Source organism: Panicum hallii, chromosome 9, assembly GCF_002211085.1.
Source record: "Panicum hallii strain FIL2 chromosome 9, PHallii_v3.1, whole genome shotgun sequence".
Lineage (NCBI taxonomy): Eukaryota > Viridiplantae > Streptophyta > Magnoliopsida > Poales > Poaceae > Panicum > Panicum hallii.
In genome coordinates, this window is record NC_038050.1 from 55514674 (window position 1) to 55585759 (window position 71086).

A 71086-nucleotide genomic window follows, 5' to 3' on the forward strand; every position below is an offset into this window, starting at 1 on the left:
ACCAGCGGGAATTGATGCCAAGAGCGCGGAGGCGGCACGCGTCCTGCGAAGGAGCAAGGGTTTCGTCCTGGTCGACGGCAAGCTTTATCGGCGTGGCGCTCGGTCAGGAGTTCTCATGAAGTGCGTCACAAAGGAAGATGGTTACGACATACTGCGGGAGATCCACGAGGGCGTCTACGGAAACCATACGGCTTCAAGAACGCTGGTGGGGAAAGCATACAGGGCCAGTTTCTGGTGGCCCGCTGCAGTCACCGACGCGGAAGATCTTGTGCGTCGGTGCCAAAATTGTCAATTCTTCGGCAAACAGACTCATGTTCCAGCCCATAGCCTCATCACTATACCGCCATCCTGGCCTTTTGCTTGTTGGAGCCTCGACATGATCGGGCCCTTCACGATGGCGCCAGGCGGTTTCACCCACGTTCTGGTGGCTATCGACAAGTTTACTAAGTGGATTGAGTACAAGCCGATAGCCAAGCTCACGCCAGATCGGGTCGTCGACTTCATCTCAGATATTTTGCATCATTTCGGATTCCCCAACACCATCGTCACGGACCTAGGATCAAACTTCACGGCAAACCAATTCTAGGAGTTCTACGAGAATGCTTGCATCGAAGTTAAATATGTCTCGGTCGCACACCGAAGGGCCAATGGACAAGTCGAAAGGGCGAACGGCTTGATAATTGACGGCCTCAAGAAGAGACTTTATGACGAAAACAGCAAGAAGGGAGGCAAATGGGTGCATAAGCTGCCACATGTCGTCTGGGGGCTTCGGACTCAGCCGTCCAAAGCCACAGGACAAACACCTTTCTTCCTCGTATATGGATCTGAAGCTATTTTACCAGCCGATATCATGTGGAAGTCTCCAAGGGTCGAACTGTATAATGAAGGCGAGGCGGACGAGGCGAGGCAGTTAGAGCTCGATTCCGTGGAGGAAGCTCGCTGCACCGCTCTTGTTCAGTCAGCTCGGTACCTGCAGGGGATCCGGCGATATCATGATCGCAACGTCAGGGAATGGTCATTCAGTGCTGGTGATTTGGTCTTGCGTCGCATTCAGGATGAATCTGGCCTACACAAGCTCAACTCAAGGTGGGAGGGCCCGTTCGTCGTCAAGCAAGTTACAAGGCCAGGGTCTTATCGGCTACAATATCCTGAGGGTCAAGATGTCCCGAACTCCTGGAACATTCAGAACCTGCCCAAGTTCTACCCATAAGACGAGGTCTGGTGATAGCCGAATCCCCGGGGGCTTGGAAGATTTTGTTTCCTCGAATCAATTTGGAGGCTATGAGCCACAAGATTCGGGTTGTACATTCCCTCTTACGCGCACGATGGCCGCGGTCACGTGCAAACACTTATATAAATCAACTTCTTGTCGTGAATATTACGGGGGCTATGGCCACGTTCATATCCTTTCAACTTCATTCTCTGGCGGAACCCTCGGCTCCGTCTAACTCCTCTACATATCGATTTCCGCCGCGACCTTGGATGGTCGCACGTGACAGCAGTTGCATTTTTCCCAACATAACCGACCCGTTCGACTGGTTTATTCCCAGTTTGTTGGATGAGCTCGTGCAAAGAGCTGTTTCGACTACATCCTGCGTGGTGGCACCCAAAGTAGTCTCGTCCCGGCCAAGAGCATGGCATACCAGTGGCGACGCCCGCATTCACTTCCAGCAAGTCCGATCCGTCCGTCCGGGTCCTATATAACTTGCGGAGCACGCTCCTATGAGGAGCAACCCCGACTACGACCAGAGTCGATGCACTCGGGGTAGTTTTTCCTTAAAACCTGGCAATTGCGCGATGATGCTCGCGTTCTTTCCTAACAGTTTTAGACCCGCAAGTTCGGGTTGTGGTCAACTTGTTAGACAAGTTCCTACATGGAGCTATGGCTACCTTTAGAGTCGTTGCACCCAGGGTAGTGTCTACTACTTACGCCTTGTAAGCCTGGATACCAATTCAGCCTAGGCACACACACAAGTAGAGACACCAAATGAAAACACATATGTACAAGGAAGCGAATACTTGTTTTCAGTACCCTAATCTTGCATTACACTTTGAACTATGCGTTCTGATACAGGTTGGGCCTCTAAGAGGTATCTGTCGAATTACTCCTCGGTGCAGTCCGCCGCCATGCCTTGAGCAAATATCTCCAGCTTCGCGCTCGGCAGGAAGGACTTCACAATGGCGAGGGCGTTGTTGACGCACGTGACAGGTGCCTCGGAAAGGAACTCCATCACTTTCTTTGGGGCCGGGGGCTTGCTTCGTCTTATTCTGGTGGATCCACCACGTCCACCAGCTCCCGAGCGGCCCCCCTGATGCTCTCGAGTTCTTCGCCCAGCGTCTTGATTCGCTGAAGACTGTCGACGAACTGTTGCTCAGTGTCGCCGATCACCTTCTGCAGCTTCTCGACGTCATCCGTACGGCGATAGAGCAGGTTCTTCACGTCAGTAAGTAGCTCTTCTTTACTGGTTAAGATTCTCCTAAGCTCTATGGTGGACAGCTTTTCAGAACCCAGGTTGAGTCATACAGTGCAAGTACCCGAGGGAAGCAATGGTTGACCTTGGTGCGCCTTCTTTTGCTCCCTGAGTTGCTCCTTATGCGCCTCGAGCTCCTTCTTCTGCTCCTCGAGTTGTCGTTGGAGCTCGGCGTTGACCTTCTCAAGATGAACGCTCTCCGTCTTCTCATCGTCAAGGCGCTTCCTCAGGGCAGCGAGTTCCTTGCGGTCGCGGGCAAGAGTCTTCAATTCTTCCGGTTGCCTCCGGGAGTGGGCGATCACGCTCTGCATAAACAAGGGGAAATCCAGATTAGCAACTCGATATAGCCATCCATCAGGTCTTACCATGGTAAAGTCATGCGCCTTCTTGAGGTTCTCTATATTGCCATCCGTCAGTAGCAGCTCACCTACCGGGTCGGCGGCAACGGCAACTTGACAACCAGACCCGGCCTGCAGCAGCTCAACGGGTCTCCCGGAGGTTCCCACGACTTCTTCTGTAGTCAGCTGCTGCACACCTGCAATCACAAATGTTCTCAGCATACAGCATGCGGACTCCGGTAGCTAGCCGGGACGATCAGATGCCCACCTGCGCCATCCGTAGGAGTGGTGCTAGGGGTCTCGACTTGTTTCTCGCCACTGGCCCCGATCTCGACTTGTCAGAGCTCAGGCGGCGGCAGGTCGGGCAGCGTCGCGTCCGTCCCGGGGGCTGGTTCCGCGGGCGCTGACCCCTCTGGGGCCGCTGCCTCGGGGGCTGACGCAGCGGCGACTGGCCAAGCACTTGATGATTCCTCCCGGGCCGGGGACCCGGGGGCTGGGGTAGTCGAAGCCGGCGTCAGCTGGAGGTCCGCGCCACTTGCAGCACTAATGAAGTCGAAGTTAGTCAACACACAAGTAAGTCGAAAGATCAAATCATTTGCTGTGAAACCAGAGGCAGACTCACAGTACAGATTTCTTCTTAATGGCTCTCTTCATCCGCACGGCCTGATGCGGCGCCCCCGTTGCTGGCGGCGGGGTTTCACCAGCTTGTGGCGTGGTCCCCGCCACGGGGATGGTGACGGCGGCAGCGGCCGCTGGGCTCGTCCTTTCTTCTTCGGGCTCGGCCCGGGCGGAGGACGTGGAAGGACTACAGGAGGATGTTCTAAGTACAACTTAGCATTAAGGTTCCGCATTACAACAAACCAGTAGACTCTTACCCGGAGGTTTCGAGTTCCTGCGCCTTGCATTTGCGCACCAGTCGATGGCCTTGCAGCACCAGCGGCAAAGCCCTGGTCAACTCCACGCTTTGCTTGGAGGAGTTGTCCCGGCACGCTTCTCCTTCAACTCCTTCCCCCGCCTGCGAGCTCACGCCCTCGGTGGACTCGCTGCTGCGATGAGCTGCAGCAAGGCGAGCCTTCTTGGCTTCAGCGGCGGCAGTGGGGAGGAGGTGGTCTGGTCGGGGGATGTCGAGTCACGGCGGGTAGCTGCGGTACAGCTCTGTGTGCCCCTGCAGAGAGTTCTTCAGTTAAGTAATGGAGTAATAGAGGTTATCTTCAGCAAAAAAGAAGTTGAATACTCACTGGTTTGGGCGGATTTCATGCGGAAAACAATGTGGGCACGTACGGCACGGCGTCCACGTCCAACAGCACCCGCTGAACTCGCTGGAGCGCGGCTTCATCTGGCAAATCCTCTGCGCACATGCGAGAAGGATCAGCGGGGCCTGTGTACTCGAATCCCCGGCGATGGCGCTGTTGGATGGGTTGGACGTGGCGTTTGTAAAATGCGAACATGACGGAGGCGCCGGTCACTCCCTTCTTCTTCTGTGCCTCTATGACATCCAGCAGCTCCTTGACCTGATCCATCTCCCCACCGGAGGGTTCGAGATTCCACTCTCCCCTCACTACAGGTGGTCTGTTCGACTTCGTCGGGAGATGGGGAGCATGGTTCTCGATGTAAAACCAATGGTTCTTCCATCCAGGAAGGTTGGAGGGGAATTTGTATGAGAGATATTTGTCGCCGGCCTGCTGACGCAGTTGGATGCCGGCGGCCCCCACAACGGAAAGATTCTTGGAGGTGGGCTGTGGTTTGATGCGGAAGAGGAAGCGGAAAAGATCCCAGTGGGGTTCGATTCCAAGAAAAGCGTCGCAGTAATAGATGAAAATTGAAATGTGGCAAATAGAATTTGGGTTGAGATGATGAAGCTCAAGCCCGTAGTAATACAGAAGGCCTCGAAAGAAGGAACAAGAGGGGAGGGCCAACCCCCGTTCGGCAAAATGGAGAAATGAGACGATTTCGTCAACATTTTCCATGGGAAAAGGTTCACAGTTTTTTCCCACTGTTGTCGCGGGGTTAAATAACCAGCAGGGTGGGGCAAAGTTACTGTTCCGAAGTTCAAGTGTCGTTTTTTGGGAATATTCCGAATAGGAGAGGTCATTTGGTGGACTGTTTGGATTAAATATTCGATTAATCATTTTTTCAGGGCTAGTTAGCCCGAAAAAAGGGGTTTTTCGGGTTGATGATCTAGTTTCCATCAAGTGTATCATCAATTTGGTAATTTTTCAAGTCATCATTTTTAGCTTGCATGCCACGGTTTTTAGATCCTTATGTCCATATTTGTGGGATTTGGATTTAAGGCTCGGGGGCTGTGGGGTACGTGGCATCGACTACTTATTTTTCAAATTTCTTTGAAGGATAAGGAGGATTACAGACTAATGGGACCCTCAGCCTGATTCTCCGATTCAACCTAAGGCTCGGGGGCTACTCCATATGGAGTGCGATTTTTAAATCGCACACCATAACAAAAATTCAGGGTATGAGCACCTCATAGTTTCGATGCAGCCAAGCAAGTACTCGAAGAAGGACTTCAAAACGAAGCTTCAGAAGAAGTCGAAGACTACTTCGAAAGTACTCGATAAGCCTGCAGTACTCAGCTACGAAGAGCTCGGGGGCTTGTCAGACCCGGGGCCACGGGGCTGTATACATAGCGTAGTTTAAGAGATTAAGTCTGTCTTATCTCTTATTTACCTCGTTTATCTCTTATTTATTCCGTTTAAATAAGAGATAAGGCTAACCGATACAGGGAGAATCTACTCGAGATATGTTCTGGTACGATTCCTTAGCTGGTATTGGTTAGTATCTTTGTAACTCTGGCCTCTCGGATATATAAGGGAGGTCAGGGACCCCTCTCAAAAGAAGATCTCTAGGTCATTCTACACAAAAGGCAATACAAACCACCATACAGGATGTAGGGTGTTACGCATCTTGCGGCCCGAACCTGTCTAAGTTTTGTGTTCCTTGTACCTTCGAATTCGTGATCTCGGCGTCTCCTCACCCAAAACTTACCACCTTGGGTATATCCCTCGGTGGGCAGCCGGTTAAACACCGACAGATGATGTTTGTTTTAAAAGTTCTACCATATTTGAGTAGCTATAGTTGCTTACTTAGAATGGATAATCAACTAGAACCTGAAAGCTAAAAGTTGAAATTAAGGATCTACTCTTTGTTGCTTTTCAGCTGAAATTATCCCCAGAACCATTACAAGCCTTCATAGTCTAGCTACATGGCTAAGTATACCATGAAACGGATAAGTCTTGCTGAGTATTAGCATACTCAGCCTTGCAATGTGACTTTGTTTTCAGGTATTCCCCCTGAGGACTCTACTCTGCCTTTACCCTGACCCTATGCCCTTTCTGATGGTTGGTTCGTGGAATGGGATCCATCCCCGGCCAACACAGATTCCTCCGAGTGATGTTGAGCTTGGGCTTAGCTCAATATCCATTCCGCGATGTCTGGTAGTGGCGTGCTTTTATGTTCCGCTGCAAATACTTTAACTTTGAATAAGTTTTGTATAAATTCGTAATAGTTAGGTCTTGCTACTAAGTATGTTTGAATACTAATGTAATATTATGCCTGTGATGTAAAAATTATAGGTGATTGTATCTCTGGACTCACCTTCGTGCGAGGTACCTTGTTTTGATCCTGAGTTAGGTGGTTTTATCGGGACTTTACCCGACAGACCACGGGGTTACACCGTTTGAAGTGCGGTTGAGTCCTTACTGCCGTCCGAGTAAAGATCAGCGCACTTGAGTCGGTGTAATTCAGGTTGGTTCTGCCACAGTACCCATCCGCGGCAGTCGGCAACGTAGACGTCGTGTATCTCTAATCTCTGCTACTTGCACTACGTACATACTAGGAGACTAGGAGTAGGACTACGACCAGTAGTACGTACGTACCCATCCGCGGCGGTCGGCAGCGTAGACGTCATGTAGCGTGATCGGTGTAAGGAATATGATAGCATTAGATTATAATTGTAATTTTGGCGATTGTGTGATAACATAGTCAATTGGACTAACAAATTTTGTAAAGATCAAGTTTGCAGGATTTTTAGATCCCATGGATGGAGTTCAATCTATATATAAAGATTGTCCAATTCGCTATTTAAGATGTCCAATGGGACTAACAATTTGAGGGGTCCAAATGATTGTAGCGATAATTTGGACAAGTCTCAGCATGAATATACGCGTCGGTTGAACCGAATGTATGAATTTATAACTGAGCGGTGCATTGGACTATTGAAATGAAGATCAAGTGAAGAAAAGTCTACTGCACCGGTTAAATCGACGGGTGTCACACATTTTGTCGGTGCAAAAGAAACTGCCATAACTATCTACCCCGTAGCATCAGAAGGTTCGGGTCAAAACCAACTTCAGCACGGTTGAACCGACGCTAAAAAAAAGACGTCGGTGCATTGTTACTTCATATACTCGAGAGATTTTCCAAGATACAGAAGCCTGTAGAAACGTTCGAGGAATAAGATCTTCAGCACTGGTTGAACTGATTGTGCGTTGATGCATTGCATCGGTGCAACGACATCAGTAGAAGTGAACGTTGAAGCTCAACCACTAGCATGCAGGGTCAGTGTGACCGGTTAAACTGATGGTGGCGACCAGTTAAACCGACGCTTTATGCTTTTTAAGGAAAAAGTATGTAACGGTTGGGAGTGGATCTCTAGCCTATATAAGGCCTCGCCCGGGGTCATTTGAGGCTGCTAGAGTTCGTGAGAAGCTACAGAAACTATGAAGAAGTTCTCCAAGCTAACCAAAGAGCTCATTGATCAAATCATTAGGTTTAGTACAAGCTTTGTGAGGTGTAATGCTAGGCTATCTCTAGAGAAAGTGTGAGAGCAAGGTGTTGTGATCTTGTGCTGCTTCTTGAGTGAACTTCAAACTTGTATCTCGGTGTGCCAGCTCCTTGGAGTCTTCGTGGCTCATCAGCAAGTCATCGACCCTCCAGCTTGGTGTGTAGTGGCGACGACGGCTTTATATGGGAGATGTGGAGACCCCCTTCCTTTGTGAAGAAACTCCTTAGTGGAGACGGCATCGAGGTGACCAGAGATTTGGCGTGGGCCTTAGTGGCGAGTCAAGAAGAGTTCCGCGAGCAACTCAGTGACCGGAAAGCAATACTCTTAGTGAGTGCTTCAACAATATAGACTAGGGGTGGTCTTGTGCCTACCAATATCACAAGATAAATCTTTATGTCGAGAGTTTGCTTCTCCTCGTTCTTTCTTTTAAATTTCCGTATTTTTTATTGTAATCTTATGTGTCTTTACATTCCTAATATAGTATCTTACTAGAGTTGGCTATTAGAATGGGTTATAGTTTATAAAACTCTTTAGGATAAAATTTTCATACTAGTTAAATCTAATTGCACATCTAGATTATATATTTTAGTTTATATTTTATACTAGCTAGTTTAAATTATAGATTAAAAATTTAAATTAGCCTAATTCACTCTCCTCCATTTAGACTACGACGACCAATTCCTTTCAACCGGCCGGCCATCGCCTCGGGATCATCATCGCAGGCAGAGGAGAATAAAGAAGCCCATACGGATCAAACCCGTTCTAGGTACGCTGCATATATATGCGTTACCAGCCACGTCGCGCGCGGACGTGGGGCGCCCCTGCCTGCATGCAGCGCCTCGCCGCGCCACGTACGCGTGCTGCATGCACCATCCGCGCGCGCAGCCATGCACGAATACGATCGGGTTATGGTCGGTCGACGAACCCAATCGGTCAGCCATCATCGTTTGAATCGCGGCATGCCAAGCCAAGTCAAGCTTCTCGCGCGCTGACTTTTACTACTGCTTGCTTGGCCGCGAGGTCACGCGGCGAGATGGGAGATCCATCGTATCATCAGACGGCCACGGCCGGAGGCTGGAGCGGCCCAGCTGGGTCGACCGGTCAGCTGGGGCCGCGGCGACGTGGCCGCCCCGGCGAGAACGCGGGGGCGCGGCCGGCGACAGCCACTGGTGCCCCCACGCACGTGCACGTGCGCGCCCGCGCACTGGCTGCTGGGACGACCGGACGAGCCGCGCGCACCCATGCTTGCTCGTCGCTCCCCCACCTGCGCTGGTTGCTGACGCGTACGAGCGCCTCAATTATTCGCGCGCTGCTGGATGGATCGAACGGTCGTATCGATCGGTCTCGTGTGAGCTGGACATCCGGCCAGCGAGCTGGCTGGCTGGCTGGCTGCGACGGCGTCGTCCCATCTACCTCGGACACGTTGCGGCGTCCGGTTCGTTCGATGCAGGATCGGGTAGTAGTACATCGCACGTACAACTGCGACTGCTTGCTGTGTCTCTCGATGTCGATCTGTTACACCTGGTGTGACGTGACGCGACGGTTGGTTAGATCATTTTGGCCACGACGCACCGTTGGGCGACGTTGCCACCAGCGTACGCATCGCCCCATCGCAGGGGATGCTAGCTAGGGTCGTCGTCGTCGTCGAGGCACGTACGTACGTATCTTGTAGTTAAATGTGTTTTCATGGGAAGCGATCACCACGTACGCACACCCATAACGCGCGTCTCGGAGTACGTGCATGGCGGCCGTGCAGTGAGCTCAAGGCTTTAGTTGAGCAATCATGCATGCATGCATCAGTTTAATTCGGAGTCTGCTGTCAATGGTCAGAGGATCCAGTGCTAGCTACAGTGATTCGTCTTGAGAAGGGCACGAGAACAGAGAGGGGCAGGAACCTCTTGGCTCTTGCAATAATTTAGGAGTCCGCACGTAGAAAACTGTGGAGTTAGTAATGTGGAGTACTTACCAGGTCATTTTTTCTTTGGGCACGTAGAAAACTGTGGAGTACTTACCAGGGCTTTTTTTTGTGTGTGGGGAGGGGGAGGAGAGAGGAAGATGCACTGTGCAGTGGGTGGTGGTGTTGCGACAGTGACACGAACCCGGCAAGGCGTATGGTGGTCATGATTGAGTTCCAAGCGTGCCCCCGTCGGTGAGTGCAAGCTGCCCCACCTGTCCCCCGTCTCCCTTGGCTGCTCCACTCTGACTCGAACCCCACTCTCCACTAAACTAATGTTTGGGCGCCGGCCGACTGAACGATTGCACATACAAATGGACGGGATTAGGCAATCATCGTACAACTGGGGGACAATCAGTAGCAAATCATCCAAACCCTCTTGGATTTTCATAATACTAATAATACTATAATAAATAATTTCTTATTCTTTTTACGAAACACAGTACAGACGCAGACGCTCACAAACACACGCGCACACTCATCAAATGAATACACGCACGCAACCCAGTCCCTAGGAGCACCTTCGAGAGACTGAGCCAGCAAATCCTCGCGATCGATGAAGTTACCACAGGCGTCTCACTGTCGACGAGCATGTTGTCTACCACTAAAAGAATAACACCGATTAAATCCTGAAATAAATCTAGAAAATCGTAGTCTTATTCTCAAAAAATAATTTCGCAATTTTAGATTAAACCTTCCGTCAAAATATGCTCGCCCGTGCAGATTTGGCATTGTTTCTCTCCTTTCCTCTCAGTCATCTTCTTTTGGCCGTGCAGATACTTACTTCATTCAGATTTCAGAGTGGTACTCGCATATGCCACACCACATGAAGGGGAATCATGACACTTCCTGTTCAGCTGTCCGTGTTCGATCGAATTAAGATACGGCTTGAAAGAGACGGACAGAAAACGCCGTTGCGCCAACAATTAACTCGTGGGGGGGTACATACGCGTCTTCCCCAACACCAGCAGGATCTTCCGGCTGGAGACTTGGGGTCTGGGCGTGGATTAAATTGATCGATGAGCTAGTTGGTGAGTGGTGACTGCTACTAGAAACTGCAAGAAGGAATGATTCCAGGCGGCAATCAGGGGGCCATGTTCCCTTGATTGAAGAACTCTCCCTTTCAGCTACTGCATGCTGCTCCTACTAACAAGATTGGCACTAATCCCACTTGGTCAAAGGCCAGGTAGGATACTAGCAATACTCCAGTGTATATGCACTGCTCACTTCGCCAAAAAAAATAATTTTTTTTTTAAAAAAGGTATGGACATGATCATAGCCACGGGAGTGTATCGCTCCCGTTACTATTTGTGGTCAACTTTGAGGCGAGGCGACCAATTATTGGAGTATACGTATGAGCATGGCTGTCTAAATATATCCGGGTCATCACCTGGCTTGAGTTCAAAGCCACAAGGACGGAAGAAAAATTAAGGCCGTGGCGTCGTCTTGCTAAACGTGGAAGCTTATCCCACCCGCCTCGTGGCGCCATTTCGCAGTCATGCATGCTGCGGCTAATACAATATGCAGTTAACTAATGACTCTGGGATTTGAAGATCTCTTGCTACTGCTAGTATTTTATTCATGCACTTATGCATAGATTATCAGATTGTGTGGTACCACCGGACGCTAGCACGCTGCCGCCACATGAACAACACAACTGCAATGTGAGGTCCGAGCTATCGGCGGACCAGGCATCGTTGGGCTGTAAAGAATGGCACCAACAGGCCCAACAATGAAACTGGCCCTACATTCTGATGAGATGACCACCCCATACGGCCATACCCGATCAGGATCCATCAGTCAAATAAACTAGAAAGGCGCACGCCGCACTGGGCTAGTATTCCGTGGCGTACAGGACTGTAGTTGATACAAATTTTAGTTTTTATATATAGTAATTATTGTACGTAGCTAAATGTAAATTTTTTTTAATCAATACAGGTAAGATAAATCCATCGTTTCGTTATTTTCGCATAGTTGTTATTGTCTAAAGCCCGTTGTTATACTTGGTATATATTTAGGCCAATCTATTATCGTGATGCTATTTTTTAAGTAATATATTATTTTGGGTATCACAATGGAACTATGATATTTTTTTCCTATATTTGTTGTGGTGAAAGGAGTGGTAAAATATTTATTGGGGTGGGCGGAGTATAATTAGCCGGAAGCTTGATGTAATTGCGAAATGAGGAGAGTTGAACTTCCAATCATGAGATTTGGCAATTAATTGACGTGATGGTATTTTCTTTAAAAAAGTAGGGGCTATATTAAAATATAGTGCGTTATTGTGGAGGTAGCATGAGAAGCCATAGAAAAACGGTGGAACGATATCATATTTTTAGCAAAATAGGATTTTATGTTGTTGTGGTAATTATTCATGTAAGTAGTGTCAGTATTAGAAAATGACATATTCTTATAGGGTTTGTACGTTTTTCTGTTAAAGAATAGGATCTCAGAGCGTGGCGGGTTAGTTGTGTAAGATATGGAGGTTCTTTTTTCAAGAATAATTCATTGGACTGTGGTTTGATTTTCAGCAAATAGAAGGGGACATTTGTGCAAACGAATTACGAAAATGTTTTGAATTTTAAAATTTCCTCTATAATGAAGTTGTAGTTTTTGAATTTTTGATCAAATTTTGTATTGAACAACTTTTGATTTCAACGCCTTTTGGTGTTCAAATTTTATGATAATGTTGCTCGTGTAGAAGTAACGGATGGAATAGATTGTGGTTTGATTTAATTAAAATCCGAGGGTTTTCCTTAAGAAATCCTGAGAGAGGACCAGGACGGCGAGTTGATTTTATGAAAACTCAAGGTTTTCTTTGCAAATTTTCCCGAACCGCGTAGGGCCCGTATTTGGTGTCGTCGGATTGTAGTTGATTTAGGTCATGTAAAGAGTAGTAATTATTGTATGTGTAGGTATCATGGTCTGCAGCACGTTGTTGTACTTGGTATATATTTTGGACTCTCTATTATCGTGACGCTACTATTATTTTTAGTATGGAAATGGAACTATCATTTTTTGTTATATTAGTGTTTTGGTTATCATTTATTTTAAAAGTTTGTTTTGTAGCGAACCTTTAAGTTTTGAAATTTTGAGCAATTTTGTATTCAAAACTTATTGACGTGAAGACGTTTTGGTGTCCGAATTGTAGGTAGAATGGATCCTACGTAAATATTTATGCGGATGAATTGTAAAAGCGTTTTGAATTTGAAATCGTACTGTATAATAAAGATGTAGATTTTGAATCTATGAGCAATTTTTGTATTGAACATTTTTTAATTTGAAGCCGTTTGATGTCCATATGGTAGGTATGACGGATCGCACGCAAGCATTTGTACAAATGAGTTGTGAAAGCGTTTTGAATTCTAAAATTTGCTCTATGATAAAGTTGAAGTTTTGAATTTTTATCAAATTCTATATTGAACAATTTTTGACTTCAACACGTTTTGGTGTTCAAATTATACGTATAGTGGTGCTCGTGTAGAAGTAAGGGATGGAATGTTTTGTGGTTTGATTTAATTAAAATCTGAGAGTTTTTTTCTGAAGAAATTTCTGAGGGACAATACGGTGGGTTGATTTGATAAGAACTTAGGGTTTTCTTTGCAAATTTTCCAAACTGGGAAGATTGGACTGCAGGTTGATTCCAAGAAAAGTTGTGGGTTTCTCTGCAAAATTACCTAAGAGAGGAGGCCCAACCGCAGGTTGATTTCTCTGAAGTCCACAGGTTTTTTGCAAAATAATCAGGACACTCACGATCTGGGCCATCCATCCGGCCGATCCAACGTCGGGAATTGCCCGTGATGTGGCCACTCTCTCCGGCCACCTTTTGGTGCAGAAATTGTATATAGAGAAACACGCCCTTCACAGATCACACATATGCATGTTACTTTATCATTTCTGAACTAACTGCTGAATATAATCTCAAAATTAACAATAATATTTCCCATAATTTCGGGGGGAAATTGAAGCATTAATCCAGTATAAAACTGGGTGCATCTTCCAGGTACCAGGCAGCAGACAGGCAGACGCAGAGCCAGACAAAGCTGGGAGGCGGATCACTAATCTCAACCATTACAGAAGAAACACACGAGGCAATATTGAGGGAAAATTTCACTACCTTTCAGAGATATATAAGCCAACACTTGAGAAATTGGAATATACCATTACTAGAGTTCCCGCTAATAAAATCCTGTAAAGAATCCATGTGATACTCGGCAGATTCAGAACTATAATTTGGTCTGAACAAAAGGTAACCTTCAAAGTTTATCCTAGGTATCATCTATGAGATGCTGCAAAACTGCTACTTACAGAGTACCCACGTCACCACTGTGACTACAGTATATGGAGGTTACCAAGACAAACCTGTACAGCATTAGCTTCTAGTGCAGTATCCATGGGTAGTTCAGAGAACCCACAACACCACTGTGACTATAGTATATGGAGGGTACCAAGACAAACCTGTACAGCATTAGCTTCTAGGGCAGTATCCATGGGTAGTTCAGAGAACCCACAACACCACTGTGACTATAGTATATGGAGGTTACCAAGACACCTGGACAGCATTAGCTTCTAGTGCAGTATCCATGGGTAGTTCAGAGAACCCACAACGCCACTGTAACTACAGTATATGGAGGTTACCAAGACGAACCTGTACAGCATTAGCTTCTAGCGCAGTATCCATGGGTAGTTAAGTTCAGCCAGTGATCCCACCAGTTCCTGCTTCTCCCTTCCAACTATTAATTGCGCATAGCAGAGCATGATTGGGCACCAAGTTCTTGTCAGGAAGCTGTGTCTTTGTCAATGGCGACACATCATTCTCATGCAGCCACATCTCAATCGCAACCCGCTCGTAAGAGTACCCATCAGACGCAATGCATGGATCCTGCATTACCCTCTGCAGAGCAAAAAAAGAAAAATATACAAAGCTTCACGTCGCATCTTTCAGGTAAAATAATGGAGACAGCAAACTATGAGTAACTTAATATCGGATTGGCTGTAAGTCTCACTGTAGTTTAATTTTGCATCAGGTACACCATAAAATTCTTTAAATTATAAAATACATCAGCTTAGCTCCAATGCAATTAGGTATCTTCATGAAAGGCAGCTGAACCATTTTCAACAGGACACCTTAATATTCTTAAAATTTTAAAATGGTTCAGCTGCCTTTCATGAAGATAACAAACTAAATGCCTAAACTTAGCCTTGATGCAATTAGGTATGATAGAAAGGACGCGATGCAACAAATACCTTGAGTATAGGGCAGATAAAATGGCTTGGTGGTGCAGTTGGGACTGGCCGTACTGAGTCACGTGCGGTGCTGGCAATCTTGTTCAGCCGCTCTAAAACTACAAGAACATTAGACTTCAGGTCAGGTCGATTCTTGCCTCGCATTTCCAAACAGCTTAGCCCAAGCTGAGCAAGCTCGTATGCTGCTTTTACAGGCCATTTTCCTGCACGCTGGTCCAGGATGTCAACAAGGCGACGCTGTTCCACTGCTCGCTCAACAATGTCTGCTAGCCCCATTGGTGACTTTGCAGTCAGCAGTTGCAAGAATACCATGCCCAAGGCATATACATCAGATTTTGCCGAAACTTGACCTGACCTTTGATACTCTGGGTCCATGTAAAACAGTGTACCAACTAGATCTGTGTGTTTGCGAATTGTATGTGTTGATGAGGCCTCACTTAAAGGAAGTAATGTCGCAATGCCAGCATCGCCAATTTTGCTAGTGAAATTGCTGTCAAGGAGTATATTTGCAGGCTTGAGGTCACGGTGGATAATTGGCTTTGGTCTCGAGCTGTGTAGGTAGATAAGTGCCAATGCTATTTCCCAGGCAATACGGAAACGGTAGTACCATGGGAGTGGGGATGTGCCTCCTTTGCACTGTAACCGATCCTCAAGGCTGCCATTCTCCATGTACTCGTACACCAAGCAGGCTCTGTCCAGACAGGCACCTAGCAGCAGCAACAAATGGCGATGACGGGTCTTACTCAAAACCTCAAGCTGCAGAAGAGAGTGCATCCCATAAGAATTTCATGTACCAACATGACTACATGAGATAATAAGACAAGGCATGTAGTTTTGTATATTCATGGACTTGATTGTAGATTTCAATACAGCACAACTACCTAGCATAGTAGCATGTTGGGTTCTAGCATAGGGGCATATTTGCATACCTTAGCTTTAATTTGTACTGCTAGTACAGACATTTAATCGATGATACAATTATGATCTTGGCACTTAATTGAACTTTGTAATGATGCAGGAAATACCTCCTGTTTGAAATGTTTGGTAACACGGCTGTCGTCAGATTTGAGTAGTTTTATGGCCACAGTTGTTTGGTGGATTTTACCCTTGTACACTGTCCCGTTAGCTCCCGACCCAATCTTAAGTGCCTCTGAAAAAGATGATGTAGCAGATTCCATCTCTTCCCATGTAAACAATATGTATGGCTTGCCTCCCAATTCAAGAAGTTTCTCCAGCTTTTGCATATCATCAGCCTCCCTTGACGCCGTAAGCTGCACATGCTGCTTTTTCAGAGCTTCTTCATTTGCAAGGTCCCTCACATGCCTAGCTTGCGCCTCTGCAGCATACCGCTGCTCCCTCTCTTTCCGTGCTGCCTCAATGGCAGTGTTGATCCTGGAGTGGACCTCCACCAGCCGAGCTTCCTCTTGAGCACGTTTTTCAATTAAGTCAATCATCTAACATATGTTGAAGATATGTAAGATGATGTGAATTTGGAAAGTAATTAGCTGCTAGTATTAAAGAACACTACCTCTAAACTTACTTGCTGAGAAGCGCTGGTGGACTCATCCTCAACGAGTTTGCACACTCCTCTCATATGTCCTAGTTTAATCTTGAGCTTTTCACGCTCAAAATTGACATTGTCCTATGTTAGGAAAAAATGAATTATGGAAGCTCGGAAATATATTAGCAAAACATGACCTTGCCTAGTCAAGAAGTTTAAATAAGTCAGCTAAATGATTTAACCGAGTGTATTTTTTTCCCGAACTGCAAGAAACGAAGAGTGAATTTTTAGAGCCAAAAAAGGGTACTCTACAGGGATCGGTCATGTCATTGCCAACTTCAGATAACTAATTACAAAAAGGTTTGAAATGTATTTGATGCATAAAGGATTGTGAAGAATATTGCATGACCAACCTTGTCCTCTGAAAGCATCAATTCCTGCAGTGCGTTGCTTACGGTTGTAGCTTTGTCTGTGATCGGCAAGTTACTAGATCCAGATATTTGATCACTAGCACAAGGAGTGTTTGCCTAGTTAAGAAATTTGAATAGATTAGAAAAATGAAGTCATTCAAGTGTTAAATCTGTTGAATTAAATGAAACTGCAAACATTTGAGAAGACAAAAACTTTATGAAAAAAAGTAAATACTGTACAAATGTTGCCAAAATGTGATTTCACAGAACCTTTAGTACAGACAACATAGATCTGAAACCGATTCTCATGTACATTCAACCCCATGTATCAGTAGTTCACTAAAAGGTGCAGTGTGAAGATGATTATGCAACTAACCTTGTCCTCTGAAAGCATCAATTCTTGCAGCGCACTCTTTACGGATGCAGCTTTGTCCGAGACAGGCAAATTAGTTGGTGCAGAAATATGACCAGCACAAAGAGTGCTTGCCTAGTTAAGTATTAATAAATCAGGTAAGTGATGCAACATGGTGCCATATTTTTCAAATTACAAGACATTACAGAGGTCAATTTGAAAGCAAGAAGAAAGGGTAAGTAGCGCACATGTTGCAATATGTGACTGTGGATCTGCTTTAGACAGACAACTAACTGGAGGAGATATAGAGGTCTGACATGGACTCTCATGTATGATAATTCAACCTCATAATGCAGTAAAATGAAGAGAAATTTGAAGAAAACTGCATGACTAACCTTGTCCTCTGAGCGCATCAATTCCTGTAGTGCTCTGCTCACAGTTGGACTTTTCTCTGAGATCCGCAAGTTACTAGATTCAGTTATTTGATCAGCACCACGAGGACTGCCACTTTGATCTTTATCAACAATAGCTGCTAAAGTGCTTCCAGTGAGATATTCTTGTAAAGAGCGTGGCCGATTATGTTCTGCAGAGGAGGAACTATCCAGATTTCCCCCTGGCAAGCTGGATCCGGAAATTCTGGAAGGTGTAATATCTGCATGGGATGAAAAGGATAAATTTCTTGGGCTGGTTTGTGCTGAACCAAATGATCTCCATTCCTTTCTCATTGGTATCCAAAGGGCCAATAATACACCATTCAGATCATAAAAAAGGAAATTAGGTGCTCCAAACTTCACGAGTACAAATGTAGCAAACACGCTTTTCTATATCAGCTTCATGAGTACAAGGAGGGTCCACACAACTACTCTGGTAGGTAAAATAGAGCAAAGAAATCAAGTTGGAGTCTATTTATCATGTTATCCTGGCAACACAATGGAAATTTCCAGATACTTTACCTGACACTGATGACTTATCATCTGAATAAAGCTCGCTGTTAGAACTCTCATTGACCTGGAATATCTCATAACTGTTGTTACCTTCCGATCCAGGAGAATAAACCATGGACAAGCCACCTTTTGAAACAGCATACACCATACAAAAGCTTGGAACACTCTTGCATATTCGAGAGGATGTCCTAGTGCCCTTGGATTTCCTAAGCCATTTCACCAAATTAGCACCGTTTTCATCTCCAGTTCATAATTAATTAGTACGGGGCAGGTTTTGAGTACCTCATAAAGTTGCCCTGAGAAGAGACACCAACAACAAGCTTGTGGATTTGGCAAGCTGAGACAACACCTGAAATAGTTTCTGCCACATCATCACCCTTGACAACCAATATTTCTGCTTCAACCTGAAAACCAAGGCATCACATACGTAAAGCAGGTTGTTCGAAAATTTGTAGAACTATTGCTGGCTGAAGCTCTTTCCTGTTTTGATAAATTTATCTGATATGCTTGAAAAGACTATACTGGACACAGTTAATTAATTCAAATGGTAAGCCTGATTATTCTTGCACATTCTAGTTATTTTATTTATTTCATTATTTTTGCTCAGTTTGAGTGTGCACTTGAGAATGAATTTCATAAAGAACAAAAAATGCTGTCTTGAATAGAAGCTTCGGACCTTTCCATTGCACATGTTCTTGTACATAAGGAGCATATTTTGGGCCTCACATTCGACTTCCTTTTCGTATGCACTGGCAATGTCATCCCTCACTTGATCAACAGGAATATAGTTGCCCACTACATAAAACCAAGCAAAATTGTAGTGCCAACAAGCTTTGCAACTGCAAGAGAATGTGCATATTTGAATTGAAGAATGGCTACTTACTCGGGGTCGGGACAAGTGTGACCTTTTGCCGGACATGAATGAGCATGAATCTTGTCCTCTCTCTGGCACTGAAATTTTTCAGAGCCCATTTCACTGCGTACTTGCTGGACTTGGAGCTACTCACGGCCAGCCCAATAGTGATAGGTGGATCACTAGACGATGATGATTCAGGGACTACAGCTTCTTCCTGGGTGGCCATTGCTTTGCAATTTGTGTTGCTTGTATCCCATGTACAAGAGCCCTATAGTGGGGAACACTGTATGATCAACAACCTAAACAACAGACTCTGAGTCCAGCAATTGCATCATCCACTTGCTGTGGTATAAAATGAACATAAGTAGGAAATTTCTGTAAAATATTCTTCAGAAACTGCAAGGGAGATGCCGCTAACACCATGGGACATTGCATCTATCTACGATGTAGAAAAAAATAATTGCAGCCAAACCGTATGGCGAACCCTTAGAACATCACATTCCGAGGATCGAGCAGGAAATGAAAAAGGCCAGGCACAAGGGCGCACAAGCACACGCCCGCGCACACAGCCGCGCGCTGAAGCACAAGTACACGCACGGACGCACCACAGCGAGCGCGCAGCCTCACGCACATGAGCAAGCGCAACCACCCACGCGTGCGCCCCGCCCGCTCGCGCGCACACACAACAAGACAGCAAGCCTCGCAGATGAACGAGAATCAAAACGGAGTGGAGCGCAACACCCGCACGCATTCGCGTTTCATCCACCACTAGCTCTACTTGGGGGGAAAACCAAAAGGGGAACGAGGGATTCGATCGGGAACCCAAACCCTACCTTCTCCGCTGTCGTCTCGAACTCCGACTACGGCGACGGCGTGGCTTCTCCCGAGTCGAGCCGCCGCTCCCGCTCGCCACCGCCACCGCCACAAAGCAGGAGGCGGAAGTCCAGAAGCGGAATCAACCAAAACTCGTGTGGGAGGGAGGGGAAAGAAAAGCAAGCGGCGGCAGCAGCGGGTCCGTCGCACGGCCAATATGAGGCCCAGACAGCAGGGTTGGACGCTGGGCTTTAGTGGGCTCCACCGCCTGCAGTTTGTTCTGGCCCAGCAATAGCACACACACACAAGCCCAGCCCAGAAAGAGAAACGCACGCCGGCAGAGCGGCGGCGGCGCCAGTCCGGCAGTCCGTCAGAGGTGGCCGGCGGGAGTCCACACCGACCCTCCCCGTGGCGGACGACGTCGCGTGCTCCGGCGCCTCCATCCAGGCCGCCGCCAAATCTTCTGGAAGGTAGGGATCCTGCTCCGCTTCCTCCGTCTGATGGACTCAGCAAACACAATCACTCGGGTCCAGCAGGCAGTTGTGCCCATCTCTTGCGTTAGTGAGTCTGGGAGTGTGAGTGTATGATTCTGTGAATCCATCGTTTACCATAGTAACAGTTCTGACTTGGGAGCCTGCTCCTTGGAAGACATTTTTACTGCAACTATGTATGGTCAATATGAACTGCAGCTACATTCCATTTCGTAACAGCAAGTTGGTTTCGACCTGTCAACATCAGGAACATGTGTGCCTACTTTCTATGCAACGTGATCAACATGTTAGAATTCTTACTGAAGAAAAAGAGGTGATACAGGTATGGTTCTTACTTAAAGTTCTGTTTTGTGACGGTGTGGTGCTTGGATTGGAAAATAAAGTCGTTTTTGTACTCGGTTCTTTTTTCCCCCTTAACGAGAAATGTCACTACAGGAAAATAGTTTAATTTCGTCGGCCAGAAACCATCAAAAATAGCTAGAAAACCGTAAAAAATATATAATAGGTCGACGGAATAAAATCGACGAAAATGAACGCAAATACATCTCTTTTCGTCGACCAACGAAGCCGACGAAAATACACACCATATTTTTATTGGCCAGCGCAGCCGACAAAAAAGATACAGTTTGTTTCGTCGGTCTCAAAGATCGGCGAAAATAATAGTAGTTAGTTTCGTCAGCTTCCCTAGCTGACGAAAATACTAGATACGCTCCAGTATTTTCGTCGGCCACCTAGCCAACGAAAATACTGGACGCCTGCTAAAAAAACAGCTGCTACATAGTAGTTTTTCAGAATTACAAATATGAGTTAATTAACATAAAAATAGCCATCCATAAACATAATCATGAAATACATCATCACATAATTATGAAATACATCCAATAAGTGCAGTCATGAAATCTATGGTCTAAATGACATATATATGTCAACCAAACGCAAAAGCACAAATCAACGAGGGGTAATATTATATCCGCTGTCACCATCACCTTCAGAAATGTTCTGCGTTGTCGATGGTGGCGTGGACGGGCTGCTAGAAATGATGCCTCTCTCCAGAATGATAGTGTAGGCTTCTCTCCATCCCTCCGAATGAGGGATGCCTCTCTAAATACCAAGTACATAGAATCTCTAGTAGAATACTAGAGTTCTATGATCCGTTTCATTACCCTTTGACAAGGGGAATGCAAAGAATTATACCCCCTCCTAGGCGAGGGCTCGGCTCCCTCTGCTCTGCTGCCAGGAAAGGTATAGGGAAGTGTTCAGTTCTTTTTACTCTGCCTTTCATGGCAGCAGAGCTATAACCCCGAATGAAATAACTACCTAATAATCCCAAAAAAACTCCCCTAGAGGGGAGGTAGGAGGGGTGACCCTAAAGGCAAAGGTGGTTTAAAGACCTAAGCCCCCTTGAGGGGGTTTGGGGGTGGGTCGGGAGCAGCCCGGGGGCGGGCGGTAGTAATTCCATTCTTCCGTCAAGTAGTAGGTTGATCAACACCGAAGATCCTAATAGCCAGTTGATCAACCATTCCACTTGTTTTGGAGGGGGGTTCGGTGGGAACCTTTTAAATTCCCCCGAACTGAGCTATTTCATGATTTTAGAAATCATGAAATGACATCCAAAAAAATTCGACAATTTTTTCGGTACACTTCCTATACAAATAGCACCCCCGAAGGGGCCCTTTCCAGTATAGCGTCGCGTCGGTCACTATCGCAGGACGGACCCCCTTGGGATCCGCCCAGTGGATTCTTCCTCCTAGCAAGGAAGAGATTCCACAGTCTGTGCCTTCTTGTCCGATAATGCTCTAGTCGTCTTGTACCAGCCCTTGCCGGGGAATGTATCGATAAAAATTGGTTAATTCTGTTATCCCCGGGGGCTGATTGCGGGTAGGTTCTTATGGCGCTCCCTAAGCTAGTCAATCGGCAAGGTCGAAACTTAGTATTGGTTTTGCTGCCTCTTTTGAGGAATCGAACCCTGAGCTCCGAACCCTGATTATAGACAAAGTTAAATGTATATAGTACATATATATAAGAAAATTTGAGCATTGCTAGTTTTACGAAAAAATTACCACTTGTGGAGATGGTAGATGCATGTATGGTACAAAAGCCGGCGGTGGTGGAGGAGATGAAGGAAGAGGTGGCAAATTAAATTGTGATGCATGGATAGCCGCTAACATTTCCTAGAAACCGATAATAAATCAAGTATCTTATAGCAATGAAAAGTGCACAATGACTTGAAAAATATCAAACTTGCATAATATCTGAAACTATCGTTGCTGAGTGAAAAAATCTTGCATGTACTCGTGTTGTTGCTTTGCCCACTCCTCTTGCCTCTGCATCGCCTCTTTATGCTGTCTTATCTCCTCCTACAGTCGACTTTTCCTTTCGTAGCCCCGAGCACTCTGAGTGGACTAAGAAGACCTTGCCTCACTCAAAGCACCCCTTGTATCAATAACGCCATTCAACATGCTGAACCTGCCATGCTTCTTTCCTCCCCCACTTGAGTATAAGGCACCGACATTCACATCACTCCTCCTCCAATCATACTCCCCCCATGACGTGTGTGACGCCCTGAAAATTTCAAATTTAAACTACGCGTTAAGGTGTCCTGACCGAAAATTTATTCGTCGTAAAACCCTGATTCCCTCCGTTTCACCGCCACACTGACGGCCGACGCGAGCCTGACCGCCGTCCCATCCCGCATCGCTCACGCGCGACCGTTTTCCGCAATCAGCGCCGGCGCGATGCTGTTCTTCTCGCGCAGCGCGCGGGCGACGCACGCGCGTGGCCGACCGACCGCGGTCGCTGCCGCGATCGGCGCCGACGCGCCCCTCCCTTTTCTCTCTCCCTCCTATTTCTTTTCTTTTTCCCTTTTTCCCTCTCTTTCTTTTCTTTCTTCCTTCCTTTCTTCTTTTCCCTCCTTCTTTCTCCCCCTTCTCCTCTCCCCTGCTCCCGGGCGCCGCTCAGCCCGCGCCGCCCCCCATCCTGCTTGGCCCCAAGCCACGGCCCCCCTCCTCCCCTCGCGCGCGCACACGCCCCCGTGCCCGGCCGCCTGTGCCCACGCGAACGCCCGCGCGTGCACCACGTGCCGCGCCGCCCGCCGCGACGCCCGTCGCTCACCGCGCACGCCGGCTGGCTGTGCGCACCACGCCCCGAGCCGCGCCGCCGGCACCCCCCACCCCTCCTCTGTTTCGTGCGGGAGGAAGGAGGAAGAAAGGGGCTTTTTGCCCAAAGCCCCCTCCCCTTTCCCTGTATTACCCCAAAGAAACCCCCTTACTTACTCTCTTTTGCAAACGGGACCCCGTTCTTTCCGTTATTTCAAAAATAAACCCTCCATTACATAAACCTAAACAAAACCGACACCCTTTAGCGTGCCCTGAGTATTTCTAGGATTCGCAAATAGATCCTTACTCCTTCCGGATAATTACGAACAAGCCCCTGGACCCCCGTTTAATCCCTGAAACCATCTTTGACTCGTCATTTTATGTGCGAAACGACCTCCGATCGACCCGAAACTTTACCACGCCCTTTCTAGTATAGTCCTAGCCACGCCATTGAGAAACCACCCGAAAATTTTACCCCTACCTCCGTAACTAAGTTATTTCCGATTCAAGCTCAACGATAAAAGCTTTTAGTTCTCTCGCTTGATTGTATGCCTGTTTGTTTGCGTCATAGGACACGGAGTGAAAGAAGAAGTCCCTGACTGCGACCAAGCAACCGAGGACCAGTTTTGCGACCCCGAACCCGAGGGACAGTGCTTCGATCAGGACCTCCCGCAAGGGTTTGACGATGGCAAGTTCAATTCCGCCCTTTGATGCATATTTTTGTCCTAGTTTTTATAAACACAACCCAGCGGCCTGTTTTATAAAATTGCATGGTTTTGCTTGCTGGAAACATTGTAGGATAGCCACCCTTGTTTGTGATAACCATACCTTGACCACCTAGTTTTATAAAGAAATGTGTGCGTGTGGGAAGGGATAAAATGTGGTTTTGAAAGATGAGTCAGACGGGATGGATGGCATTTCTGTGTGATTTGCCGTTGGTGTGCTCGTACCTGTGTGGTTGAGCGAGGAAGGGAGATATCCATCTTGTCACCCCTAAGGACCGAGTTGATGTGTCATCTCACCTAGCTTCCTGTCGTGCAAACCACTTGACCGTTGTATGGGCAACGGCTTAGCCTAACCCCACTAGTTAGTCTGATAGCCATCAGGAGAGCTGGGAGCAACGGGTGATCAAGGGGACGGGATAAGCTCTGTGTGACTTATGCCCCGGTTAAACCTCGGTTATAGGTCGAATGACCCCTTGATAGATCCCGTGGTGGCTAGCCAGGTCTAGCTAAGATGGGTAAGGGCTACGATGGGATTTGCACCGGCACTAAGGTGTTCGTGCTGTGGTACCCCACCTGTGGGTAAAGTTGCACACCTCTGCAGAGTTAAAATCTATTCGAATAGCCGTGCCCACGGTATTGGGCAAGTTACGGTGTGGTCACATAACTAGTGTTTCTCTCTGGGAATGGTTGGACTGGTGTGGGTTGTTTGGGAAATGTCCGGCCGCTGTGCCGTGTGCTACGACGGACGGGGAGTCCGGTAGTAGTTTTAAACTGGATCCTGTGTGGATCAACACCATGTGCTCCTTGATGCTTAACGACTTGTTTTTAAAATGTTTTAAACGAACCTTTGCATAAAGTCGAGTTTTCCACAAATGAACCATAACCTTATCCTTGGATTATCCTGTGCATTTAATTCTGTTATAACCCCCTCCGCGGTGTGATTGGACTTGCTGAGTACGTTCGTACTCACCCCATTCTTACTTTTACAGTGGAAGATCCCGACTACATCCCCGAAGACGACGAGTAGGGTTCCGTCCTGCACCCAGTCTTGCCTGTGGGTGAGGTCACCGTTGGAGCTCCGCATGGCGCAAGACTCTGATGATCCCCTTTTCGTAATTAGTATAGTAGTATGGATTTTAGTTGTAATCCTCGCGATAGTGGCGCTTCACTGCCCATTACCGCGAAGAATTGTACGGTGATGTACCATCTGATGTAATAAAAGTGTTATCAGCCTCCTGGGACTCATAAAGTAACATTTTTAAGTCTTCCCAGATGGGGGGACGCTTCAGGTGGTATCAGAGCCGTAGGCTGGCCGTAGGACGTGACCCTAGGAGCGAGACCCCTTTTCAGGCCCTGGAACTTGTCCCGATTTAGAAATTTTCTGCACAAACACTCACCACTGGTCTTTGCCTTGTTCCAGATGGCTGGCAATGGATGGGTTAACGGAATCTGCCACGCAGAGCCCGGCCTTCCCAAGTTACTATTGCTCAGCCTGGAACGCGTTGGGATTATGGAACCACCAGAGTATGCCTACCGTGAGTACATCGCCGGAGGCACCCTTCGGTGCGACATGATGGTTTTTGTGGAGAGAAGCACCCGCTACCCTGATGTGGACCCTTGGTTCATCTCCACCGCTGGCTTCCGCTTCCCCGACACCTATCGAAAGGCCGCTCGTAAAGCCCTGCGACGGCTACGTGTGCTCTACAGGCACCACCTTCAGCGGACTCCTATGGGATTTTTCCCACCCGCTGAGGGAAGAGGACGCACTTGGATTGCCCGAATGAGGGGACTTGGACGAGAAGAAGAAGACCTAGAAGACACGGTCTCCCACCTGTCCATCTACCTTACTGGCTTGGATGCACTCTACCGCGAACAGGCGGCACAGCTGAAGCAGCTAATCCATGGGATTGAAAAGATAACCCAGGAGCTGGAGGAACAACGGACAAGAGCCGCAAGCGCCGAGTATTCCTTAGCCGCCCTCCAAGCCCAGATGCGAGAATACGAGAACCGCAACGGAATAGGTGGATGGATAGAGGAAGAAGAAGAAGAACCCATGGAAAATTGGGATAAGGGTACTCAGACTGAAAAATGAGAAGGATCGGTTCCTTCCAATAAAGAAGCGCTCCATCAGGACCGAGGAAGAATCCCCATAATAGGATTAGCACTTCAAGCTAGAACCCGACCCTAATAACCCCGTATCCATGAAAAATGTACCCCATTGCAATAATGAATATTATCTACTCCCTTTTGCATCTGTGCTAGACTGTTTACTCTGCCCTTGTTTCAGATGGCTGAGGAAGGATGGACCCAGGGCGATTGCCAAGCAGCACCTGGCTTTCCCGGCCTTTTGATCAACACCCTGAAAGGCCTTGGCGTTACAGAACGCCCAAGGTACTACAGCCGAGAGTACGAGCACCACGGTACCCTCCGTTGCAGGGTGATCCTGGTCATCGCCAGGAGCAACCGCTACCCCGACATCCAGCCATGGCGAGTGACTGCCACAGGGTTTAGACACCAGGACACCTACCCCTTGGCCATCAGAAAAGCACTCCGTTATTTGTGCCGGATTTTTGAAGAACACCTCGCCCCCACGCCAGCGAAGTTCTTCCCGCCGGCCATCAGAACCCCCGTCTGGGAAGCACGCATGAGAAACCTGGAACGACGTCGCCACGAAGAAGGTCCCCTGTACCAAGTGGCTACTTACCTGGCCGCTCTGGACCAACTCTTTGATGAGCAAGCCAACCTTCTAAGGGAGCAGATCCATCGAGCCGAGCAAGCAGAGCTCGCAGTGAGATTACAGCAGATCCGAGCCGCCCACGCCGAAGCAAGAACCGCAGCCGCGGTCAGTAGCGAAGCAGTCGCCCAAGAGAGCCTTAGGCAGGCCCGAGACCGGCGTATGCAAGATTGGACCCAAAGTGGAACACCGGTCCCGGCAATCGGGGAAGACCATGTTTTACTCGGGACACCCGTCATAGGGTGGGGATCGCTCTTTGGGAGCACACGAGCCCCACCCGAGAACCCTGAAAGTTCTGCTGCCGCCGACGAAGGGGATGCTGCAATGCAGCCCCTGACCGATGGGAACCCAGAAGACGGCGAGCGAGGACCTCTCCCCCTTCCCGCCCCGGAAGAAGGCACACCGTGCAAGTAGAGGGACCGACGCCGTCCCAGTGATGCCCTTCCCCAGCCTTTCTGTTTACGACGTACTCTTAAGACAAGACCCTGGCCGAGTAGCACGAGACCTAGTCGTACCCCCAAGTTGTACCCCCCTTGCAGTAATAAAAGGGTTTGTGCTTGTTGTTTGTGATGATTGTGTGCTGGTTTGTTGTGTGCTGCTTGTTTATATGGGTACCGGCAGAAGGTAGACTCTGCCTTATATATACGAATTAAACAACTTAAACATCACATAATCGTAACAATCAACAGGTGACCCCCCGGAACGTCGCGAGGGCCTCCCGTGGCCGGAACCCCGTAGCCGCTAGTGCCGGAGCACAGCCCGTTGAACAAGATCTTTCCCAAGGAGAACAAGAAGTAAGCCAGACCCGAGGAGGAAGTCAAGAAGGAGAGCAACTACCACCACCCCCACCCCTCGGAGACTTGGCGCAGATAATCCATAACCAGACCCTCATTCTGGAAACACTGGCGAATGCCCTCATTAACCGGCAGCCACGAGGGCAGAATATGAACGACAAGCTGACGGCCTTTCTCAGAACCAAGCCACCCACCTTTGCCGGGTCCTGCAACCCGTTGGATGCAGACGACTAGTTGCGAGTGATTCAGAGGAAGCTCGAACCATTCGAATGCCAGGACCGGGACAAAGTTCTTTTAGCAGCCCACCAGCTCACCGGAACAGCATTATCCTGGTGGGAAAACTATTGTACCGCAGCCGAGGATGCCTCTACCATCACCTGGGGAGAATTTGTAAGGGAGTTCCGCCGCTACCACATCCCTTCGGCCACCATGAAGCGCAAGGCGGATGAATTCCGCGCACTACAACAAGGAAGCATGACGGTGGAAGAGTACACCCACCGGTTCATAGAATTGGCCCGATATGCACCGGAAGAAGTGAGCGACGACGATAAGAAGCAAGACATGTTCAAGAAGGGGTTAAGCCCAGAGCTCCGGACCTTACTTACTCCACAGATCTATCCAGACTTCAACACCCTGATGAACAAAGCTATCCTCACGGAAAGGGCCAAAGCCGAAGAGAGGAAGGATAATAAACGCAAATTCCTGGAAAGTAAGGCCCGACAACAGGACCGCTTCCAAAAGCCGAGAAACTTCAACTACACTACACCAAGATCTCAGGCCCCAATGCAGTATAGGACTCAGTCCCAGGTGACAGGACCACGGGCCCCTGAAGCACAGCCTAAAAGTCAGAACACCATGAGAGCCCCGCAGAGCAACACAAGCCTGGCTGCCTCCGACAACAACAATGTTAGGGCCTGTTTCAACTGCCGTGATACAGGGCACTTCATCGCCAATTGCCCTTATGCTAAGAGTAAGCCGGCAACATCGGCCTTCTCCAACACGGTGAATGGGCCCAGACCAGCCCTGACCGGTGCCAACCGAGTGCCCATCCGCAACAACGACAACAGCCAGCAGATGAAGCAGCAATCATTTGGACGAGCCCGCGTCAATCACATCGACGCGCAGGAGGCTCAAGGCGTAGTGCTCGGTAAGTACCTAGTCAACTCAACTCTAGCAACAGTACTATTCGACTCTGGAGCGTCGCACTCGTTCATATCCTCGAGTTTTATGGAAAAACACAGAATACCTACAGTGCTACTAAAAACACCCCTATTAACCCGGACGCCTGGAGGCGACATTAATTGTCAGTTGGGTTGTCCACGGGTAAGGATCAATTTAAGTGGGGTAGACTTTCTAGCAGAATTGGTAGTACTTAAGTCTGGGGGAATAGACGTGATCCTTGGAATGGACTGGTTAAGCCGACACAATGGTCTCATAGGCTGTACCGACAAAGTGGTACACCTAACAAACCCCGAAGGAGTCCAAGTGATCTGCCCTACCCGGACAGTAAGTTCGACCCAATGGTGTTTAGCGTGGAAACCAAGCCCTTAGAAGGAGTCCCGGTAGTAAACGAATACCCAGATGTATTCCCCGAAGAGCTTCCCGGTATGCCGCCGGACAGGGATATAGAGTTCGTCATAGACCTTATCCCCGGAACATCCCCTATAGCCAAGAGACCCTACAGGATGGCGGCCTCTGAGTTAACAGAATTAAAGAAGCAACTAGAAGAGCTGCAACAAATTGGCTTCATTATACCAAGCTCGTCACCGTGGGGAGCCCCAGTACTGTTTGTCAAGAAGAAAGATGGGAGTATGAGGTTGTGTGTAGATTACCGAGCACTGAACGAGGTTACCATTAAGAATAAGTACCCTCTCCCCAGGATTGATGACCTGTTCGATCAGCTAAAAGGAGCCAAGTACTTTTCCAAGATCGATCTAAGGTCAGGGTACTTCCAGCTCAAGATTAGAGAAAGTGACATCCCTAAGACAGCTTTTGTCACCCGCTACGGGCAATTTGAGTTCACCGTAATGTCCTTCGGACTAACCAATGTCCCTGCCTATTTTATGAACCTCATGAACAAGGTATTCATGGACGAACTGGATAAGTTTGTCGTAGTCTTTATCGACGACATACTTATCTATTCCAAGAGTGTTCAGGAACATGAACAACATTTGCGGGTAGTGTTGGAAAAACTAAGGATACACAAACTATATGCAAAATTTAGCAAGTGTGAATTCTGGCTGGAGAGAGTAGCTTTTCTTGGTCACATTCTGACCGCGGAAGGTATAGCAGTGGACCCAGAGAAGGTCGAAGCCGTATCCAACTGGCAGCGACCGACTAATGTTAGTGAGATCAGAAGTTTTCTTGGATTAGCCGGATACTATCGGAGATTTATTGAGGGATTCTCGAAGATAGCCCGACCCATGACGGAACTTCTTAAGAAGGAGAAAAAGTTCGCTTGGACAGAATCCTGTGAGAGAAGTTTTCAAGAATTGAAGCAAAGGTTGACAACCGCCCCAGTGCTGACCCTACCGGACATTCATCGGGACTTTGTCATTTATTGTGACGCATCCCGACAAGGATTAGGGTGTGTGCTGATGCAAGACGGGAGAGTCGTTGCATATGCTTCCCGCCAACTCAGGACTCATGAGCGGAATTATCCGACCCATGACTTGGAATTGGCAGCCGTTGTGCATGCCCTTAAGATTTGGAGACACTACCTGATTGGAAATAAGTGTGAGGTTTACACCGACCACAAGAGTTTGAAGTATATATTCACCCAACCGGATTTAAACCTAAGGCAAAGGAGATGGTTGGAGTTGGTCAAGGACTACGATTTGGAAATTCAGTATCACCCCGGGAAAGCGAACGTAGTAGCCGATGCCCTAAGCTGAAAATCCTATGGACCCAAGGATGACCACCTACGAGAGGAAATGGCACGATTAAATGTGCACGTTGTGCCTCGAGGTTCCAGCCAGGTGCTGAACGTCCGATCAACACTAGAGGATAGGATCAGAGAGGCTCAAGGATCGGATCAAGAGTTAGTAAAGATTTGCAAACAAACTGGAGAAAACAAAGCACCAGGTTTCAGAGTAGACGATAAGGGAACGTTATGGTACAAGGATAGGATTTGTGTACCCCAGAACGGAGACTTCAGGCAGATAATCATGGACGAAGCCCATAACTCGGCCTACTCCATCCACCCAGGATCCACCAAAATGTATATGGACATAAGGCAAAAATATTGGTGGAATGGAATGAAGGCGGACATTGCACAATTCGTGGCTCATTGTGATACTTGCCAAAGGATCAAAGCCGAACATCAGAAACCAGCGGGATTGTTGCAACCCTTGCCTATCCCGGTGTGGAAATGGGATGAGATAGGAATGGACTTTGTAGTGGGTCTACCTAAAACACAGAAGGGACACGATTCCATATGGGTAATAGTGGACCGACTCACTAAATCGGCTCATTTCATACCCGTACGAACTAATTACGGTGGAGAAAAGCTGGCAAAGCTTTATGTGGAGAACATAGTAAAGTTACATGGAGTGCCTAGCAGAATTGTCTCAGACAGAGGAACCCAATTCACCTCTAGGTTCTGGAAAAGCTTGCATCAAGCCATGGGCATGAAGTTAGATTTCAGCTCTGCATATCATCCACAGACGGATGGTCAAACCGAAAGGGTAAATCAGGTTATGGAAGATGTGCTGAGAGCATGTGTCCTGACCTACGGAAAGGACTGGGAGCAGAGTGTGCCCTATGCAGAATTCTCGTACAATAATAGTTACCAAGCCAGCTTGGGCATGTCGCCATTCGAAGCCCTCTATGGAAGAAAGTGCAAAACTCCCTTGATGTGGTCGGAGGTTGGAGAACGTGCACTAGTAGGACCTGCACTTATAAAAGAAGCAGAAGAAAAAGTAGCGGAGATCCGCGAGAAGTTGAAGGCGGCTCAATCTTGACAAAAGAACTACGCGGATAAGAGAAGGCGAGAAATAAGTTTCAACCCAGGCGATTTTGTTTATCTCAAGGTCTCACCCATTCGGGGAACGCGAAGGTTTCAAGTACAAGGAAAATTGGCCCCTCGATACATTGGACCGTATCGGGTTCTAAAGAGGGTCGGAGCAGTAGCATACCGACTGGAGTTACCAGAAGAAATGTCGGATGTACATCCAGTATTTCACGTCTCGCAAATAAGGAGATGCCAGAGAGTACCCGAAGGAGAACACGTGCCAGTGGAAACAATAGACCTGCAACCGGATCTGCGGTACCAGGAGGTACCGGTCAAAATTCTGGACACTGTCACTAGAAGGACAAGAAACTCCGAGGTACGGATATGCAGGGTTCAATGGAGCAGACACGGAATAGAAGAAGCAACCTGGGAACGCGAGGAGGCGCTAAAGGAGGAGTTTCCCCATCTATTTAGGAACCAGCCGAATCTCGAGGACGAGATTCATTTAAGTCGGGTAGGTTTGTGACGCCCTGAAAATTTCAAATTTAAACTACGCGTTAAGGTGTCCTGACCGAAAATTTATTCGTCGTAAAACCCTGATTCCCTCCGTTTCACCGCCACACTGACGGCCAACGCGAGCCTGACCGCCGTCCCATCCCGCACCGCTCACGCGCGACCGTTTTCCGCAATCAGCGCCGGCGCGATGCTGTTCTTCTCGCGCAGCGCGCGGGCGACGCACGCGCGTGGCCGACCGACCGCGGTCGCCGCCGCGATCGGCGCCGACGCGCCCCTCCCTTTTCTCTCTCCCTCCTATTTCTTTTCTTTTTCCCTTTTTCCCTCTCTTTCTTTTCTTTCTTCCTTCCTTTCTTCTTTTCCCTTCTTCTTTCTCCCCCTTCTCCTCTCCCCTGCTCCCGGGCGCCGCTCAGCCCGCGCCGCCCCCCATCCTGCTTGGCCCCGAGCCACGGCCCCCCTCCTCCCCTCGCGCGCGCACACGCCCCCGTGCCCGGCCGCCTGTGCCCACGCGAACGCCCGCGCGTGCACCACGTGCCGCGCCGCCCGCCGCGACGCCCGTCGCTCACCGCGCACGCCGGCTGGCTGTGCGCACCACGCCCCGAGCCGCGCCGCCCGGCCTCTGGCCTCGGCCACGCCGCCCCGCCCTCACGCGCACGCCGCCTTACGCGCGCGCACCGCCGGACCGCGCGCGCCCGCGACCCACGCGCACGCGCACGGCCACGGCACGCATGCGCAACCACACGGCTGCCGCACTGCCCGTCGCCGCTCGCCGCTGCTCCCCTGCTGCACCGCCCTGTGCCCGCACAGCGCCCGCCCACGTGCCCGAGCCATCGCGTCGCTCCGGCCTTGCCGCCCGCGCCGCCGCTCCACGACACGGGCGCCATTAAGGTGCTCCGCGCCGCCCGCCGGCCTCCTCACCGGCCACCGCCGCCCACCCCCTCTGGCCGCCTACAAATAGACCCCGCGCGGCCCGCTACCCCCCCACAACTCCCACCGCCGCCCCTGCCCTCTCCCCTAGCCCACAGCGCCGCCGCCGCCCGTGACACCGCCGCCGCCCGCCTGCTCCCGTGGGCGTGCCTCCTCGCCCCACCGCAGCCCGTGGTGAGTAGGGGGATCGGTTCCCCTCCTTCCCCTTCCCCTTTTCCCCTTGCCCCGAGCCACCCCTGGGTCTCGGCCGGCCGTATTGGCCGCCGCCGCCGGCACCCCCCACCCCTCCTCTGTTTCGTGCGGGAGGAAGGAGGAAGAAAGGGGCTTTTTGCCCAAAGCCCCCTCCCCTTTCCCTGTATTACCCCAAAGAAACCCCCTTACTTACTCTCTTTTGCAAACGGGACCCCGTTCTTTCCGTTATTTCAAAAATAAACCCTCCATTACATAAAACTAAACAAAACCGACACCCTTTAGCGTGCCCTGAGTATTTCTAGGATTCACAAATAGGTCCTTACTCCTTCCGGATAATTACGAACAAGCCCCTGGACCCCCGTTTAATCCCTGAAACCATCTTTGACTCGTCATTTTATGTGCGAAACGACCTCCGATCGACCCGAAACTTTACCACGCCCTTTCTAGTATAGTCCTAGCCACGCCACTGAGAAACCACCTGAAAATATTACCCCTACCTCCGTAACTAAGTTATTTCCGATTCAAGCTCAACGATAAAAGCTTTTAGTTCTCTCGCTTGATTGTATGCCTGTTTGTTTGCGTCATAGGACACGGAGTGAAAGAAGAAGTCCCTGACTGCGACCAAGCAACCGAGGACCAGTTTTGTGACCCCGAACCCGAGGGACAGTGCTTCGATCAGGACCTCCCGCAAGGGTTTGACGATGGCAAGTTCAATTCCGCCCTTTGATGCATATTTTTGTCCTAGTTTTTATAAACACAACCCAGCGGCCTGTTTTATAAAATTGCATGGTTTTGCTTGCTGGAAACATGGTAGGATAGCCACCCTTGTTTGTGATAACCATACCTTGACCACCTAGTTTTATAAAGAAATGTGTGCGTGTGGGAAGGGATAAAATGTGGTTTTGAAAGATGAGTCAGACGGGATGGATGGCATTTCTGTGTGATTTGCCGTTGGTGTGCTCGTACCTGTGTGGTTGAGCGAGGAAGGGAGATATCCATCTTGTCACCCCTAAGGACCGAGTTGATGTGTCATCTCACCTAGCTTCCTGTCGTGCAAACCACTTGACCGTTGTATGGACAACAGCTTAGCCTAACCCCACTAGTTAGTCTGATAGCCATCAGGAGAGCTGGGAGCAACGGGTGATCAAGGGGACGGGATAAGCTCTGTGTGACTTATGCCCCGGTTAAACCTCGGTTATAGGTCGAATGACCCCTTGATAGATCCCGTGGTGGCTAGCCAGGTCTAGCTAAGATGGGTAAGGGCTACGATGGGATCTGCACCGGCACTAAGGTGTTCGTGCTGTGGTACCCCACCTATGGGTAAAGTTGCACACCTCTGCAGAGTTAAAATCTATTCGAATAGCCGTGCCCACGGTATTGGGCAAGTTACAGTGTGGTCACATAACTAGTGTTTCTCTCTGGGAATGGTTGGACTGATGTGGGTTGTTTGGGAAATGTCCGGCCGCTGTGCCGTGTGCTACGACGGACGGGGAGTCCGGTAGCAGTTTTAAACTGGATCCTGTGTGGATCAACACCATGTGCTCCTTGATGCTTAACGACTTGTTTTTAAAATGTTTTAAACGAACCTTTGCATAAAGTCGAGTTTTCCGCAAATGAACCATAACCTTATCCTTGGATTATCCTGTGCATTTAATTCTGTTATAACCCCCTCCGCGGTGTGATTGGACTTGCTGAGTACGTTCGTACTCACCCCATTCTTACTTTTACAGTGGAAGATCCCGACTACATCCCCGAAGACGACGAGTAGGGTTCCGTCCTGCACCCAGTCTTGCCTGTGGGTGAGGTCACCGTTGGAGCTCCGCATGGCGCAAGACTCTGATGATCCCCTTTTCGTAGTTAGTATAGTAGTATGGATTTTAGTTGTAATCCTCGCGATAGTGGCGCTTCACTGCCCATTACCGTGAAGAATTGTACGATGATGTACCATCTGATGTAATAAAAGTGTTATCAGCCTCCTGGGACTGATAAAGTAACACTTTTAAGTCTTCCCTGATGGGGGGACGCTTCAACGTGCCACCATTTAATCACCATATCTCACCTACCATTCAAGCAAGCAATATTAAGTTAATATTAGAATCATCGCTTAATTGAAATCAAATTATTTTACTAACCAAAGTCTTTATGGTATTCTCATTGCAAAGCAACTCTGGCTGTGTATGATCTGCGCTGTGGTGGCATCGAATGTATGTCTCAATATAGCTTGGGGCCACCCCACTTTGTGCCTCCAGCCAAAGAAGAAATTGTGATATTGCAAGCAAGTACATAATAATTAAATTAAAATAATAAACACCTACCATTCGACGAGCCAAATGAAGGTGTCCATCGGCCCCATATCTTTGTGTAACCCGTGGTCCTGCTTGACGATTAGCTCTCTTCATCTTGGATTTTTCCACAAAGCTGGGTGAAGCCCAATAAGCACAAAGTGCTCGTCAAGCATCTGGACGCTTTCTTAACCACGGAAAACCACTAATATCAACTTAAAAATACTCATCCACTCGAAGATATATCTTAGAAGCGCCCAGTTTCTTGTTCATATCTTGTTGCTTTATTTTCTTGTAGTATAAGCACACACACACTGTATACGAGCATTGGACATCATGTTCCTAACCATCTTCGTCGCTGCCTTGTCAAACACAGAACGAGCCCTAGCTTGTAGGCACTGCTCCTCCTCCTTCGGCAAATGATACCTCTCCTAAAATGAAAATAAATTAGTCAGACAACTTATAAATGAATCAAATAGATAGTAGTTATACAAGTTATGATAAAAATAGTACCCAGAACTCATTCCAAACCCTCACTGCAGTCGTGACACCCTGATCATCTGATTGCAGCTTATAGTGCTCCCACTTCAATGCAGCCTGAAGCACATCTCAAATAGTGACCATTCCTGGATAGTGAAACCGATAAAATGTTCCCAATGTTGCATTCACAGATTTTAACCTATTTTTTCCCTCCCAACAAATGTCACCATGACCAGTACCATGCCTCGTTTCATATGTTGTCAACATTATTTTGGTTGCACGACGTGGTCGTTTTTTCTTACGGACCTCAGAAACTATTATATCACCGGTGTCACCATCTAATTTGTCAAGTGCCATCCAAATATCAACTTCAAAAGGTCCATTACACTCATCTTACTGAAATGCTTCAGAAACAGTACGATCAACCTCACATTCATCGTAACCTTTATTTCCAGGAATAGGCGATCGACCAGGAGGACATACTTTCTGAACAATCCACCATGGTTCTAAACTTTCCGAACGGTATGGATACGACATATAATATACCACCTCAACTTGATGTGCGAGGGCAAATGGATTGTAACCTGAAAGTCGCAATTTATGGTTCACCTCCACTAAACCAAGTTTTTTGTTATACTTTACCTCAGAACCTAATTTATTATTGAATCAATCACAATAAAAGAACACAACTCTTAAATCTTTTGAACCTTCAAACTTCAGCTCCACTATATTCTAAATGACACCGAAATACTCCGTAATAGAACCATCTGAGGCACTCGCGGTGGTTACAACTCCACTATTTGTTGTAGCGGTATGTGAATTTTTCTCTTCAAACTTGGTTGAACGGAACCAAAATCCGTTTATATCATAACAACCATAACTCCTTGCAGTCGTGCTTCCATGTGAAAGCTGTCTTAGATCATCATGGACACTGCTATCCCTCATGCACTATAAATTTTGCAATTTTGTTAACTCATAACGAGTTATATAAATAATGTAGTTAGAGTAGCAATGCTTACATATTTTCTAAACCATGTGACAAAATTGGGACCACCACGTAAACCCTCACGCAATAAAGTTTCAACCTGTTTAGCAGTTGGTTGTCGTGCATATCTCCATTCTTCTTGATCAAACAATCTACATATTCTTTATTTAACATAAGTACATCGCTAAACGTGAATCGCATATGAGATATATGATGGTACTTACACGAAATATTTGTCTATCTCCTCTATATTTGTGTACATATATAACAATGCAGTGTTCCATTCTTGTATGCACATTTCATAAACCAAACTAGCACCGACGGCCTTACCAGTCCACTGAAACAACATGAGATTGCTCCTCGGTTTCTCATGCGAGGTGTGGTAGCGCGGTATATGAGCATTAATGTTATTTTCTTCTGCAAAATATGTGCTCGTGTATTATGAGATCTGCTTAAGATAGAATGCCTCAGCAATGCATCCCTCCACTCGTGTTTTATTACCGATGGTTGCTTTAAGTCTCTTTAAGTCTTGTTCTATAAAGTACATCCACCTGTATTGTATGGGGCCACCGATCTCAGCTTCATAAGGCAAATGTACTAACAAGTGTTGTATTACATTCATAAAACCCGGGAGGAACACTGTCGGTACATTCAGACAGGAGTACTTCCTGCTAGTGTGTCCAGCCCGAGGGGCGTGAGGTTATCCGTAACCTCACACTAAGCCTTTGGGTGACGGGGCGTAGGAACCGGGCCTGACAACTGGGGTCACGGTCTCTGGACCTCACCCCGTGCTCTAGCAGGTCCGGCGCCTCCACGTGCCCACCTAGACAAGGTGCTCAGGAACGGCTACCGCGGGCCCGAACACCGCGGGGTAGTCCGGACCCCTACGTGTGGAAGCCAGACCCTAGGGGGCCTGCGCGCCTGGGCCAGCCTTGGCGACCCGGACCTCCCTTCCCACCGGGGAAGAGGTCCGGTGCCGCCATGTGCTCTTGGGGAAGTGGCCGCTAATACCAGCACCGTCACGTGTTCGGAGGGTTCCAATCTTCTACGAGAAGCCAACCCAACTAACGCATTAAATGCGGGTAGGTGGGGTGCGCGTGCCCAAGACAGAGTATGGGCTGCCCACTGAAACGTTGGGCAGGAGGGCCGCGGCGTACGCTGCTACAGTGCGCACGGAGGCTACAGCACGGCAGGTCAACATAGCCCATAGCCCCTTCGCCTGTCAGCGGGAACTGTGACCCAATAGTGACAGCACGTCTCCCATGTGCGTGTCACTGGCAGCAGACGCTATGCAGGCAAAACGGCACAAGACCAAATCCAGATGGAGGATACGCACGGGAGCCGAAGAGGAAGATTTCCGAATCTGTAGCATTTCAGGCTCCAATGTGTACGTTATTTAGTATATCGCCGGGTCCACCTGTTGGGACCCCGCTCAGTGTACGCGCTCCCCTTGAGCCTATAAAAGGGAGAGTGCACGCGTTAGAACACAAGTCTCTAAGGTTCACAAAGGCACTCACAAGCACACACAAGCTTTCCAAAGTCCCAGAGACACTCAGACTCACAAGCAATACAACACACAGTGGACGTAGGGTTTTACGCTCCGGCGGTCTGAATCACTCTAAATTCCTTGTGTGCTTTCCGTGTTCATACGCCTCTTGATCTAGCATTCCTTGGCTTCCCCCAAACTCATCCTAAACTAGGATTAGGCGGGTTCATTCCGCCACCCGGCTGGAGAAATTCTCCGACAAACACCTTCTCCATTTTACATATTAAGACAGGTATTTCCTTACTCAGTTTTCTCATTGTACTGTAACATCTTAACGGGCACACTTGTTATCTGCATACTTCCATCTTTGTTCACCATCTTCTTGTATCTGCACTTCTTACAAAACGTGTAACGAACAGTACTTGAGATTTTTATTTTTCTTCCAAAATAACATGCAATTATTCTCACACATATGAATTTTGTGTAGTAAAAGTCTTTCGAGGACTTGTGAGGTTTCGGAAGTATGTCCAATACTAAATCAACAAGACCATTATAATAACTTACTGAAAAGTTGTACTTCGACTTAATAGCCATTAATCGTGTCACAGCAGCAAGCTATGGTAAAGTAGTGGCCCCATGTAATGGTTCTTTTGATGACGCAAGCAGATCAAAATATTCTGGGATCTCAGCAGCATTCTCAACATGCTCGACAAAATCATCCATCATTGCATCCATCCTATCTTCATTTTTCACAAAGCTATGAACTAGGTTGTATGCCTCCTGCTACTGTGACTCCCTATGCTGGTACCACCTCTCATAATTTGGCATGAAACCAGACTTGCAGAGGTGACGCTCCTTTTCAATCTTCACTTGACGAGAACAACTCTAACACTTGTTGCATGGACACTTTGCCAAACCACCGCTAGGAGACAAGAAAAATACATAATCAACAAAAGCTTGTGTGTTGACCATCCACTCTCGCGTAGGCATTCCGTTACTTCTCCAACCATCATACATCCAACTTCAATCATCTCCCATTTTCTCAAACTAACTACTTCATTAACGAAATTAAGAAATGTTACTTCCTTAACGATACTAAGCAAACAAAATTTATCAAGCATATGTAACACAAATCTTTTTAGATATCATTAATACTATATATTTTTTAAGAAATGAATCAGAAATCTTATAACAATCACAAATTTTCTATGAACAGAATCACAAATATAGTTACAATAAGATCAACCACATTTCTAATAGGATTAACCAAAAAACAACTACAATCAAGAGATTAATACCTGAGCTCGAGCAGGGGACGGCCGAGAGGAGCACGTCGGCGGTGGCTCGGATGTGTGGGTGGTGGCAGCACGGGGGGCAGCACGGGTACCACGGGCGGTAGCACTGGGGGCAGTGGGGGGGGCGGAGGGGGTAGCAGCACGAGCACGGGGGGGGGGGGGGGGCGGCGCGCGGGAACAGTGGCGCGTGGGGGCAGCGGCGCGGGGGTGTGGGGCGCCGGCGGGCGCGTGCGAGGGCGGCGGCGCGGGGCGCTGGGCACGGCGGCGCGCGGGGGCGGCAACGGGGCGCGGGGCGGGGGCGGCGCAAGGGGCGAGGAAGACTCGGGCGGCAGCGAAATAAAGAGAAGGTGAGGTGGGTGAACACTTAGGGCAACTGTATTTTCGTCGGCTCGAGTGAGGCCGACAAAATTAGATTTATTTTCGTCGGCTTAGGTTAAGCTTATGAAAATGTTACTTTAGTTTCGTCGGCCCTAACTAGGCTGATGAAAATAGTACTTTAGTTTCGTCGGCCATAATTAGGCCGATGAAAATAAGTATAATTTCGTCGGCTTTGGTAAACCGACAAACTAATTTAGTTATTTTCGTCGGCTTGCCGTGGACCGACGAAAATAAATGTAGCCGATGAAATTGAGTTGTTTTGGTGTAGTATGTGCCAGTGAGCCGTGGCACACACTCCGAAATCATAATTCTCGGTGGGGTTTGGTTTGACTTGACATGGACGCACACAGCAAAAAAATCTGCCAATACAACCCAGGACCGCAGCTGATTGATATGAACCTGGAGCATTTGTAAAATACGGTTAGTATCTTGACCATGTGAGTGAACTCCATCCAACCGCATCAACAAAATAATGTCATGACGATCTGGAGGTTGGTACGCAGCTTTCTCTCTACATGTGTGCAATCTCCATCCCCTTTTATAGCACTGGATGATGAGGATAATTACGCGTCACTCGGTCGCGATAGACTCCTGATTTTTTTATTTTCTTACGGTCGCTTTCTGGTCCACATATTTAATCAAGTATAACTTTTTTCTTAGTAAGAACAGGAAGCAAACTTAGTCTGAGAGGTCACTGTCAGCTCAAGATACCATACAACTCCGGATTTTTGTTTTCACCCCGAGTACCGTGTAGCGAAGGCATGTGCACGCGCCGACTTCGTGTTCATTATTATCCGAGGACAAATCTGCTAGGCTTTTCCTTAAGTTATCTACTTATCTGGCTGGTCTGCTGAGAGCTCCCGGAGAAGCTATTTTATTTAATACCAGTTCTGACTTGTGAGCAGATAACATTCTGGGTTTAGATAAGCCGTCCTCGCCTCTCGCTTGACGTGATCTGGTGGTACGGCGGCACACTGTTTGGAGCGATCTATCGTAATGTCGGTTTCGGAGCTGATCAAATCTCTTGCCTTGCAGAGCTCTCATGGGTTGATCCCTTTTGACCTTGCCGGTTTGCTTCAGAGTTCAGGCTGCCTGATCGGTATCTGTTCCTGAAAAAGGTACGAGGAATTGCGTGCGCCTCTTGCCTCTTGTTTCCCATGGGTCAAGCCTTTGCCCCGCAAAGGAGCCTACACGGAGGCCCGCCGCGGGCGATCACGCGCTGCCAGATGCTTGCAAGTTGCGACCGCGGGCGATCATGCGGTTTGACTGGTCTCCTCATCGTCCTTATTTTTGTCGGCACGCGGCACGTCAATGATTTGATCGCCGACGCCGTATCCGGTGTGCGCACGGGTCGTGCAACCGCGCCCTTCCGCCCAGATTCCATTTCCACTTGTGTGGCCGTGCACCAAACACTCCAATCTTCCCGTAAATCTCTGAAGATTCAAACGAGTTCCGTTCCATATCGCAGATTACTCGATTTGTGCACACCCATACTACATATCTTGTCACTTTTAGATTGATCTCCTAGCCCATCGGACCCTAACGGGCCGATGGGCTACCTCACCCAAGCGCCCTGATCGGGGGCGCCCCAGCTCAACCCTAGCTGGTGGGCCCCGTCGCGCCGCGCAATATAAAGGGGGTGGGGGCCAGCGGCTCGCATCACGAGGTTCGACGCGCCGCCGCCGCCCCACCCACAGTTGACCTAACCGATCTAGTCGTGCGCGGTCAGCGGCGGGAATCCCCTCCGGACGTCTTCTGCGCCTCTGCCTCGACCTCAAGCTCTCCGACGCGATCTAGACCTCGACTACCGCGAGCACGATCGTCTACGGCCGAGCGACCCCGGGCACCCGAACTACATCACCATGTCGGGCACATCTGCATCCGCCGCCGGCCTAGGGCACGAAGGTATACTCCGTGATATCCCCCTCTCTCTCTGTCTCTCTAATCATCTCTATCTCTTGATTAAGCCATCAAACAGAGCACATTCTAATCTAATTGATGCATTAGCCGATCCAAAGTACACAACAGTCACAACATCGGACCTACCCATATGGTGAGAGGAGAAAGGAACAAACTAATAAAGAGAGGTACAGCCCAAATCCGAAAGACTATCTTGTTTCAATTGTTTTTCAGCGCGATGATTTCAACCAAATATTCATGTGATTGTATTCGCTATTTGGATCATTAGAACATTAGGGTAACATATAGCTGGAGTATATCGTAGCTTCGTAATAATCTTGCAAAGTCTCCGCATAATTTCGTTCGGATCGAGCCAACATCTGTTGCGACCATTCATCGCCTTCAAAAGACCTCCATTCCAAGACTGTACATGAAGTTTTCAATTCCTAATATTAAGCAAAAATTACATGGTATAGAGATCGCATTTCATCTCATCTCATCACTATGAATACTTGTCCCGGAAGAAAGAAATATGCCCTCCCGGGTCTTGAAACAGATGAGAAACGGACAAGACCGACGAGCGGCTTGCCATTGCTCACCACTCACGACGAAGTGGACAGGAAATGTGGATGAAATGGTCCGAGGACCCGGCGATGAAAACGAAACGAGAGGAGACGGGAGCACGGCGCAGCGAGCGGAGAGGAGACGCGGGACGCAGCCGTGTCCACGGACAAAAGGCAGGAGGAGCCAGCCAGGAAGGGAGGGAGGCGTGCCCCACAAGCCGCTGCCCAAGTCACACGTATATCCCCGCGGGAATATCCGCCACGTGGACGGCCCACGCTCGCCGACCACCTTAACCAATCACCACTCAACAGTTCAGTTAATCCCTCCCCCCTTCCCCCTCGCCTCTTCTCCACACACGGCTTCCTCTCCTCCCCCCGCTCCTCCCCCATCACCACCAGTCACCGCCACCACCACCACTCCTCTTCCGACTCGCGCAGCCGCGGACCGAGGCGCCCGCGCGAGCCCTAGCTGGCGGCGGGAGGCGGGGGCGGCGCGGCGATGACGCGGCGGTGCTCTCACTGCAGCCACAACGGGCACAACTCGCGCACGTGCCCCAACCGCGGGGTCAAGATCTTCGGGGTGCGCCTCACCGATGGCTCGGCCATCCGCAAGAGCGCGAGCATGGGGAACCTCTCCCTCCTCTCCGCCGGATCCACCAGCGGCGGCGCCTCCCCCGCCGACGGGCCCGACCTCGCCGACGGCGGCGGGGGCTACGCATCCGACGATTTCGTCCAGGGGTCCTCCTCCGCCAGCCGCGAGCGCAAGAAGGGTGAGCTACCGATCGATCTCTACCCCTCCCCATCCACTCTAATCGATCATCAGTCACTCCTAGCTGATGCGGGACCCTAGATAGTAGATCCTCTCCGTCCCAACTAGGTCCAAACTTCCCCATTCATTTAGCTGGTGTTTTGCTCCTTTTTTTTAGATATATTTATGCTCAGTGATTAGGAGTCGTGTAAGCTCGGGAAATGGATACAACTACATAGTACAAGCTCCTTAGTTATTACTGGGGCAGCCTAGCTGCGAGAAAAGCATTAATAGCCTTAACAGTACTACGGCACTACCAGTACTATTGTAGTTTGTACAAATGGGTGGATTTGGTACTACTTGGGTCGATGCATATGGCACTCGAATTCGATCCGTTATTGGTACAAGGACCACCTGTGGAGGTTCTGACTCCTGCACTGTTTGATTGGATTATGGGGATGTTTCGAGAAGCTCAGCTCCAGAATTTTTTAGAATAAGGGGTATGGATTGTTCCAAGCAGTGGCATCAGTTTATTTGGGAGAAATTTGGCCTGATTTGTGATGCTGAAAGGCTGTAGGGCTATAGGGGGATTGTTCCAAGCAGTGGCATCAGTTTATTTGGGAGAAATTTGGCCTGATTTGTGATGCTGAAAGGCTGTAGGGCTATAGGGCCACCTAATCAGGAAGGAGTGAAGGACAAGCAGAGCAATAGAAACTGCTGCGCTAACTGCTAACATATAGTCTTAGGTCTACCATACATGTCCCAGCGGACAAGTCTTAGTGTAAATGCACTACTACACTGGGATGCAATCACTAATTATGCAGTTCCAAATTCCATCTGTCCATACTTAATAAGGAAACAGGTTGTTCATAGGTTCAGAGCAAAATCAAATGATTGATTAATGAGTACCAATGGTCTACAAAGCCTGTCTGTCTTTATTGTTGATTATGCTGCTGATTCTTGCGAGGTTTTCTGAGAACAGTGATTGCTAGTTCTTGGTTTATATTTGGTGGTGGGTGGTAGGTGTTTTAATGTAAATCAAGGGGCAGTTGTCTTCAGATTATGCCAATCCTTTTTAGCTCTGTTCTGGTTTTGTGTTGTTTGACTAGTCCCTTATGTATCGATGGTACCCTCCCTATATGTTTTGTTTAATAGCGAAGTAATGTGCTAACTTTTCCCATTCTTCATTAGTATGCCGGTGTTCATCGATTTCTGTTCACTGGCTTGTTGCAGCTTCGCATATTACTGCCTGACTGCATTCTGGACTTTATATGCCATGTTGCTGATTAAGATTGTTCTGGTAGGTGTTCCTTGGACTGAAGAAGAACACCGGAGGTTTTTGCTGGGATTACAAAAGCTTGGAAAAGGTGATTGGCGAGGAATTTCTCGTAATTTTGTGGTCTCAAGGACACCCACTCAAGTAGCAAGTCACGCTCAAAAATATTTTATACGCCAATCAAATATGAGCAGAAGGAAGAGAAGGTCTAGCCTTTTTGACATGGTGCCTGATGAGGTAATCATTTAATGCAAATGTTGCTTTCTATGGATTTTTTCATACTTATATATATGTGTAGTAGCTACACCATCACTATTTTTTGTGGCAATATATATCATGTTACTTATGCTAGTGCAGTTTTTTTCGATCTAATTCTTTAGTTTGTGTATTTCACGGACAGCTATGACATTGTCCCGTCCTGAGGCTCATTAGGTGGTTCTTATTGTGCTTTGCATATAATTTAGAACTGAATTGTGTTCTCTTTGTTTTACAGTCAATGGACCTTCCACCCCTTCCTGGGAGTCAAGAACCAGAGGCCTCAGTATTAAATCAACCACCGTTGCCACCACCTGTGGAGGAGGAGGTAGAATCGATGGAGTCAGATACTTCTGCTGTTGCAGAAAGTTCCACAGCTTCTGCTCTCATGCCAGAGAATCTGCACCCAAGCTATCCGGTGATTCTTCCAGCTTATTTCTCACCGTTCTTGCAATTCTCAGTTCCGTTCTGGCCAAACCAGAAAGATGGAGATGATCTGCCACAAGAAACGCATGAGATTGTCAAGCCTGTTGCAGTTCATTCCAAGAATCCAATTAACGTTGATGAGCTTGTGGGCATGTCGAAGCTAAGCATAGGGGAAACTGGTCAGGAGACAGTATCAACTTCTCTTTCGTTAAATCTGCTAGGGGATCAAAATAGACAATCAGCTTTCCATGCAAATCCTCAAACGAGGGCTCAGGCCTGATCTTCATCACACAAAACTGCATTAGATGAAACCCTGGCAAAATAAGCTTTGCCTCCTTGTTTTTTTTTAAATATTTAAGATTAACCGTCTCTGTAGCTTGTATCATGTGCTGTAAGTTATGCTATGTATGAATGTATCTGTTGTTTCTCTGGCACGCATGATATCACACTATATGTTAACAAAGTCATTAATGTTAGTGCTGATCTTGATGGTTGTAATGTTGTAAACTTTTTGTAAGAAGAAAGTGTTAGTCAGTTCTGTGGGCGCAGTTCTCGGCCTGATGTTTCATTGCATTGCTGAAGCTGATTCCGCTGGATCACTGGCCATGCTACTGTGTTCGTGATATTGCTCTGCTGAAGTTGGTTATTCTAGCAGCATGGGCACGAGTTCATCATACCGATTTAGCTGTTTGCTGCATATTTGCTACTATTTCGTTCTCGTTGAGTCAGTTGGGTTAATAAGTTTGCGCCGAGCACAAACTGTTTGATTCTTATGTGTATGTGCGCCCGGCACAACGTTTGATTCTTCTCGTGCAACATGCTTATAGAATATTCTTTGAGATTCTATTGGGTAGCACCTTACCTTTCGATCCTGGTGACTGGTGCTCTCACTTGCATTCTGCACCAAGTGTTACATGTGTGGTTGGTGACAGTAGTGACAAGTGACCAGTCCCTTTCATGTTATCTTGGTCATCCAAGCACAGGTCACCATGTCACTTTTTTGTCTTTATCAAAAGTCTTTCGCTTTGTAGCGTTGCAGGCTGCTAAAAGCTCCAAGAATCATCAAAGATTGTTTCACCAGCAACATCAGTCCCGTCTGCAACAGGCATGTTATCTAGATCCATTTTCTCCTTTTTCGCTGAATCGGAGTGACTTTCTCAGTACTCAGTAGTATCTTTGTCATAGTGCCGGTCAGTGAACTTTTTTTTTTATAAAAAATGGGGCATGAGTGCTGCCATTCGTTGAAGGAAGAGAAGAGTGAATACAAAGAAAAAACGTCAGCTGAAAATGGAAAACACGCATCAGACAACTAGAAATGTTGATCAGAATCACCAACATGTTTGGTAATTTCTTTTTCCGTTTGTAGCTACATCAAAAAGAAATAGCAAGGCTGTTTCTATATTCCTGTCGGATGTATCATTTCTTGTTTCTTACCATTTGGAATGGCCAGCTATAACAAACTCACAACAGCAGACAGGTCAGTTGTTATATATTTACATACAATCGAATACTTACATCAGCTAATCACAATCCTATATTTTCCTTGCAGGTTTGGTCACATACACTCCAATTAAAAAGGAGCCAGGAGGCTAGGTCAGCTAGGAGACATAATCTCTTTTTCTCCGAACCGAAGACTTATCAGTAGTGTGTGTTTGTCATCGTGCTGATCAGTCATGTCAGCATCATAAGTAATTCTTCTTTTTACAGATGAACATGAAGGAAAATAAATAGCAGGTCCATTTGAACATTCTCCTTATATAATACTACCTCCGTTTATATAATACTACCTCCGTCCAAAATTACAATTCGTTTTGACTTTTCTAGATACATATATTTTGCTATGCAGCTAGATGTACACTATGTCTAGATATATAGAAAAACTACGTATGTATAAAAATCAAAATGAGGGAATATTTCTAGATCCTCACCATTTGGAAATTGTCATTGTCAGTTATAGGAACTGACAATGCCAGCACACTAGTGACTTACTCTAGTTCATTCTTCTTATATAATGTTTCTAGATTCCCACCATTTGGAATGGTCAGTTACAGGAACTGACAGGGGCAACAGACATAGTAACAAACTCTAGTTACATACAATCATACATTTACATCTGCTAATGACAATCACATACTATATTTTCTTTGCAGACTATATTTTCTTTGCAGATTTGATTAAATGCACCCCCAATTCAGAAAAGCACTACAAGCTCGGCAAAGCTGTTTTCCCTGAATTTGCTTGTTTCTTCTCCACTTTCTCCCCTACAATCTTCTTCCAGAACCAGTGTCTCGACCAGACCTGCTCCATCTGCTCCATGGGCAGCTTCTTTGTTTCCGGCAAGAACAGATAAACAAAAAGTGTCATCAAGCAGATCCACCCACCAAAGACAAAGAACGTTGCTGACTTGATACTACAAAGAACCTCAAGGAAAATCTGGCCGATCACGAAAGCCATCAAGAAAACCACAGCAACAACAATGCTCTGCCCTGCGGACCTGATCTCCAGTGGGCAAACCTCAGCAGGGACCAAGAATGTAAGAGGGCCCCATGACCACGCAAAGCCTGCAACGAACACACACATTGTGATCAACACTAGGTATGCATACTCATTGTCCATGTCCTCATAGTCCTTGAACTTTGCAGCCAATATTGCACCAACAGTGAACTGCGAGAGGATCATCTGCACACCGCCTATAAGGAAGAGCTTCCTGCGCCCAAACCTGTCAACCACCATCATCGCTATGATGTTGGCAAATGTTGCGCATAGGCGTGTCACCACCGAGGAGAAGAGGGACGCCCTCTCCTTGAGACCGATTGTCCTGAACATGACTGGTGCATAAAAGTTCATCACATTGATCCCAGTTACCTGATTGAAGAATGGGATCAGCAGTGCAATTACAAGCTGTGGCCTGTACTTTCTCTTGAATATGTTTCTGAATGGATACTGTGTTGTCCTTGAGAGGTTACTAGCAGAAACCAAGTCATCAAGCTCTTTTTGGACTGAGGTTGTTCCACGCAGCTTCTGGAGCAGGATCCTTGCCTTGTTGGTGTCACCATCGTGTTGGATTATAAAGCTTGGTGTCTCAGGAAGGAAGATTGCGCCGATGGTTAGGAACGCAGCAGGGAGTGCTGCCATGGACAGGGATATCCTCCATCCCCATCCTGCTGTAATTTTTATAACAAAATAGTTGAGGATGTTTGCAAAGAGAATGCCAAGGCTGATGCAAAGCTCAAAGCCATTGTTGATTGCTCCACGGTATCGCGGTGGCGCCATTTCGGACAAGTACAATGGGATTGACTGCAAATACAATTTGCATAGTACAATATTAGCACAGTTCTGTTTGTTCACCAGGATACAAGGAACTATTACTATTATATAAGACATCTAGTACAAGCTACAGGTGAAGGAATTATCTCTAATTCATAAATACAAAATGAAATGAAGCTTGATTACCCTTGTTTTCTTTAAAATATGTGATTATATAGGACAGTATTATTAAGCTATTGATGTGTTAAGACCTTTCGTCTCCCTTTCTCTTGCAGAATGTGAATTTCTGAAAATTCACTGTTTTTTCTACTAGCTATTCTAATTATTAGGCAGTAAATACAACTACCAAAGTTGAAACTAGGAGTTAAAATGGAAATCTCACTTTTACTTTCCAGCTATATTGTATGTCCACTTGATACATATCGCTTTATCTCTCCAAAATTTCAAGGTTCGAACATTCTTTAGAAAGCAACTATTCTGTAAGGGAGCGCACAAAGATGGACACATGAGTACTTGTCGGATTCTGGTTGATGGGTCAAAATCCAGCAACAACAATAACACTTGAAAGTCATCACATGTCGTTGCTCAAACTTTGGCTGTCTATTACTGCCAACTTGGGAGCTGGAACAAATCACACCCACAAGAACCCTTTGTCTTTAGTCACCCAGTCCAACTCAATGAAAGACTTGACCTGTCTACAAAAGGTTGCATCTCAAGTCTGACACTGGTTTCATAGCCAGACACAATTTTCTGCGTTCATGACAGATACGCACGCACAGTCATTTATGTTTCTAATGTTCTAGAAAAGTGTACTGATTTATTGAGCTATATAACATGTCGTAAACAATTCAAAGTCTTTTTTTTACTTATATTGCACACGCTTGACCACATCCAGTGCCTGTGTTTCCTTCAAATCTGAATTATTCTACAAGTCTGACGAAAGAAGTACTGTACTACTGATTTATGATTTCTTGAACTATATCTGTGCCATATCACATACTAATAATTCTAGCATAAGTTACCTGATTAGTGAATCCCAGACCAATTCCGAGTAGGATTCGGTTAAGGATCAGCATGGGAACATTTACAGCTGCGCCACCGAACACAGAGCCAGCGACGAAGATGGTGCCACCGATGAGCATCGACACACGGCGGCCATACCTCCTTGTGATGGAAGCCGCAACGAGAGTTGCGACAAGGCCAGCAATGTACAGGGAGGACGTGAACATGGTGAGGAGTTCGCTGTTGAACTCGCAGTAGTGGCTCACTTTGGTGTCCTGCATCTGACTCTGACGGTACACCTCCGGGAAGAACCTCTTCAGGAATGAGTCCATTGAGGTGACGCCACCTATCACACACACGAGCAGTAATTGAACTTTCACGAAAATTTAATTGGAATCCATGCATAGAATTGATGAAATTATGAAACGTTCACCAATTCCATTGACTAGTGAAATCAGGGAAGGGCTGATATTGCCAGGTTCTGCAGTTCCAGAAAGGCAATGCTACCTTCTCTGCTCGACTGGAACCTATATATAGATATCTTAAACTGAAATAGTGTGCGATAGGGGTTCTGTTCTGTCTTCCGTGAATGGCGATTTAGCGATGAAGGACGAATCGTGATGCGGATCCTTTCTTCACTGAATCCTTCTCGAGTTCTCATCCAAATTCACTCAAAAAAACAAAGAAGGCCATGTCATGTGTTCATCCACAGCTGTTGGTGGCAACCAAGCTGAAGGCGAAACGTGAGCTGAATTTGGCTCTGCCCGACCCGGCCCTGCCGTTGGTTTTGGCCAATGCATCTTTCAGGCCCAGTCTCCCGTATAGGCCGTAGCCCCACGCAACCAATCACCCACGCAAATCCTGCATCCCAATCGACTAATGGCTCTACGAAATTGCGTGCAAAATGCATACACAGCAGAAAGTGAGGAACCAGCAGGCGGCACTAACCGGAGATGCCGAGGTCGTAGCCGAAGAGGATGCCGCCGCTGCTGGCGACGACGCAGGACAGCACCACGAACGGCGTCACGCGGCCGCTGTACCCTTCCCCGCCGTCCGCCAGAGCGCCCTCCGCGAACGCGCCGATCGCCATCTACGAATCCGTCCTGTCCCGGTCGCCTCCCCCGCTAGCCCCTATCCAGCTTCAGCTTCTCCTTGGCAGGGCGGAGTGGAGTGCAACGGCTAATAGATACTGTCGCCGCTCTAGTGCCGGCAGTCTATTAATCCGGCGGGTGCAGACGTGTCCACGCTCGCCGACGCCGCCCTTTAAGACCATAATTTTTAAATTAGGAGACTAAATAAATTTTTTTAGATTTTTGGCAGGAATTATAAAATTTTATCCAAATTCTTTTAATTTTATAATATTTATCGTGAATTAATTAAAATATTTAGCCCTAAAAGGAAATATACGGTTATCTAGATTTTGTACATTTCATGTTAATATATTGTGTTATTGATTGTATTCAGTTGGATTTAAATTCTCCAATTTAAATTTAAATAAATTATGCTTGGTTTCTTTTTATTCAAATAAAACTCTTCCTTTTCTTTTCCTCCCTCTCTCTTCCTTTCTCTTAGTCCGGCCAAACCTTCTCTCTTTCTTCCTTTCTCCCTTTTCCTCCCACGCGACCCAACCCATCCGGCTCAAACACTTCTCTCGGCCTACCCCGCCTCTCTCTCCTCTCCCCCACCCGCTGATAGGTGGAGTCCACCTGTGGAACCCATCCCAAGCTCCAGCCAGGCTCGGACTTGCACCCGAGTCCAGCCGGCACACGCCTCCTCGCGCGTCTTGTGTGGCAGAACCAACTCGAATTACACCGGCTCAAGTACGCGAGTCCACTTCTGCGGGCTCCAACGTGCTTCAAACGGTATAATCCCTTGGCGTGTCGGGTAACGTCCCGATAAACCACCGATACAGGATCAAACAAGGTACCCCGCACGAAGGCGAGTCCAGAGATACAAATGCCATCACATTTTACATCACAGGCAGATATATTACATGAGTGTTTAAAAGTGACATGATTTTTCCAACTGAGGGAATTTATTACAAAACAACCATAAGTTTTAAGTCATGCAGCGGAGTTTAAAGTACGGCATTGTACACGTCGTCAGTGCAGATGGCAGATGTCATGCTCGCCCTTGCATGACATCACTCAGAAGGGTCTGCGTTAGCCGGGGACGAGTCCCACTCCACGGACCAACCATCAGGCAGAGGATAGGGCCACAGTACAGGCAGTGCTGAGTCATCAGGAGGATTACCTGAACAAAAGTTACAAGGCAAGACTGAGTATTCTAATACTCAGCAAGTCTTAGCCGGTCATGGTATACACCGCCATGTAACTAGACTTATGAAGGCGTTTCAGGTTTTGGGTAGGGTTTTCAGCTGAAAAGCAACAAAGAGTACGTCCTTAATTTCAACTTTTAGCTTTCAAGTTCTATGTAATTATCCATTCTAAATAAGCACCTATAACTAATCAAGCATGGTAGAATTATTAGCCAATCATCATCTTTGATACCATACAGTTTCTCTTGTTACCCTATGTGACAAATGGATCAAGCAGTCTCAATCTCCGCGAGAAACGGACGATTCTGAATCGAATTTCAACCTTGCAAGGAAAAACCTAACTCACACGGTTGGAACATCCAACGATGATTCCGAAGCAACCATTTGCCTTTCATTCCGACTCGTGGACAGGTCCACCACAAGCGACTGCAGGACCATACGCACTTCCAAAGTGCAGGACGTACGCCTGTAGCGCGGCTACATGTCCGTACTCCTGATTGCCCTTGCAACACGTATTCCTACACGTCGAATCAAGTAACCAGAAGAAGCAAATACGAGCGGTGGGAGGTATGTCCACTCCTCGGGCCGATTGGTTACTAGGCTTGCCGCTTACCCAAAACTCACGGCATGTGGTTAGTACTTTCAAACGCTTAACCCCGATCACCACACACTGCGACCTTATCAAAATTCAACAACACAGACGGGGTATCATTCCCTTCCATGATATTGTACATAACCCCGTCCGTCATCCTTATAGTGACAACATAATTGTAAACAACCAATTCCTATATCGCGCGAGTGACCGGAAATCACCCGACTTCTACCGGTCCTATTAGCATAGCAGCTAGTCGGACTCAATTTCTAATGTTCAATACATCGGTTTCTGGAATTATGCAACTAGGGTTCCAAGCAATTCCTAAGAACTTAATGCATAGAATTACATAAATAGATATAGATTGCAGTGTAAATAAAATAGTGGGTTATGTCCGGGGCTTGCCTTCTTGCGTAGGGTTGGGGGCAGTAGGGTCAAGGTTTTCCGAACTTTGGTTCGGAGCTTCAGTTAGACTTTCGACGGCGTCTCCGGGGTCTGCAGGAATTTCCACGGCTTGGTCCGTGATCAGCTCGTAATCACCGTCGGCGAAAGTAGTTGGGTCTACATGATATGCAAAGATATAAAATTAAGGAGTGTATACCCTTTTATTTTATTTTACAATAAGTTGTAATCCAAAAAGGCTAACACTCAAGTACTCATGGCACAAAAAGGAATCCTAGTTTTGAATTATTATTTATATTCAACTTAGGACTATAGCATTAAATTAATTGAAAACAAGCATTAAAATATTTTAAGTTTAGACTCAAAATCAAATTTGAATTTTAATCCTTGGGTAAATAAAATTATAAAGTTTTGAAAATTTAAACATAGATCAATTACATACTTAAAAGATTATGATTAAGAGATCTAATTAGTTAAGCTTTAATAGGTATCCTTAGCTAATTCTATTATAAAACAAATTGAATTTGATCAACTTAAAAGAATTTAGGTTACAAGATAAAATTAGGTTTGAAAATTCCACATCAATTCATACATAATTTATAGAAATTGTATACCAAAAATCATGATCAACAAAGTTAACATGTAAGAGCTATGGACATTGTACTCCCTTATCTTAGATTTAAAATAGATTAAAAAATACTCAGATTCAAACCAAACTCATTTAACAAAAGTTGTAGGATTTAAAATCTAGTTTCTAGTAAAAATTAGTTTTGTAATTTTTGGATTTTTCTACCGTTTGTTATGAAATTTACAAGACAGCAACAGCATCACATGAAATAATAGCAAACTTAGGGGGGGTCTCGGGCATTCTTGCACTGGGGTCCCTGGGGCGAGAAATCTATTTGCAAATGGGTCCCTGCCCGACCTTGGCGACGGTCGGCCGATCGGCTTAGGTGGTGTTCTCACCGGCGGCGAGCTTTCCGGCGAGGAGGACGGGCTAAACACGACCTACGGGACCCAGGGAGTGCACGGGAAAGGGGTGTGCTGGATGGGCAGCAGTGGGACATGGCCGACGACGGGAGGGTGCGGCGGCCGTGGCGGCGCATCACCATTCCGGCGAAGGGCCGGCGAACATGGAGGTCAAACATGCGCACGAGCATCGGTGTGCTACGGGGAGTCGATCTGTATACCTGGAGGAGCCGGAGTTCAAGCGGAGGGAGCTGTCGACGACGGGGTCGAGCTCGGACGGCTCCGGTGAGCGGCGGCTTGGGGGGAGGGCAATTCCGGCGGAGGAAGGTTGGGGACTGGGCTAGATCAAGTCGAGGAGCTAGGGAAGAGGGTGGAGAAGCAGCTGGCCAAGTGAATTTGGGCGAGGTGGCGCGATTGGGGAGTATTCCGGTGAGAAACAACGGCGGCGGCTCGGTGTCGCGAGGAGGAAGAAAGGCAATGCAGCTGAAGGAAGAGGGGAAGTTTGGTCGGGTTTGTAGCCTCACTGGGTTGCAGAAGAGAAGAAAAAAGAGTAGAGGAAGGGACGGCCACGGCTGCGCTCCGGATGGCGGGCGGCGAGGTGGCGGCCGGCAAGCACTCGGGAGCACCGTGGCGCGCACAGGAGAGGACACCGGGGAAGGGCTACAGCGGCGGCAGGAGTAGGGGGACGCGTGGGGAGAGAGTAGACAGGAGCTGAACGGCGGCGAGGGCAGGGCAGCGGCCAGGGGGGAGGTTCTGCGCCGGCGGCAGAGCGGGAAGCAGAGGGAGCAGGGGTGTTCAGAGGTAGGAGAAGAGGGGAAAGGTCCAGGGATTGGTTTGTAAAACTTGGAAAGTGCAGGGGTCTCTCAGTAAACTAAAATTTCTCACTGATCTAAAGATCAAATGAGGAAATGTCCAAAATGAAAGTTGTAGAGTTTTTCAAACTCTACAAACTTGCTTTAGGACTCAAATTCAAAAACTCAAAGCTTGCAACATTACATGTTGAATTTTAAGCAAGGTAGAATTTAAATTACCCCTGTCCTTACCAAAAGATGTTTTGATTAAATTTTTGATATATTTGCAAATATTCATGAAATATCATGATGATTAGTACTTTTACAAGTAGGCCCTCAGGTAAACTTGAAAGTTACTTTTATTTCACAGCTACTTTGCATAAAAGACCTTATGGTTTATGTTTATTTACAGGTAGGTCCCTATACTTAAGGGCTTATTTTCCTTATGACAACACAAATTTAACAACTAATATTATATTTCTCCTAGGTTTCAAGGCTACCTTCCAATCCACCCATCATATACTTAAAGGCCTATATTGTTTAGAAATTACAAATGCACCCCTAGCCCTTTGTACTACCCATATCAAACATGCCTATTTCACACTAGAGTTTAGTGCCTATATCCCTTATTACCTGGATGTCACATCTTGGGCTCTGTAACATTCCATGTTTACCTAGAGTGTTTAGATAGCCAAATTTGTGATTTTCAAAAACTTTTTGTGGATACACTTGATTTGGAGTTGTTGCTGGATTTTGTTGCCTGGGAATCTCCATTTGCTATTTCAATTGTGTGGGATTTGAATTTGAAAAGGCTATTCAAATTCAAATCCAAAAACCCATCCTCTAATACCCCCATGGGCCACCAGCCCACCGAGCCCAGCTGCTCCTCCTTTCTTTCTCTTCTTTCCCCCGCGCGTGAACCGGCCCGCACGACGGCCCAGCCCAGCGTCGCGAACCCTCGCGCCCCTTCCCCTCCAATCCATCCGGGGCAGCTGACGGGCGGGTCCCACCCGTCAGCTTTCCCCTTCCTCCCGACCGCCGCGACCCCGGTCTTCTCCCGCTCGCTCGCCTCCGCCGCGTCGCCGCTCCGCGACAGAACCCGCAACCGCCTGCCTCTCTTTTTCCTTTTCCTTCCCCCACCGCGGCCCCGCTCCCTCGCGTCACCTGCAAGCCGCACGCGCCTGTCGCCGCTCCGCGACAGCGCAGCGCCACCGCCCGCGCGCGCCCCTTTTCCCCGCGCCGCGAACCCTAACCCTAGCCGCGCTCGCCCCCGCCGCGATGCCGCCACGCGTCCCGGCGCGGACGCCCAAAAGCCCGGCGCCGCGCATAAGAACCCCAGCCACGCTCCTAAACCCTAACCACCCGAGCCCCAGTCCCAATCCGTCGCCGCCGCACCCGAGAGAGAGGGGGAGAAGGAGGAGGAGGAGGGGAGCCCGAGGAGGACGACGCCATCGACGCCACCCGGAGCCGACCGAGGAGGATGCTGCCACCGCCACCGGAGCTCCACCGCGCCTGTGCCCGTACGACGATGCCAACGTAGCCGCGCTTCCTGCACTGCACCGACCCACCGGCCTCGCCTCACCGCTGCCCCGAGCACCCTCTGCTCCAGCCCCGTCGGTGAGCGCAGCCGCCGCCGTCCCTCTTCCATTTCCCCTCTGCTGCCGGTGTGAGGCCTTGCGCCGCCGAGGAACCCTCCGCAGCCAGCCATAGGACCACCCTTTCCCTTCCGGCCTCTGTGCCATTTTCATGCAGGAGCCCGTCGCGCCGCGATCCTCACCGCTACCACCGTCGCCCTACCGCCGCCGCGTCGTGCCGCGGGCCCGGGATGCCGGTGCCCCGCGCACGGCACGGCTACGCCGCGGCCCTGGGCAGCCAGGCTCCGCGCGTGTGCGTGCGCACCCACGCCGCAAGGCCACGGCCGCGTCCACCCTCGCCATGCCCACGCCACGGCCTCGCCGTGCACGTCCACCCGCGACGTGGCCGCGACGTCGCGTTCGCGTCGCGGCCAAGTCTTTGGGGCCTTTCCCCGAGCACTTCTCGGGCGCCACAGGCACACACCCGCGGCTCCCGCGCACGCACGCCTGTCAGGGAAGAGAGGAAGAGAAGACCGCCCGGCCCGCCAGGAGGAGGAGACGAAGCGTCAAGCTAGCCCACTGCGGCCCAAGGATCGTCATGGCCCAGGAAGAAGCCGACCCGCGAAGGACCCGAGCCGAGCCGACCTACACGGCTGGATAACCCACCTGTCCGAGCCGGCCTGCTGAGCCGCAGGCCGAGCTGACGCCGCGAGCCTAGCCAAGCCTAGCCGGGCCTTGAGCCGGCCCAACTCCGCTTTCAGCCCAAAAATCCAACCGAGACCCCTTTTTCTTTTTACTTACCCGGCCTGACCCGGGGGCCCACCTGTCAGCCTCGTGCCGAGGCTGACCAGTGGGGCCCGTTGACCTCGGACCCCACCTGGACCGTTGACCGTTGACCGATCAACGTTGACCGGTCGACGCTGATGTCAGCAGGGCCCACTGCTGACATCATCATCCCGGACCCCCCTGATGACGTCATGCTGACGTCAGCATGCCACGTGGCACGCCCTGGTGCTGCCACGTGTCTCTGTTTAGTGTTTTTCTTTTCTGAAACTCTTTTATTAATTTCAGAAATAGGTTTTTCCTTAGAAAATTCATAATAAATTATCCGGACCTCCGAAAATTATAAAACCAGTTTCATAATTCTTCTAAAATCATGAACCACCTGTTAGAATAAGCATTGTGGTGATTTGGATCTTATTTGCCGCATTTTGTGCATATTTGCACTATGGTCCCTACTCTTACCCGTATTTACAAATAGGACCCGTCCGCGAGGAGCTGACCGACGACCAGGACTACCCGGAGGCTCAGGAGGACTTCGATGAGACGCCAGGTTCACGCCCATCTACGAATTGAATTCCTATTAGGCATTTGCTTGTAGATATGCTACCGCTGTATGTGTATATATATATATAAGTATATATCGAGATAAACCTGCATGGCCTCCTTTATGTACCCTACTCCTTGCCAACCTATCTTACTTGTTTATTATATGATACGCCTTGTAAATCCTTGAATGTGTATGTGTGGGATATGGATGGATAGTCTTGGCGTGTGTGAAGTGGTTCTCTTCAGGAGTTGGTGATTAGGGTTTAGCCGGGAGTGGGCAACCTAACTCGATCGTGGATCGAGGGCTTGGGGTGTGTATCTTGGCACACCCTACGGAGTACCTGTGGCGGGTACAGTTCTGGTTACGTGTTTGAGGTGTTTGGGGCACCCGTCAAGGGTGCAGCTGCGGACCACCGTGGTGGATACGCTTTTGACGAAGATGTCCGCTCCGGCAGATAAGGACCGGGTGAGAGTAACCATGACTTGTGGAAATTTGTTAAGCGTGCACACCACTTACCCATTATGAGGGTGGGCCCGATCTGGAATTAGCAAGCGCGGTACCAAGCCGGTAGGAGGATCGAGAATCGGTGCAGGGGAAGGAGGTGCTGACCTCACGTTCCCCGAGATGCTTGGGAGGCTTCACAGTCCCGGGGCGACCTCTCGTGGGAGGATGCGCCCAAGACCCGGGAAAGCCGGATGGTGCCGTGGCTCCTATTTCCGTTCTATAGACCGGTGTTTCGTATACTAATCGGCTGATCTCCGACTAGTGTCGATTCGAGTGGGTCCAGGTGTACAACCCCTGCAGGGTGAAAACTATACGTATAGCTGCGTCCTCGGTTATGGATATCCCTACTCCTCTGTTGCTCTTATTAGTTAGTGTTACTCATGTTTTCTACCTCCCTCTAGATTATTTTTCCTGCCAGGGGGCAGTTGAGATGCGAGGAGAGGGAGCCCTCGCATCGACTTGGCGGTTAAGGAAGGTGTGTGTGACCGGGAGTCCGGAATGCCGGAAGAGCCTGAGACGGGAATGAAAGAAGTTGTGTATTCTTATACATATATATATTGCATGCATAGGGGAAACCCCCAGCTTTACCTCTTGAACTCTTGTATATCTGTAGTGTAGACCACAATAAAGCTTGCATACAGATGGTGACGTGAACCTATCCCATTCCTTGGGGATAGCCTGGTACGATGCAGGATCCGACCCGGAATTCGACCCCAACGACGACGGATGGTACGACTGAGGCCCGAGCTACGCTCAAGTCGCCTGTGGAGGAGGTTCCCGAAGATGAAGGACGGCCGAAGACCTAGCTACCGTTTCGCGCCTTCTGCTTGTTCGATTAGCCAAGAGGCTTGTAATAAATTCCGTACTACAGATCCTCTGGATTTATGTAATAATTAAACTCGTGATTGACCTCATAATGAGTATGACTGTGATATTATGCCTAAAATGAGTTCTGTATGTGATAGCGCTTGATCCAGGGACTATCACAACGATACAGGGAGTCGGACTCCTCGATTCAGGAATCCGGTTCATTTCAGTTGGTATCAGAGCCATGCTTGACCGCAGCACGAGCCTTAGACATGGTCGGTAGACCTAGGGAAATCTATACGATTCTATCCACTTATTATAATACCTTGGACTATTTTTCGTCGACCCCTTGATTCAGTTTTCCTCCACTCTTGAGTTACTCTCTTACCTACGCTGACTCAATTCTTACGTTCCTACGCAGGGTAGCAACCGCGATGGCAACCACGATGGAGAGCGTGACCCACGACCTCGAGCTGTACGAGAGTACCACCAGAGGGGTGTCTTCAAGTGGTTCGAGCGTGTGGTGGAGCACATCGGCATCGACCTGGCTTACATCAAGCTCTCCCTGAAGTCGACCACCGCTCCCCCATACTACTCCAAGATGGCCACGCTCATCGTTTTGCCAGACCCCGCAGTGCCCGCCTTCGAGGGCAAGATGGTCCACAGCTTCGGCGTACTCACCGAGACCGCCGTCCAGTCAGCCGCTCGGAAGATGACGATGGAGCTGCTTGCCCAGATCTGACAGACCAAGTTCGCGGACTCCTCTTTCCGCCTGCTACCTCGGGCCGTCCTACCCAATGAGGATCCCGAGGCCGTCTACCTGGAGATGTACTCTGCCCCGGTTCAGGAGATCGGAGGGGACCAGTCCATGATCCACACCACCGGCTCTTACCTCTACGACCTGGACCACCTAGCTGTGAACCTCTCCTCGGAGAGCGAACAGCTCCACCTGGGTTTCTGCGACAGTGTGAGGCACATCCACGTCCTGCAGCACGAGATTCAGGGGTGGAACCAGCTCTACACCACAGCCCAGAGAGAGGCCCGCCGCAACCAGAGGAATTACATGGAGGCGCATTTGATGCGTCAGACAGAGACCCAGCTAAGGACGGCCGCCGAAGCCAAGCTACTCCAGACCGAGACCGAGCTCCAGAAGCTCCGGGAGGAGAAGGCCGAGTGGAAGCTCAAGGAGAAGGACTACCTCGCCACCATCAGCAAGCTCAAGGACCGGGCCACCGAACGTGAGGCCGAGTGCCGCCAGCTGCAGACTCAGGTGGACGACCAGCAGGACTTCATGACCCTGCACGGCTACTTCGAGGCCAAGGTGGAGGACCGGGTGAAGGAACTGGAGACCCGGCTGGAGAGGAACAAGAAGAACATCGCCTTGCTGACCCGCACCGCCGTGTACCTCCGCGACAAGGCCGCGCGCGCCTTGCAGATGTGGGAGATTTCCGACTCCATCCGCGTCGATGAGATCCACGAGCTGAGGAACCAGCTACCCGAGGAGAGTCAGCCCCTGGTGAGAAAGGAGGATTTCAAGCTCATCCCCACGGAGCTTCGCCTGCACCTATGCCCTCACGAGGAGATGCCGCCCGCGATCGAGACTGAGGAGGTGGTGGAGGCCATCGCAGCCATCGACGCCATCTTTCCGGAGGACTACCCGGAGGAGTACAAGCGTGTGCTGTCCTACAAGAAGCCACGCGTCACCTTCTACTAGGGAGTGAGTCTGAGTCTTAGGTAGGGGTAGACGTAGGGTAAGTAGCCGCCGATGGTCCATTCCGGCGGGAGTTCTCATGAGTCTTGTTCTGAGCCGATGATGTGTTTCCAGCTAGCGTCCTAGGATGTCACGAGTCCAGGTAGACACGATAGGAGTCGCCACTCTTTTGTAAACATTCACGATGTCTTCTTAGAGTGTGAGTTGGGGGTGTTATCTTGAAGGCTTTTGTGTGGCCTCGAGATAACACCGGTGATTCCTTGTACTGCCTGAATGATGTCTAAATGGATGGATGTTATGTCTCTTTATTTCTCGCATTATTTTGTTCGATAATTGCTTTCATTTTAAAATGTTATTGCTTTTATTCTTGCATCTTTTTGGATAATTGGCATGTTGCCCATGTGTGTATTCTTTTACTTTGGGTGGTGAGTGCCGACGTTTACAGGAGAGAATTCCCCCCTTCACCCTATACAGGAAATGTCGATCCGGAGATCCGATCGCTTGATGGCCCGTTTCGAGCAAGCCGCCCTGGAGGAAGCCGCAGCCGAGGCACGCGGACGAGGCCGCCCGTTTGGCCGTGGGCGTGGACGTGCTGCCCAGCACGTGCCCCGGCAGCAGGGCGTGGAAGAGGCAGAGGACCTGCCGCGGGTGCTGCACCCCGCGCCTTTGGGGAGGCACGCCGTGGAGACGAAGCTGATGAGGAGGAGGTCGATGAGGAGATCGACGCTGAGCCAGCACAGCAGCCACCGCCACCACCGCCGACACTCGCGGAGATCATGGACAGGCAGACTCAGCTACTCCAGCGTCTGGCCGAGTCAGTTGATCAGAGGAACCACGGGGCCAACCGTCATGGCCCGCCTGAAGAGGACCTCCAGCGCAAGATCGAGAGATTCATCCGCCTGAAGGCTCCGACTTTCAGCTACCCCGAGGACCCCTTGGAGGCCGATGACTGGCTGAGGGTGATCGAGACAAAGCTGGACCTCACCAACTGCACCGACGAGGAGTGCGTCGCACTCGCAGTCCACCAGCTTGAGGGTACCGCCAAGTCGTGGTGGGACAGCTACTGTGACTCCCACCATGACCCAGCACACATCTCATGGGAGGAGTTTGCCAGGGCATTCCGTGAGCAGCACGTGCCCCGACAAGTGATGATCCAGAAGGCCCAGGAGTTCCGTACGATGACTCAGGGTACGATGAGGATGGAGGAGTACGAGCGTCACTTCACCAAGATGATGAGGTATGCTGCAGACGACACCAACACCGAGGAGAAGAAGCAGTTCTGGTTTCTCCGAGGACTACACCACGGCATCCGTCAGATCGTGACTGGATGCGAGTACCCGTCGCTCCGCAGCTTGGTCAACCGTGCCATTGCTGTGGAGATGGAGAGACTCGGATGGGAAGACCGTCAGCGCAATAAGAAGCGCCAGACCGACCACCAGGTACGAGACCGGCCCTTCCAGAAGGCAAGGAACGCACCACCTCTGCCACCGAGGAGCGGTTTCCGTTCCGGCTCCAGTCAGCCGAGCAGGAACTACGGTGGGGGAGGCAACCACTACTCCGGCAACAGGACCCATGGAGGACAGAACCAGGGAGGAGGCAGCTACCACCGCCAGCAGCCGGCACAGAGGACCAACAGTGGCTCGACGCCGTTTGTTTGCTTCACCAGCAACAAACCGGGCCACAAGTCCTATGTGTGCCCCGAGAAGAAGACCTCGACCCCAGCTCGCGCGCCTGGCTCCACCGGCAGGCCCGCTCAAGCTCCGCGCTCCGCAGACCGTGGCCGCCTCACCCACCTGACTGAGGAGGAGGCCCGGGATGCCCCCGACGTCGTGTCAGGTGAGTACCTTATCAACAGCTCTAAAGCCTTGGTGTTGTTTGACTCTGGAGCCACTTGCTCCTACATCTCTTCAAAGTGTGTTACACAAAAATCCCTTCCGATGACCCCAAGAAGCCATCCTATCATCACTAGCTCCCCACTGGGGGATCATAGGTGCACATTACCATGTAAGGGAGTGAAAATCATGATTCAGGGACTGCCATTCACAGCTGACCTGACATTACTGCCGTCAGAAGGGATAGATGTTATTTTGGGGATGGACTGGTTGACTGCACACAAGGGTGTCATATCCTGCTCGCCCAGGTTGGTGACCCTGGAACACCCTAGTGGGAAGAAGATCGAGGTGGAACCGTTGAAGTCCCGAGATGTACCCCAGGTGTACAATTTGAACAGCTTGGAGAAGAGAACACTCGAAGATGTGCCAGTGGTTTGCGAGTATCCTGATGTGTTTCCCGAGGAGCTGCCGGGTCTACCACCGGACAGGGATGTCGAGTTCGTGATTGACCTTGTGCCGGGGACGGCACCGATCGCGAAGCGACCCTACCGCATGTCCGCAGAAGAGCTCACCGAGTTGAAGGGACAGCTGAAGGACCTGTTAGATAAGCAGTACATCAGGCCTAGTGCATCGCCATGGGGATCACCCGTGTTGTTCGTGAGGAAGAAAGATGGAAGCATGAGGTTATGCATCGACTACCGATCGCTGAACGCCGTGACCATCAAGAACAAGTATCCGCTACCCAGAATCGATGATCTGCTTGACCAGTTGAGAAAGGCCAAATTCTTCAGTAAGATTGATCTGAGATCAGGGTACCATCAGATGAAAATCCGGGAGTGTGACATTCCGAAGACAGCATTCGTGACCAGATATGGCCAGTACGAGTTCACCGTGGTATCTTTCGGACTGACCAATGCACCCGCCTACTTTATGAACATGATGAACAAGGTGTTCATGGAAGAACTGGACAAGTTCATCATAGTTTTCATCGACGACATCTTGATCTACTCCGAGACAGCCGAAGAACACGCTGAGCACCTGAGGATAGTACTCGAGAGGTTGAGACAGAACCAGCTGTATGCCAAGTTCAGTAAATGCGAGTTTTGGCTAGAGAAGGTTGCCTTCCTAGGCCACGTGTTGACTGCAGACGGGGTTGCTGTGGATCCCGAGAAGATCGAAGCAGTGTCCGAGTGGCAGCAGCCAAAGAGCGTTACCGATATTCAAAGCTTTTTGGGTTTGGCAGGCTACTACCGACGATTTATTGAGAACTTTTCCAAGATTGCCAAGCCTATGACCGAGCTACTCAAGAACAACGTACCATTCGTATGGACATCAAAGTGCGAAGCCAGCTTTCAAGAGCTCAAGTCACGACTCACAACTACCCCAGTCCTCACTCTTCCGGACATCCGGAAGGACTTCATGGTCTATTGTGACGCTTCTCGTCAGGGCCTGGGTTGTGTACTGATGCAAGATGGCAAAGTTGTTGCATACGCCTCCCGACAGTTGAGGAAACACGAGGAAAACTACCTTACCCATGACCTTGAACTCGCAGCTATTGTGCACGCCTTGAAGATTTGGAGGCACTACCTCATTGGTAACAAGTGCGACATCTATACCGACCACAAGAGTCTAAAGTATTTCTTCACTCAGGCAGAGCTGAATATGAGGCAGAGGAGATAGTTAGAGCTGATCAAGGACTACGACCTGAATATTCAGTACCACCCCGGCAAGGCTAACGTTGTAGCAGATGCCTTAAGCAGAAAGCACTATTGCAGCAACCTGATGGTTCGGGACAAACAGCCTGCGCTGTGTGATGAACTCGAGAGACTGAAGTTGGAAATAGTAGAACAAGGGCACCTAAACACGATGACAGTCAAGTACGATCTGGAAGATCGAATCAGGCAAGCACAGCGACGATGCCCAGAACTTCAGAAGCTCAAGCGGGCAATGCGAGACGGAAAAGCGACCGACTACACGGTCGACGACCAAGGGACCATATGGCTGAAAGATCGCATATGTGTACCCCAAGATCAAGGGATCTGTGCCAAGATTCTGGATGAAGCGCATAACTCCAAGTACACCATACACCCAGGGTGCACGAAGATGTACCAAAACCTGAAGGACCGTTTCTGGTGGAACGACATGAGAACAGACATAGCTGAATTCGTGGCCAAGTGCGACATTTGTAGGAGAATCAAGGCTGAACACCAGCGCCCTGCCGGTCTGCTGAAACCACTTGATATTCCCGTATGGAAGTGGGACGACATCTGCATGGACTTCATAACAGGTTTACCCCGGACTCAGAAGGGAAATGACTCCATTTGGGTAATCGTTGATCGCCTAACCAAAGTGGCACATTTCATCCCCGTCAAGACCACCTACACCGTGAGTCGACTATCCGAGCTGTACATAGAGAACATTCTGAAACTTCATGGAGCACCTCGAAGCATAGTATCAGATCGAGTCCCTCAATTCATCGTGAAATTCTGGCAGAGTTTGCATAAATCCCTTGGGACTCAGCTAGACTACAGCACTGCCTTTCACCCCCAAACCGATGGGCAGACTGAGAGAGTGAACCGGATACTCGAGGACTTGCTTAGAGCGTGTGTGTTAGCCTACGGAAGCGATTGGGAAAAGAGTTTGTCCTATGCTAAGTTCACATACAACAACAGTCACCAGGCCAGTCTGCAAATGTCACCCTTCGAGGCACTTTATGGCAGAAAATGCAGAACACCGCTAATGTGGTCAGAAACCGGGGAGAGATCGTATTTTGGCCCAGACTCAATCGTAGAAGCCGAAGAAAATGTCGCCAGGATCAGGGAAAACCTGAAGATAGCACAGAGCAGACAGAAGAGCTACGCAGGCAAGAGAAGGAGAGACCTCTCATTTGAAGTCGGAGACCACGTGTACCTGAAGGTGTCACCGCTCCGAGGCACCAAGAGGTTCCATGTCAATGGGAAGCTAGCTCCGAGATTCGTTGGACCGAATCCGATCATCCAAAGGATCGGAGGGTTAGCGTACAAACTAAAGCTACCAGAAGAACTTGCTGGGGTACATCCAGTGTTCCACGTATCTCAACTACGCAAATGCTTGCGAGTGCCGGATGAGACAATACCCCCAGAGGCGGTGGACTTGCAAGAAACGCTCGAGTATGTCGAGTATCCCGTGAAGATACTGGCCCGGGCAGTTAAGGAGACCAGAAGGACCTCCATTCCCTACTGCAAGGTTCTTTGGAGTAATCACACTGAACGGGAAGCCACTTGGGAGAAGGAGTCCGAGCTGAAGGAGAAATACCCACACCTTTTCGAGGATCAGGTAAACCTTTAATCTCGAGGACGAGATTCTTGTGAGGGGGGGAGTCTGTAACATTCCATGTTTACCTAGAGTGTTTAGATAGCCAAATTTGTGATTTTCAAAAACTTTTTGCGGATACACTTGATTTGGAGTTGTTGCTGGATTTTGTTGCCTGGGAATCTCCATTTGCTATTTCAATTGTGTGGGATTTGAATTTGAAAAGGCTATTCAAATTCAAATCCAAAAACCCATCCTCTAATACCCCCATGGGCCACCAGCCCACCGAGCCCAGCTGCTCCTCCTTTCTTTCTCTCCTTTCCCCCGCGCGTGAACCGGCCCGCACGACGGCCCAGCCCAGCGTCGCGAACCCTCGCGCCCCTTCCCCTCCAATCCACCCGGGGCAGCTGACGGGCGGGTCCCACCCGTCAGCTTTCCCCTTCCTCCCGACCGCCGCGACCCCGGTCTTCTCCCGCTCGCTCGCCTCCGCCGTGTCGCCGCTCTGCGACAGAACCAGCAACCGCCTGCCTCTCTTTTTCCTTTTCCTTCCCCCGCCGCGGCCCCGCTCCCTCGCGTCACCTGCAAGCCGCGCGCGCCTGTCGCCGCTCCGCGACAGCGCAGCGCCACCGCCCGCGCGCGCCCCTTTTCCCCGCGCCGCGAACCCTAACCCTAGCCGCGCTCGCCCCCGCCGCGATGCCGCCACGCGTCCCGGCGCGGACGCCCAAAAGCCCGGCGCCGCGCATAAGAACCCCAGCCACGCTCCTAAACCCTAACCACCCGAGCCCCAGTCCCAATCCGTCGCCGCCGCACCCGAGAGAGAGGGGGAGAAGGAGGAGGAGGAGGGGAGCCCGAGGAGGACGACGCCATCGACGCCACCCGGAGCCGACCGAGGAGGATGCTGCCACCGCCACCGGAGCTCCACCGACCCACCGGCCTCGCCTCACCGCTGCCCCGAGCACCCTCTGCTCCAGCCCCGTCGGTGAGCGCAGCCGCCGCTGTCCCTCTTCCATTTACCCTCTGCTGCCGGTGTGAGGCCTTGCGCCGCCGAGGAACCCTCCGCAGCCAGCCATAGGACCACCCTTCCCCTTCCGGCCTCTGTGCCATTTTCATGCAGGAGCCCGTCGCGCCGCGATCCTCACCGCTACCACCGTCGCCCTACCGCCGCCGCGTCGTGCCGCGGGCTCGGGATGCCGGTGCCCCGCGCACGGCACGGCCACGCCGCGGCCCTGGGCAGCCAGGCTCCGCGCGCGTGCGTGGGCACCCGCGCCGCAAGGCCACGGCCGCGTCCACCCTCGCCATGCCCACGCTACGGCCTCGCCGTGCGCGTCCACCCGCGACGTGGCCGCGACGTCGTGCTCGCGTCGCGGCCAAGTCTTTGGGGCCTTTCCCCGAGCACTTCTCGGGCGCCACAGGCACACACCCGCGGCTCCCGCGCACGCACACACACCCTCATCTGTCGCACCGAATCCGGGCCCACCACACCGGATCCCGCGGGGACCGACAACTGGGCCCGTCCTGTCAGGGAAGAGAGGAAGAGAAGACCGCCCGGCCCGCCAGGAGGAGGAGACGAAGCGTCGAGCCAGCCCACTGCGGCCCAAGGATCGTCACGGCCCAGGAAGAAGCCGACCCGCGAAGGACCCGAGCCGAGCCGACCTACACGGCTGGATAACCCACCTGTCCGAGCCAGCCTGCTGAGCCGCAGGCCGAGCTGACGCCGCGAGCCTAGCCAAGCCTAGCCGGGCCTTGAGCCGGCCCAACTCCGCTTTCAGCCCAAAAATCCAACCGAGACCCCTTTTTCTTTTTACTTACCCGGCCTGACCCGGGGGGCCCACCTGTCAGCCTCGTGCCGAGGCTGACCAGTGGGGCCCGTTGACCTCGGACCCCACCTGGACCGTTGACCGTTGACCGGTCAACGTTGACCGGTCAACGCTGACGTCAGCAGGGCCCACTGCTGACGTCATCATCCCGGACCCCCCCTGATGACGTCATGCTGACGTCAGCATGCCACGTGGCACGCCCTGGTGCTGCCACGTGTCTCTGTTTAGTGTTTTTCTTTTCTGAAACTCTTTTATTAATTTCAGAAATAGGTTTTTCCTTAGAAAATTCATAATAAATTATCCGGACCTCCGAAAATTATGAAACCAATTTCATAATTCTTCTAAAATCATGAACCACCTGTTAGAATAAGCATTGTGGTGATTTGGATCTTATTTGCCGCATTTTGTGCATATTTGCACTATGGTCCCTACTCTTACCCGTATTTACGAATAGGACCCGTCCGCGAGGAGCTGACCGACGACGAGGACTACCAGAAGGCTCAGGAGGACTTCGAAGAGATGCCAGGTTCACGCCCATCTACGAATTAAATTCCTATTAGGCATTTGCTTGTAGATATGCTACCGCTGTATGTGTATATATATAAGTATATATCGAGATAAACCTGCATGGCCTCCTTTATGTACCCTACTCCTTGCCAACCTATCTTACTTGTTTATTATATGATACGCCTTGTAAATCCTTGAATGTGTATGTGTGGGATATGGATGGATAGTCTTGGCGTGTGTGATGTGGTTCTCTTCAGGAGTTGGTGACTAGGGTTTAGCCGGGAGTGGGCAACCTAACTCGATCGTGGATCGAGGGCTTGGGGTGTGTATCTTAGCACACCCTACGGAGTACCTATGGCGGGTACAGTTCTGGTTACGTGTTTGAGGTGTTTGGGGCGCCCGTCAAGGGTGCAGCTGCGGACCACCGTGGTGGATAGCTTTTGACGAAGATGCCCGCTCCGGCAGATAAGGACCGGGTGAGAGTAACCATGACTTGTGGGAATTTGTTAAGCGTGCACACCACTTACCCATTATGAGGGTGGGCCTGATCCGGAATTAGCAAGCGCGGTACCAAGCCGGTAGGAGGATCGAGAATCGGTGCAGGGGAAGGAGGTGCTGACCTCACATTCCCCGAGACGCTTGGGAGGCTTCACAGTCCCGGGGCGACCTCTCGTGGGAGGATGCGCCCAAGACCCGGGAAAGCCGGATGGTGCTGTGGCTCCTATTTCCGTTCTGTAGACCGGTGTTTCGTATACTAGTCATCTCCGACTAGTGTCAATTCGAGTGGGTCCAGGTGTACAACCCCTGCAGGGTGAAAACTATACGTATAGCCGCGTCCTCGGTTATGGACATCCCTACTCCTCTGTTGCTCTTATTAGTTAGTGTTACTCATGTTTTCTACCTCCCTCTAGATTATTTTTCCTGCCAGGGGGCAGTTGAGATGCGAGGAGAGGGAGTCCTCGCATCGACTTGGCGGTTAAGGAAGGTGTGTGTGACCGGGAGTCCGGAATGCCGGAAGAGCCCGAGACGGGAATGAAAGAAGTTGTGTATTCTTATACATATATATATTGCATGCATAGGGAAACCCCCAGCTTTACCTCTTGAACTCTTGTATATCCGTAGTGTAGACCACAATAAAGCTTGCATACAGATGGTGACGTGAACCTATCCCATTCCTTGGGGATAGCCTGGTACGATGCAGGATCCGACCCGGAATTCGACCCCAACGACGACGGATGGTACGACTGAGGCCCGAGCTACGCTCAAGTCGCCTGTGGAGGAGGTTCCCGAAGATGAAGGACGGCCGAAGACCTAGCTACCGTTTCGCGCCTTCTGCTTGTTCGATTAGCCGAGAGGCTTGTAATAAATTCCGTACTACAGATCCTCTGGATTTATGTAATAATTAAACTCGTGATTGACCTCATAATGAGTATGACTGTGATATTATGCCTGAAATGAGTTCTGTATGTGATAGCGCTTGATCCAGGGACTATCACGACGATACAGGGAGTTGGACTCCTCGATTCAGGAATCCGGTTCATTTCAGGCTCGCACATCGACATCCCCTCGATCACCCCTATTTAAGGCACCGCCTCGTGCCCCTTGACTCCCATCGACCGCCGCCTCGCGCCCCTTGACTCCCATCAACCGCCGCTTCCTTTGACCCTGCAAACCCTAGCCTTAGTGTGATCTCGCTGCCGCCGCCCTTCAAGCTTTCGGTGCTGCACGCCGCCCTCTCTCGACAACCCAGCGCCGTAAAAGCTTGGCGTGGAGGCGAGGATCGCCATCGGCCTTTCCCCCTCTCCCTCGTGCCTTTCCGTCGTGGCAATTGCTCGTCGGAGCAAGGGCGTCGTGTGCCGCCGCCGTGCGCTCGTCTCCAGCCGCCACACCACCTTGTCGACCTCCCCACTGCGTTCCCCGTCTCGCTCTCCCTCTCCGCATTTTGCCCGAGCGAAACCGAGCCGGAAATGCGTTACCGCGTAACTCTGGCGATCCCGCCACCGCCCGCTGCTGCAAGCCGTGCCGCCGGCCACCCAGCGCCGCCACCCGAGCTGCCCAGCCCGCTCCCAGCCGTCCGATCTAGATCCCATTGCCCAGATTGGATCTAGACCCGAGTCAAAATTCAACGTACCAGTCAACCCTATATAGTTTTGCAAAAGAGCTCCCCTATTTTCTCGAAATCAACCCGCAGTCCGCCCTAGTTCAAAAGTAATTACGTCCAGGTCCTTTTTATTCTGTTTTAACCCTAGATCTTTTCTAAAATATAACCCACCATCCCTAGCTTCTCTATTTCTCAATCTAAACCCTAGATTTAAGATTTATTTATGTTTTAGCCCTCGGTTTCTTCGTTCAGAGTCCTTTTATTTTTAAATCTTTTACAAATAAGCTTCTGGAATCATGTTTTAGCCGTAACTTCTACATTTTAACTCCGTTTTCATCAATTCTTGCGCTCACACGATCCTTGTGATGTGTACAGTAGCTTTATAATCTTATTTTATTCTGTTTATATTATTTGGTGTACTGTTTCTTATTTGTTGTACTTATTTGCTTGTATGAACTTGTATGGTGTGATAGACGGTGTGTAGTTCGAGGAGCCGCAAGAGCAAGGCTTTGAAGACGCCCCTCAGCAGCAGTGCTTTGAGGATGGCAAGTGGACCTTGATCATACTTCGGTCCTAATAATCTTAATACATATTTTTACTTTATGTGCATGCATGTGTCTATAATATGATGGATCCCAAACTAAGGACATGCCTAGTTTCTAGTTTCTATTGTACTTCCTTGATCAAATCTGGGTTGCTTTACTTTATGTTGTAGCTATGCTAGTTGCTCATCTACTTAGACTATGGTTAGTTAATTTGGAAATAATTCTACACTTGTTTTACCTCATGTTCTGGAATATTTTATGATGATAATTATAAGATCATTATTTTTAATTGGAACATGGAGAACCACCAAGGAAAACAGTGCAACCACAATACTACATGGCTCTGGTGTTGGCTAATTAATTAGAAACTTTAACTTATGATGGTCTTACTAAAAGGGCAAGAGGGGTTGCATTGTCATGGTATAGCTCGGTCTTCTTGAGGTTATGATATGGTCCCGGTTAACGTGTCTTCCTCATTAGGGAGATTAATATATCTTCCTCATTAGGCAGAGTTATGACCGCTTTGAATTCAAACTTTAGATGTCATAAGTTAGGAAATCTTTGTAAAGGTCTCGTAATGAATCAC

At 49.2% G+C, this 71086-nt stretch overlaps 3 protein-coding genes across 6 annotated transcripts; 1 reads left to right on the top strand and 2 right to left on the bottom strand.

The window, feature by feature from the left end:
• Positions 1–13658: 13658 nt before the first annotated feature.
• Positions 13659–19841, bottom strand: LOC112878226 (U-box domain-containing protein 35-like). Of its 4 annotated transcripts, none has more exons than XM_025942659.1 (12): positions 19705–19841; positions 18899–19170; positions 18692–18810; positions 18298–18419; positions 18025–18221; positions 17467–17723; positions 17096–17206; positions 16723–16836; positions 16349–16450; positions 15834–16262; positions 14809–15564; positions 13659–14455 (listed from the first exon to the last, which is right to left on the bottom strand). In XM_025942659.1, exons 2-12 carry the CDS (start codon positions 19095–19097, stop codon positions 14255–14257), a joined length of 2607 nt encoding a protein of 868 aa, XP_025798444.1. In that variant the 5' UTR covers positions 19098–19170; positions 19705–19841; the 3' UTR covers positions 13659–14254. The 4 variants fall into 4 exon arrangements, with proteins under 4 accessions (XP_025798444.1, XP_025798441.1, XP_025798445.1 ...); XM_025942656.1 differs by having other exon boundaries at positions 14036–14455; positions 18899–19139; XM_025942660.1 differs by having other exon boundaries at positions 14036–14455; positions 16349–16423.
• A 22960-nt stretch (positions 19842–42801) lies between these two features.
• On the top strand, positions 42802–45728 carry LOC112874739 (transcription factor MYBS3). The gene is made up of 3 exons (XM_025938238.1): positions 42802–43245; positions 44528–44736; positions 44993–45728. Exons 1-3 carry the CDS (start codon positions 42975–42977, stop codon positions 45458–45460), a joined length of 948 nt encoding a protein of 315 aa, XP_025794023.1. The 5' UTR covers positions 42802–42974; the 3' UTR covers positions 45461–45728.
• A 1324-nt stretch (positions 45729–47052) lies between these two features.
• On the bottom strand, positions 47053–50640 carry LOC112874738 (hexose carrier protein HEX6-like). The gene is made up of 3 exons (XM_025938237.1): positions 50398–50640; positions 49470–49795; positions 47053–48477 (listed from the first exon to the last, which is right to left on the bottom strand). Exons 1-3 carry the CDS (start codon positions 50537–50539, stop codon positions 47383–47385), a joined length of 1563 nt encoding a protein of 520 aa, XP_025794022.1. The 5' UTR covers positions 50540–50640; the 3' UTR covers positions 47053–47382.
• Between the last annotated feature and the right edge of the window lie 20446 nt (positions 50641–71086).

What these genes read in the sequence shown, in the direction of transcription:
- LOC112878226 (XM_025942659.1), bottom strand. Translation starts at nt 19,097, where the DNA reads ATGGCCACCCAGGAAGAAGCTGTAGTCCCTGAATCATCATCGTCTAGT. An exon ending in CACACTTGTCCCGACCCCGA is followed by an intron (nt 18,811 to 18,898) that starts GTAAGTAGCCAT and finishes GGTTTTATGTAG; the next exon opens with TGGGCAACTATATTCCTGTT. An exon ending in TGATGCTTTCAGAGGACAAG is followed by an intron (nt 16,451 to 16,722) that starts GTTGGTCATGCA and finishes TTCCTAACATAG; the next exon opens with GACAATGTCAATTTTGAGCG.
- LOC112874739 (XM_025938238.1), top strand. Translation starts at nt 42,975, where the DNA reads ATGACGCGGCGGTGCTCTCACTGCAGCCACAACGGGCACAACTCGCGC. An exon ending in CAGCCGCGAGCGCAAGAAGG is followed by an intron (nt 43,246 to 44,527) that starts GTGAGCTACCGA and finishes TTGTTCTGGTAG; the next exon opens with GTGTTCCTTGGACTGAAGAA. An exon ending in TTGACATGGTGCCTGATGAG is followed by an intron (nt 44,737 to 44,992) that starts GTAATCATTTAA and finishes TTTGTTTTACAG; the next exon opens with TCAATGGACCTTCCACCCCT.
- LOC112874738 (XM_025938237.1), bottom strand. Translation starts at nt 50,539, where the DNA reads ATGGCGATCGGCGCGTTCGCGGAGGGCGCTCTGGCGGACGGCGGGGAA. An exon ending in CTACGACCTCGGCATCTCCG is followed by an intron (nt 49,796 to 50,397) that starts GTTAGTGCCGCC and finishes TGTGTGTGATAG; the next exon opens with GTGGCGTCACCTCAATGGAC. An exon ending in GTCTGGGATTCACTAATCAG is followed by an intron (nt 48,478 to 49,469) that starts GTAACTTATGCT and finishes TTGTATTTGCAG; the next exon opens with TCAATCCCATTGTACTTGTC.